Source organism: Lepidothrix coronata, unplaced genomic scaffold (genome assembly GCF_001604755.1).
Source record: "Lepidothrix coronata isolate B3197 unplaced genomic scaffold, Lepidothrix_coronata-1.0 Scaffold128, whole genome shotgun sequence".
Taxonomy (NCBI): domain Eukaryota; kingdom Metazoa; phylum Chordata; class Aves; order Passeriformes; family Pipridae; genus Lepidothrix; species Lepidothrix coronata.
Window position 1 is genome coordinate 1,635,113 of NW_016690308.1, and position 72,089 is coordinate 1,707,201.

The window sequence follows — 72,089 nt, forward strand, 5'->3', positions numbered from 1 at the left end:
AAACTATTGAAAAAAATGGTTAGAAATGAGATTTGGTAATGGTAGTCCCTGATGAAAAAGTATATGATAACATCCTTTCTCTGCAAATGGGGTTTCCTGACATACTTTCTCAGTTGATGTAGAATGGTCACCTTATGAAAATATGGTCACCTCTTTCACTGCCATAATCTTTCATAAGCAGTGCAGCAGTGCAAAGTGTTCTACTGAAACATTAAGCACTTCACTAAACCAAATGTGAGTAATGTAAGATTTTCAATGTTTAGGCTAAGGCTGCAATTGCCTGTTTGCTTTAAAATAACATAAATTCAAGCTGCTCCCGGGAGGTGTGAACCCTCTCTGGGCTGCCTGTTCTTGCTGCCTCCTTTGGGCTGTGCTGGTGGTTGTGCACTGAACCAGCTCAGCCCTGTGACCCTGCTGGGACCTGATGGAGGTGAGAGGAAGGAATCTACCCCTGGTTTCAGTGCTCAGTTCCCTGATGTGGAGAAGGCAAAACGAAGCCAGAAGTGAGAGAGGGAAGGACATGCTGGCAGCCTATATTTATGCTGGCCAAAAGAGACTGCAGTTGCAAAGCACTTATTAATCTCAAAGATTAATTTATCCCTTGTGAGATGAACGGCGTGAAAAACAAAGCCTGACATTCTGAAGCATGAAATGAAGTGTCCAGAAGAAAACACCCTGTTGCCAGGCCATCCAGAGATTCTTTTTGTACTTGACCCAACACAGGGCAGTTTCTACCCTTTCATTTGTAAGGGAATTGCGGTTGTAGGCTAAAACAATTTCTGGATAAATCCTCTGACAGCAGCAGAGTTTTTACAGGAATGGCAACTGCAGCAAAAAGTATGTTACAGTGCTTCCCCCAAGACCTACATGCAAGCACTACCTTGAATTGATTAAATGCATGGTCAATAACAAAGGAGAGGACCTAGGACAACTTGGAAAGTTGGGAAACAGTAGCAGACTTGGAGCTGCACAGCCCATGACTGCAGATTTCTGAGAACCTCTCCATGTCCACCAGAAGTTAACTGAAATATTAAAAATTACTAAAAGGATCCTATGCAACAAGAGCAGGGTTTCTGACACCTTACAGCTATCAACAAAGGCCCTTGGATTTCCAAGATACCATTGTAGTTTCCATCTAATCTTCCTGTTGCAGCTGGCATCCCACAATCTCATCTATGTTAACTGCTTCTTAGGAAAGGGATGCAGTTGTAGGAGGAGAACAAAACATCTGAAAAGTACATGCATCACTTAAGTGGAACCACTTGTCTGACTGGTACTAAGGATGGTGAGAGCAAAGGACTAGGAAAAAATGGGGCTGGTTTGCAGGAGAGGGGAAGCGGGGCTGATATGGTTAGGACTCTGAGATTAGCACCACAGCTTCTAACTGAGCACAACAGCCCCTAATATTACTGACTTTTTTTTCTGAAATTAAGGATAACATGGATTATTGAGATAGAGGGTGACAGAGTTATGGGGACCTGGAAAAGCTCTTCCTAGCCCATAATCTGGAGGCTGCAGCTGACTGTTGTGTTTGCCTGCTCTTCTAAAGTGAACCTTGTAGTTCCTTCAAAAGTAACTTAAAATGAAACAGGTAGAGCCTTTCTCTCCTTTCCCTTTTCCCTCTTGCCATTGGCAAACAAAGCCCTGACAGACCAAAGCCTTCACTAAAATAATCCCCAACCCCACAAATTATCTTAAAAAGTTGCATGAAGATAAAAAAATAAAGGTATAATCTGGGTGATTTTACCCATTATTACAGCTGTATGAGCAAGTGCTCACCCTCTCAAGAAACAAGGTGTCTCTGAGAAGTTATATAAAGCTGCCTCAGGAGCAGTGAAAGGGAACACAAATAGGTCAGCTTGCTTCCCTTGGAAGTAACTCTGCTTATGTTTTAACACAGACATAAATTAGAGGCCTGGAGAATGAACAGGAGACAGTCCTGATAAGTTTGAGTGATGGTGGAAGTATCTTTCGGAGGTAGAATTCAAACTTTATCTGCATCTTCAATATTGTCTTCTTTCTCTTGGGATCCTGTTTTGGAAAAAATATCCCATTTCACAATCCAAGCGAATTAACCAACAGCTGTGATTTAAATCATTAATTACAAGCATCTCTGCTTACATATGACTACGCATTGACCTCTGTATGGCCAGATGAACTGTGCCATTGCTTTCTTTTATCATTTTATCACCTTTTATTTTCAGTCTCTTCTGTCCCTATGGGTTGCTGTCTTGCTGTGCTTTGCTTGTGGGATATTTCTATCTCCAGGCAGCAGCCACGTGCTCCCCTCTTCACAGGCAGTTCTTTGACTTATGTCCTTTCCCACATGCTCATTCCACAGTGGCAGCAGTGACTTGGCACAGAAAATGATGGTTTGCAGGTTAGCAGAACACTGTCTTCACAGGGGCAGCCAGGTGTTGACCATGGCAGGAGAAGTAAATGTCGATTTTCTTTTTCTCAGGGTCTTCCACTCCCTTCCAGTTAAACAGGAGGTGAACCAGGCCCAGCCAGTGCTGCAATATCTGCTGACGTTCTCCAGCTGTGCACTGCTCATCTGCTTCTGTCCTTTATTTCCCCCGCACCTCCGCTTTGCAGGATGAAAGTAATGACAATGTGGGATTCTAAATATATCCGAGCCGCTTGCAGGTTCTGTGATTGTGCTGTGGGCTGTGTGAAATCTGCAGGCAACAGTACGCCTGCTTACAATGTTGCTTTAGGTGAGAATCTGCTTAGTGCCCTGAGACAAAGGTGAAGACATACAAAAGCCCAAAGGCTAACACACTGAGGGAGATGTTGGCAGTGGTTGCCTGAATCCCTCTGTCTGTTACAGGTAATGTCCCCACTGGAAAACGATGAGTGCATTCAATGGCAGATCCCCATTGCAGTGAAACAGATACTTGCTAGATTCATCAGGCGAAGCATTTCAGGGAGTGAGCACATCCATCCTCACAAGGGCACCCCAGGAGTACTTGCTTCCAGTGAGGGAGTTATTTTTTTAGGCTGCAGGCCTCAGACCTGCTGAAGAAGTCCCTTCTGCTCCCTCACCTCCTCCTACTTCCAGCAACTTCTTCCCACTCACTTACTCCTCCTTCTGCTACACTGGCACAAGCACTTGGGCATGTGGTGAAGTGCAAAGGGAGAGCTAATCTGGCTTAAAAAAAACCTGGCTGAAAAAGAAGAGGTGGGGGGTTATCTAGCTCAGCTCCCTGCTCTGTTTTATTTGCAGCAACCTAGGAGGTACAAGGAGGAATGATGTAGGAGCAGGGACTCCTGAAGCAGACAAAGCTGCTGAAAATAATGCTCATCAGGCTATGATAGGATTTCCTTTTTGTGATAATTTCTTTCTGCCACCTGCAAGGAGACAAGACAGCCCTACTGCAGTTTGCTTGGTGAGGATGGGGAGGAAATAACCTGCTTACAAGTGTTGGGCACCAACTGGGCATCCAAGAGGAATTCAGAAGAGACTGTCAAGTGACAGTCAAGATCTATATTCTAGTTTAGCATATAGTTCAGTTTAAAACAACAGTTTTTAACTACTGAAGCTCTTCATGGTTTGAACCTCGCTATCTCTAAACAGAGGAACTGCCATTTATTTCAAAGCATTGATAAGGGAAACCACTGGAATATTAGAGAATCATCTAATGAAAAGGAAACATATCCGTGGTTTATATCCAGGAGTATCTCATAGGTACTCCAAAACTTAATGGTTTCTGTAATTTATAAAATATCTTTCCATGCATTTTTATTGTGATATTTAATATTATCATTATGTATACATATATATTTATATGTATCTCCTTACCTGCTTTGTTTTTCAATCTTAGTTACCTCTTGGCCTCTGGAGATAACTGGAGGTTGTAGGGAATGCTTTCAATGAGTCAGTTTGAGAGTGACTCTGGGGAACTTGAGGTTGCACAAGTGCTTTAGAAAACACGACCAAGGACTTGAATATACTTGGTAGCTTCAGGCACTAAGTTAAAGTGAAATAATGCTTCAAAACTAAGTCCCGGCCATCAGGCAGTGATTCCAGGCGAACACAGATAGCTCAGAGGGCATGTCAGCGTGCTGGAGGCAATACCTCTCCTTCTGTGTATAATGAACCTATGAGATGACAAAGCCTGTGGGCTGAGGGAGAAGCTCATGGGGTAGCTGATGAGTCTGAGACAAGGTGCCTGACTTGGGATTGCCTAGGGGGTGTCTCTGTCCCTTACAGATCAAGAATACTGAGCTCTAGGAAGGTAGGTAATGATAGGTGGACTCTTAAATGGAAAAATACAAGCAGTCACCACGTGGGAACCAGATTCCTGCCTCCTGGAGGTGTTCATCAGTAAGGAGTCAGGTTGGTGCTTCGTTTCTCACTGGCCCTCTGAATGTTGCCCTCTTTGCAGCTCAGTGCACCAGCTGTCATAGGAGATGATTGGGAGTGGGACTGAGCATTTTATATTTTGATGGCTGGAACATCTTACTAGAGAAGTGGGAGCAGTGGGAAAGAGGAATCTGGGTCTTTAACATCTTAGAAGTGTGCTGCAGAAACTGAGTTATGATCAAAAGGCTACCACCAGCATCTCCATCCATGACCCTCAGTGAACTCCCTCCCTTGTAAGGCTCACTTGGATATACTAAGATAAGTTTTTACTTTACTTTTTCCAGGGAGCTTTGCCGGAAGTAAAATTCTGAGGCAGCCTTTAGTTCTTTTTCAGACCACAGGTTAAGTTTGTATTCCAAAATGATGACAAAAGTTGAGATATATATATATATATATATATACACATACCCACACACATATATATACCTCTTAAGTTCCTTTGGAAGTCATTTGGTACTTCAGTAAGTGGTCAGAATGACTATTTGAGTTCCCCAAACTGGCTGATTTGCTGGTGAGGTAAGTGGGGAAGATCTGGCCTTTAATAAATCAGGCAGGCTTTTTTAAAAAAACTGAATTGTGTTAGAGAAGTACAATATAGAACAAGCCCCTGGTATTTCACTTTTTTCTCATTCCAGCATGAATGCTGGGGGCAGGGGTGTGGTGAACACAGATGACCCATGACATTGTCATTAGAAAGTAAGTAAGAGTGCACAACCTGATGATGCAGTGACTGTGTTCCTGCAGTGTGCTGGGCAGACTGTGACTGCTGGATAATCTTTATTGCCTCATTCTATGGAACTCTGAGCTCCTGAATTACATTAGAATCTCATATTTCATCTATAAAGCTGTGAACCAAATACATTTTTCAAATAGTACGAAGCATTTTTCTTTCCTATTTTTTTTCAGGCCAATTCCATACTTTTCCTGAGGGAGCCAGAGTGCCTGGCAAAGTGGAAAAGTAATAGTGGGTCTGCAATAAACAGATTTGTATTGTAAAGGGTGCAGCTGGTTGATGATATCTGCTTATTTTGTCAGTGTGTGATTCCCACTTTCCTCTTGTCAGGCTTTGAGATTATTAGTACTGAATCTTCACCTCACTGCTTGCATCTACTGATAGTCTTTCTTACTTTGTACCTCTTGGTGTGATAGTCTGAGCTGCTGTAATGAGAGCTGACTTTATGCAAAAAAAAGCCCCACAAAAACCAAAACAAGCTGAGGAAAGGCATGGCACCCACACAAGTCCCAGAGATGTACTTCTTCCTTAGCTGCTCCAAAAAAGTTGCTACAAACCTTAAGGTTTCTCAGAGTGGGAGTATATAGGCAAGAGGAAATCTGATATGCAAGGACTCACAGGATAGTGGCCATGCATGTCTGCCTCAGTTGGGGGTCTGCTTGTAGTGTGGGTGAGTACATTTAATTTAACTTTGATCTATTTTGCTTGGGCAACAATCAGGGTGAAGAGATCAATGGAAGCACCACCCACTTGGTTATTCACCCACAGCCCACTTTGTGCTGCTGCCTCGTCACTGCTACCCAGAGCTGAGATATACAGATTAGGAACAGTTTGCATATGTTTACAGGTGCTGCAATTGTATTTTTATTTCCAGTTGCAGAACAGACCTGTTGCATTATGGTGTACGTGGAGGTATTGTGTGAAACCAGGTGTCCACAGACTTGAAAGTCTTTGTTTTCGCAAACGCTGATGCTGTGATATCAGAGACTTGAAACACAGGGGTTTGCCTTTATACAGCAGCAGAAGAAGTATCAAAACATGTTGTAATCCATTAGCAAAATTCTATACTTCATTAAGAAGACCTAGTTTGTCTGTTAGTTAATACATGTTTCAGTGTCCCAAAACAAGGGGAGGTGGATGCAAGGAGGTATGAGCGGAGACATAGGAGGAGCTGAGGTGGAAGAAGCAACAGAAAAGTGTTTGAGAAAATTATCTTTGTCCCTATAACAGAAGATGAAAATATGGCTTTGGGAAGATGAGTTTCTCTTGATATCTTATGTCGAGAAATATTAAGCTTTGATGGTGACTGGGTTTATACAACTTAAAACCACTGAGGCTGGCATAAACCTTTATGGTGCTTGAGGCAGAGGAGCAAAAAAAGGTGCAAATCAATATAGTAGGACAGTAGGACAAATACCATAGGTTTGAGCACTGTGCAGTAGGTGACAGCTGTTGGATGCGGGACGTGTGAACTTAGAGTTAAAACAACACCCCACACTCAGCATTTTTACTGCTAAATGGATGAATACCTGCAGTGAGTTTTGGGGATTTTGAATATGCAAATGCCCAGTAATGGTGTATTTGCTTGAGTTAGAAGGTCCAGCTCCAGTTTTTGTGAATCTTTTTGTGGGAAGGCCTTGGAGAACAAAAGACCCTGTTCCATTGCTGGCAAAAAGAATATGCCAGGATTTTCATGTTACTCAAGAGAATTAGCCCCTGACCTCTGTGGAGCACTGGGTTTCCACCTCCAAGTAGTGTGTGCCAGTACCAGCCTCAGAGCCCTTCTGGTGTGTGACTTGTCGCAACCTGAAAAATTCACAAGTTTTTCCTCAAAAGCCTTTTTTAAAAATAGTTCTGCTGCTTAGGAAAGTTAAACACAGATTCAGGAAATATATTTGGTCTAAATAGCAGGAGTTTTGGAGATGAGGAATGGCATGTTGCTTTTAATGGTGCTTCAGACCAGCCAGTTCCCTACTACAGTGGCAAGGCTTGGTCAGATCCTGTTTTGTGCCTCTGGGGTTGATCCTGTCACGTGCAGTTTGGATGTCTATGATTTTTAGACAGCCGTATTCAGCTACAATAAATGTTTTCTTAAAGCCTGATTAGATCAAAATTATGTCTGTGTTGTGTGTGACAGTTCTGTGGTGACTTGGAGAACCAAAGGCTGCATTACAAAGAGGCTTCTTGATATCTCTGGTTTGGCTGATTAACAGATGCATTTAGTAACTGGAAAAATATTTTGCTGCTTTGTTGATGTGTTGACTCATTTGATGTATTTTAAAAGAAAACAAACAACAAACTGCTTGTCCAAACTAGTCTACTGACATATCTGCAGAGGTAGGCTGGGCTGGAGGATGTCAAGATCGTCTCATCAGATTATTGTGATCCCTTGTTTGCTTCACGGTCTGTATGAAGAAATCAGTTCTGTGTTACCACCAGCTCTTCTCAGCCTCAGATGAGGTTTCATATGGCATCGTTGTGACAAACAGATCTATGCTTTATGAACAGCATGTCGTGGGAAAATTACCAAATCACGAAACTCGAGCACATTTGATATTGATAAAAACTACATTGCATAAAAGTTATCTGAATGGTACTTTAATGACTCAGTCAGTAAGAGGAGAAAATATTCCATTCAATGCAAAGGAGACAAGATGAGCAGCTTTCAAGCTAGAGTGAAAGAGATTTTATTTAAGGATGGAACCATGGGGTAGGTTCAGCACACACATATGTGTGACGCACTTCTCATAGCAGGGGTGGTTCTACATAGCATGGAGCTGGGTTCTTGTTTGCCTCCTGGAGTACCCCTGCAGGAACTTAAATTTCTCTCTTTTTTGGTGATTTTTATTTGGGTGGCCACACGTGCTCCAACAATGACAAAGTCATTGCCGTGTTGCTGCCTTCTGTGCTGATGGGTTTCTGTAATGATTTCAGGCAAATTAAGCAAATAGCCTTTAGATTGTGGCACCTGGGAAGTTGCCTCTGCTGTGTTAATTTGTTATTGTCTAATAATAGAGCTGTGCTGATGCTGCAACCTCTCTGTGAGGGTGATATTGGCCTTTGCCTGTAAGCTTCTCAGCGACATTCTTTACACAACTCGTGGAAATGTTTACGTCTTTCAGGCCTCTACCCTTGAGTTGAGCTGGGTTTAAGTTGCCCAGTGAGTTCAGGTTGGAGAGACAGAAGAAACTATCAGATAATACAAACTTTTTTCCTAAGAACGCCAAACTGAAAAGCCAAAGAAGGGATTTGAAAGTGAATACTACAATTAATATAAAAACTTGACAAATACAGCTGACTCTGTGCTATTCCCATGTTCAGTGTGGGCAGAGTTCTTTTTCCTTCCTTAAATTTACAATTCATAAGTGTATTGCTGGGATTGTTAAGCAAGAGAGGATGAATGGAGTAGTTCAGACCTTCCCTAGGTAATGGCTAGACCTTCTGTTGTTTTCCAGAATTCTTCAGAAGTGCAAGTATAAAATCTCCTGGTATAAAAACATAGTTTCTGGTGTATTATTTTTAAAATTAGAGGTGGAATTTTGGGAAAATTCCATGGTGCAGCATCACAAAGTAAAGAGAACTGAGTATATGGAACAAAATTCTGTGTTCTGTTTTAAAACCAGGTGACACAGTTACATCATTACATATACATATACACATCTATATGCAGACTTTGACTGTATAGTTATTAATCACCAGATTTCATAACATAGGTAAGAGTGAGCATAAGACTTTACTGCAAGTCTATTAGTTTTGCTTGAGTTTGAGGAACTGCTGCTCTCATTACTTATGAGTGTTCTATATTGTAATATTTATCTTCGAATCAGAGAACTATCAAAATATAAGTGTATTATATACATCAGCGTCAGAGTTGCTGCAGTTGATATTCTCAGTTAAAAATGGGTCCCATGTCATGCTGGACTGGCTACAAATTTGAGACTGTTCCTTGCAAAGTGCAAAAAGGCAATTTCTCAGCTGGGGTAAGCTGAAGTTGTGAGAATTCAGTGTTAAAGGCAAAGAATCAGAGTGGTTTAAAATAAGCTTTGCATAGCCTCTACCTCAAAGGCACTTTGTAAGGCATTCAGCTACCATGGTGATGAATGTGGTATAAATAGAAAATAGATTAGATAGAATCCAAAATGTTCCTGAGTAGATCTAAATTAACGGTGCCCATTCCAGAAAGAGAAGTAGGAAGTCACTGTGCAAAATTTAAGAAAATACACACCAATAGTAAATCTAGAGTGGCTTTTAGAAAGAGGAAGGTAGGAAGCAGTTGGTTATACCATGGCTGGTAATACAATATCAACAGGAGTATTGGATTCTGATTCTGTTCAACCCTAGCACAGAAAAAGCAGACACAGGAGATGTTTTAGAAACTTGAGAAGCACACGAAGATTTTTACCTGGGAGACTAAAACCTCTTTGAACAGACAGGTGCTAGAAATGGCAACATTCCCCCATAAAGGATCCCACAACAGTGGGATGCACAACTAGCAAAGACTCAGAAATAAGACACTTATTCTGCAAAATACATCTCTGGTCCCCATCAACCAAACATTCTTTAACTTGTTTTGTAACACAAGACCCTGATATAATTTAAAGACAGCCATACTCTTTTAGTCTGTTTGCATAAGCAGCTTGTAGTTTTTGCCACAATATATTAAGGTCTGCTTGATAGGAATTAAAGGCCCCAATTAGCAAACTTATTTAAAGGACATAAAACTTCAGGGAGATGGATGGTTCTGTTGTTTTCAGTGGGACTACTCATGTGCTTTAAATGGCAGCTAGACTGAAGAACCCTGCTGAGGAATGGTCTTAGAAATAGCTGTCCACAGGTCTGTGTAGACCTGTATAAATATGCAGTAGGTTAATGTGTGCTCTACAGATATATCTTTGTATGAATAGTTTGCACTGTGTTGCTGCTTATTTTTTCTTTGGCTTTGCAGCCAAGGGAAAGCTTAGTTTCTCCAGCAATTTACTTTCTAGTGATTGAGTAATACTCTGTGATTGCTGGTGTGTGAACATCATTACTTGGTGACCTTTCCTAAGTGATTGTACGATGACAACTGGGTAACAGCTGCCCTTAAACCAGCCTCAAGTTTGCGATCATCAAGGGATTAAAGCCCTGTCTTTCATGTTGCTAGTTTCTGAGCTTCTGAATTGAGTCTTTTTTATGTTGTCATCATTTCTGATAGTTAGAAAACAAGCTGAGACTTCAGTCATGTATTTGTGACCAAACTATGAGCACTGGTTTTGGCTGGGCAGATGAACGAAGTCAGAGGGTGTAGTTTATCTAACTCAAAAGTAATTCACTGAATATGATCTGATAACAGTTCTCCACACCAAAAATCAAAGTTTAAAGAAAGAGTGCTGACCAGCCACTTTATCTAGAGATGGAAATTTTAGATTTGAAAGTAATTATTTTGGATGAAGCATGATAACTGGACAGCACAGAAACTTCAGGGTGTGTGTGATAATGCTCCCTCACCCTCAAGTTACACAATTCAGGATACTGGTGACCTCTCTGTGAGGAGGCAGAGGTGCAAGAGAATGTTCTTGGGGCTTCTATGAAGGTACCCACTAAATAAAGAGTGATTTACACCCTTACAATTATTTCTTCTATTAGAATTCACCATGAACACATGGCTTGCAGGTAAGTTGTTTGGGCAATGTGAAGAAGCTAAGTTCCAGCAGCACAGTCCTTCAACAGATCTGAGGTGTTATCAGTACCACTGAGATACCTGTGCTTTTACAGATCAGCTCAGCAACGAGGAAAAGCTGACTGAAGCCTGATCTCAAGCAGGGGAGAGGTTATGTAAACAAAGAAAACCTTTTTTGCAGTCTCAGTTCTTTGAGGGTATGCAAGCACAATTGGTTAACCTGCTAATTAATTTGGTGATGGCCCTGGACTCTGAGCTGTCACTAAGCTTGTGCATGCATTTTGTTTAAGAGCCCCTGTCTCCTGGCAGATTACATATGTAACCAGAACTGGGTTTCCACTACCCCTTCTCTGAAACAGCAACGTGATATAGCTGGGTATGACACTATCACCTTTGAAGCTGCCTGATCTAGAACACAATATGCAGTTCTTAATAACACAAAGCCAGCATAAATGCATCACAAGCACTCTCTTCTTGCATACTGGCTTCTCATAGCCAAGTGCAAGCTCACTTTTTCAAAGTTATCTGAGTTTCTTGGGAGCTGTTCTGTTAGTGCGCAATAAATTCTCATGGGAGCAAAGGGTTATCAAAGCTACTCTTTCTACTCCCTTAGATTACCCTCTTTGTTGCAAACACAACATCACCACTTTAAGATAAAAACCCTAAAATAAAAAGTAAAACCCCAATCCTCTCCTGCCTACACAGTTCTGCCTTTGAGCCTGAAATGAAAGAGTGGCAGATATTTAGCCACATCACTTAACATATTCCTGGAAGGCATTTGGATGCTGTAGTGAAAAGGGGTGTAGATAAACCAACGTAAAACAACAAAGCTTCAGCTGTGTAACTCGTGGCAGGCTCCACAGACAGTCAAACTGAGACCACGTACATTCTTTGAGTCCATTTCCCTTCCCCAACAGCTTAAACTTGGCAACAGGTTGGTGGCCTATATGGTGCTGGGAGCAGAAGGATGTAATGATGCCTGGGAGCTTGGAGAATGAAATGACAATTACAAGGGCTGTATTCTGAGGGAGAAGCCAGGTTATCCTCCAAATGCTGCATGATGATGGTTTCAGAAGAATCTATCATTCACTGTATAGATCAGGTGTCTCCTCCTTACTTTTCTACCAGAGAAACAACTTTTCTATTGTTACTTATCATTACTACTTATCGTTATTGTCATTTAAATAATCATTAGATACTTGATTTCTAACATATCACTGGGATGAATGAATTTTTTCACATTTGTCTTTGCTGTAAGAGCATCAGCTGATGTCTGTCATCATAGTTTCTGTTCCAGGTGCTCCACGGACTTGTCTCTATGTTATTTAGACTACAGAGAGATATCCTCTCCTAGAACAGCTCAAGATGTTAGTCTTACCTCTCCCCTCACTTCTGCTAATAAAGCAACTTGTTTAAGTGCTTCCTAACCCACTTCAGGCACAATCAACAGAGTTAGTGTATGGCTCCTATTTAAATTGTTTGAACTATCTCAGCTGATTCTGCTTGAAGTGGGTTAGGGAAAACTCACACAAACAGGTGGGAGAGCTGCCAGGGTAGTAATCAATGCCCAAGGGACCCTATAAACAGCTTGAAAAGAAAAGGGCAGGGCATAAGTATTTTAAACCTCTGCAGCTGTTTGCAAATTGAACCTCTACATAGAACTGTAAGCTGCACGTGAGCTATGGCAATACCTCTCTTTCCAGATGAGATGTTCTTCTCAGCTGTAACCACTAGTGAGTTCTTAAAAAAAAAAAAAAGTTGAGAATGATAAGAAATTTTACAGTGATGTGCCCATACAGCATATGAACAGATATTATCTGAGCCCAGCGCAGCATATTGTGCAACAGCATGGGAGAGGGGAAATTCTGGCCAGGAAAGTCAAAGCATATTCTTTCTTTTATCTGTTGGATGCTAAAGCAGTGCCTTCCGTGTGCCATTTGATTTGACTGGCCAGACAAGGGGGGCAGACAGTTTCCATCCAGCTTCAATCCGCAGCTCTAGAGCTTACTTATTAGAGTCTGAGTGTTTGCTGTTTCAACCCACTGATAAGGGAGCCCATCCAACAAGCAAACTGGGCTGCCTTCCACCACGCAAAATCTTTCATCTTCCAAAATCTCCAAGGGGAACAGAGCGAACAAATATGTTGGGCGAGTGTGCTCAGTTTGTGGTAAATGGCTGAACGACCCCCCTGGGACATATGCACAGTCCACAGCCACCACACCAATGCTGGGTATGAGAACCAGAGGATACATCTTATTAATTTTCTTATACAGGCCCTCGATCAGCACAAGCCCCTGGTGTAGTGATGCAAAGCTGGGGGCAGGCAATAGGAAACTGCCCCCTCATGGAAACACACTTGTTCTCGTGGTTCATGCTCCATCCCAGGCATCTGGAGGGGCTATTTCTGGCTTCACCACGCACTCACAGTATGACCAGGGCTTAGTCACACATCATTATCCTGCATGCAAATTAGGTGTCAACAACTTTGCAGGTGATGGTTTGTTGCAGCCTATTTTTCGTTTGAAGTGCTCAAATGTACTAATATGTTGTATCCTGGGCCTGTTTACAGCCAGCCTGGAGGATCTGTGGGCTGTAGCGTGTGGCCACCTGCGCCCAAAGAAACACCACTTTGTATTTTTTACAACTGACTGGTTCCACGTTGGTGTTTTTTCCTGCGGCAAACCCCACCTTCACTGAGACGTGAACTGAGGCAGGTCTTGCTCTGAAGGGCAGCAGCATCTGCGGTGTTTGCTGGGGGGTGGTGAACCCTTTCTTCCCCCCCAACGTGTGCGGCAACCTTTGTGGTCAAACAGAGCTTGAAAGAATCGCAGTGAGTTGGAAGGGACCTACAAGGATCACTGAGTGCAACTCCTGGCCCTGCACAGAACATGCCAAGTCACACCATGTGCCCAAGAGTATCATCCAAATGCTTCTTGAGCTCTGTCAGGCTTGGTGCCACGACCACTGCCCTGGGGAGCCTGCTCCAGAGCCCAACCAACCTCAGGGCAAAGAACCTTTGTCTAATATCTAGCCTAAATTTTCCAATATCTAACCTAAGCAGCTTTTAAGCTGACGAAATCTGTCATGCCAGGCCATCTTGCGGGGGCCAGCCCTGGATCATGGGGGTGAAGGAGCACCCTTAGAAAACACGAGTATGAGAGTGTGGGACCTGGACATGGTGTAAATGGTGTGGATTAAGGGGTGTAATGTGATGGTTTGGGCTGGAATAATTTTCTTCACAGTGGCTAGTGGCTATATTTTCGATTTGTGTTGGACGCAGGGTTCATAATATAGAGATATCTGTTTCAGGGAATGGGAATCCATTTTGGGATGGGTTGCCCCAGGGAGGTGGTGGGGTCACCGTCCCTGGAGGTGTTGAAGGAAAGACTGGAGGTAGCACTGAATGCCATGGTGTGGTTGACACGGTGTTGTAGGGACATAGGTTGGGCTCGATGGTCTTGTCCAGCCTAATGGATCCGGTGATTCTGAGTACACCTCCAAGCCCGGAGCTACGGCTCTGCTGACGGACACACACACGGCCCGGAGCGGCCTCCCGTCCGCCTCCCGAGCCCGCGGGCGCTGCCCTGACCCGACATGGCGGCCCGAGCGCCGGCGCAGGCGCGGGGGGCGGCGCTGCCGGGCGGCCGCTCGGGGCCCGCCCGCATGGAGCCCGAGCCGGGGGAGCCGGGGGAGCCGGCGGCCGCCTGGATGCAGGCGTAGGGCCCGCACTGCCGGCTCCCCAGCATGGCGAGCTGCCTGCCGCCCTGCGTGATAGACGGCGGCACCGGGTGAGTGCGGGGAAGGCACCGGCTGCCGCCGTGCTGGGAGGGTGGGTGTCTCCGCGCCGCGCCCCTCCGCCGCCTCCCGCTGCCGCCGAGGGCTCGTCGCTCGGGGCCGGGCTCCAGCCGTGTGTCCCGGTGCCCTCTGGACTTGTCGCCTCTGTGGCCGAGGGTTTCCTTTCCCTTCCTTCCCCTTTCCTTCCCCTCCCCGCTGCCCTCCTCCTCCTGCTGCCCTTCCTCTCCTCCGGAGCTGGGAGCGGGGCAGCCCCGCCGTGCCCCCGCCGTGTGCCTCCGGGGATGGTGTGTTTCCGTGTGCCCTTTTCTCCTCTGGGGTCCAGTTGTGTGCGTCCTCTGGCTTTTAACTAGTGCGCGGTTAAAACGCTAACATTGGGGACGGCTCATTTCAAACAGAGAGAGGGGACACGCGTTCGCTTTGCCGGGGAGCCACGAACCAGCGCTGAGAGTGGTCCAGAGGCAGGTGAGCTGTGCTCGCTGGGCTGAGGTTGTGTCCATGCACAGCACCTCGACCGCAGGGACCTTGCCAGATTGCACCTGGCTTGTGCATCTTCGTGAGCCTCTCCAGGTATTGCCTCCGGTGAGATGGGAGCTGGCTGCCTCACACCTGGTGTTCCTGGTCATTAGGTCGTCTCTTCGCCTTTGTCAGATCAGTGTGAGAATTATTCTGCACTTGCCCAAACCACAAGTTTTTTGTAACTCACATCTATGAGGACAAAAACGAAACCTGAATTGCAGAGGCTGTGCTCGGAAGGCTTTTCAGGAATGGGTCTTTCTTACCTGTCTGTGGCTAGAGAAAATCCATTCATCATCCAATAGACCAGTCCTGCTGTGTCTTAGGAGTGGGAGGTGTCAGAGGGAGCTGTAATGAAGGTAATACTAAATCTCTGGTGTGCTTCTGCTAACATCTTTCCTTTGGCCCAACAGTTACAGACAGGTCTGAGAAGGGGAGGAGATGAGACAACTGTCCATAAGTAACTATTCATCCAGTAGTTTTACTTGTCAGGCTTGTCACTGATTGCATTAAATTAGTCCAATAATAGACCTTTCCTCTACAGGGAATTTGCAACACTATTTTAATTTCTTCAATACTTGGAGAGTTATCTTTAGAATTTCCTGAACTGAACAATCTTTAAAAAACCAAACCCAAAGCCAATCCAACCAAATAAAGAAACTCCAATCCCTAGATAACTGCGGGAAGCACTTTCTGGTGTTGTGGTGTCACATTGCCTTCCCCTGGAAAAGTGTGTCCCATTTTGAAATATGTCTGTTAAACTGTCACAAAAGTTTTAGAAGTCTCTTGACCTGTTTCTGTTTATACCTTAGCTTACCAGAAATCAGCTCTGTCCCCTCAGTGGGGAATACTGGAGTCCACAGCTGGAAATTTTAGGAGGGGTAATAGAGACCAGGTTCCATCTCATGTAATTCTGCCTGTGCATCAAATACTGCTTGATAGTTTCCCAGCTTCCTTCTATTTATTTGCTGAAGCTATTGTAAATATCTGTTTTTATACAACTATTTGTGTTACAAGATCATTACTTGACAGTTTTGGAGAGAAATGGGAGGTCTAGGTGGATCCTTTAAAAAGGATACAGTATAAACTATAAAATCCAGAAAATGCATTAAATGCAGTGTCTGTCTTTTGCAGGAGATGCCTTTATCTCTCAGTTTATGGAGTAATTCCAGTGTTACACTGGTAGTAGATATTGCTGACCAACAGCTGTACAAAATAAATAAGGGTAGGAAATGGCTTATTGTGTCCTTTCAGATAAATATTAATTGAAGTAGAATTTCTAAAGTCTATTCAGTGCTTACATGGGTAAAACTGATAGAGTTTGTGTGTACAGTTTTGTTTCAGGAAGGGTTTGGGTAGTTCCCAAATGGTGAACATTTGAATTTCAGTGCCTCTGATTGATCTTAATTCATAGGAGACAACATGATGTCTCTGCTGGTGGGACTTCTGCTTGACTTTGCTGTAGGGCACTCAAATGTGGAAGACTTTCCAGCAAAGAGATTATTGAATGTGAAATAAGTTATCTTGCACAATTCAGGAAGAAATAAGACACTGAACAAAAGCAGCCAGAACAAGTAGCTTGACTCATTGATGCTCTGGAATTTTCCTCTGTGTGGGCTGAAAACCTTCTTATTGTTAGAATGAATCTACTTTCGGTTGCAAGCTTCAAACAATTCATTCAAATTATTCATGAAAGGGCTTTGAGATTAAAAACTTGGAAGAGCATAGCAGAAATGAAAAGGTATATACAGACATGCACTGTGGAATATTGTGCATATAAAATGCACTTTTCTACTTACATTTCTGGTACTCAATGAAGTGCTTTGTCCAGGCACTAATTCCTTTTTTTTTTTTTCATGTAAGGGGTTTTAAGAAGTTTGTTAAAGGACACTTTTTTTCACTGTTGTTTTGTGCATAAGGAGCCTGGCTTAATTTACTGTTATGTGCAGCCACAGGCCTCAGGCCTGGCAAATCCTGGAATTTCTCAAAAAAAGGAAGAATAGGTGTATAGAAAATAGGTACAGACCTTCAGTGAGAAACATATTGTCATAGCAGGACAGGATAACATTCCTTTAATGTATTGGATAGATGACTTAAGTTTTGTTGTCATAAGCTGATCACTCTTTATTCACAAATTTTGCAGACAGTGATAATAATTTGCTGTAATCTTTTCCATTAGTATCTGCAAATTACTTGTACTGCAGTTTTGATGCACTACGTCTTCATTTTCTCTGCATGATGTTTTCCTCGTGATTAGTTTACACATTGCTACCACTCCTTTTGTGAGAAGGGCATGCTATTTTTAGTTTCTTAGGACTACCAGGCCTTTGGGAGTTGCTGTTTTCAGTAGCTTTAAACTTCATAAACTACTTTTATTAATTGGCATTTAGCTGTGGGACATCAGAACACTAGTAGGTGGATGTGCAAAACAAAGATGTCTTAAAATACCTGTCTTCTCTTCAAGTCTCTGTATTTGCAGATGCTGAGGAGTACTTCTGGTTTGGGTGTATTTTATTGAAGCGACTCCATTTTTCTTGTAGTAAAGAAAAATTACTTTTTCAAAGTCTTACTGATCAGCTTGGAGGTAACTACTTGATTTCTGGGAGAAATGAGCTGGACTGGTCTTGAAGCTTAAGGTGTTTTTTGATGTTGTTGCTGAGCTATTAAAGATGTCTGGAACCTCAGAACCTAATGAGTTGCTTCAACCAGGTATTACCTCTGCTCTTCACACGTGAGACTTGTGAACAGACATTATTGTAATTGCTGTTCTGGGTCTAAGGAGCCTGAGATAATTAATTGTTGTTTATAATCACAGGCTTCAGTCCTGTAAAATGCTAGACTCCCTCAAAAAACCCATTGGCTCTAATGTACTTTTTATTCTTATAGTGGCTGCTGATGCTCTTGGGTAAACTGTGCAGACAATTTTGTCTGTTTGATATTTTCTCCTTCATCCCTTCTTTGTTCCCATCCCTTCATCACATTCTCCTTCATTTCAAGCGTGCCTTTCCAGATCTTTATAAAGAACTTGTGTTGCAAGTTTCTCAGTCATATTTGTAATAAAGATAATAGAGTCTGTTATGGCACTGTGGCACTACAGATGTTCTGACAGTAATCACTTGGTTATGCAGCCTCTTAGCTGTCAGAGAAAGTGTTCTCTCTAGAGAGGTGATTATTTGTGTGTTTACAGGGCTCTCTTAAAGCTTTTTGCTGTTTTTAACCATATCAAATCTATCTTTTCAGAGATTTTTTTTGGTGTGTGTGTGGATATAATACATTGTTTTAAAGATCTGGGCCAAAAAGCAGTAGAAAGTGAGGAAACGCTAAAATATTCATCTCTGGGATTGGGTCTTTTGCACACTTGTCCAGAGAAAAATTGGATGTCTTTTGTTTTCAGATGGATAAAGCAACTGCATGAGTTTGTGATTTTGAATACCTAGATTATGTTGATCTCATGCCTTAGTAAGAATTTTCCAAAATATATCTCCACTCTCTAAAGTGGTTAAGGGTGCAGCATCTGCTTCCAAGTTCAGTTCATTTGTAGATCTTTGCAGTCATTTCTTGATGTAAGTTTTTCCATTTTTCCATAGTGGGACCTCAGAAGGGAACAGGGTTAGACCAATCCTCATGCAAAAGCAGGTAGAACTGACTTGTGTGGGAACTCGTCACCTTGGAAAAATAGTATGGAGGAGACCATGCTATTTTTAGAAACTGTTTCCACAATATATAATTTCCAGTGATTTTTAAAAAACTAGTAGTCCTCCAAATCCCTTTGCATGGAATAGCCTTTGTCTACTGGATCAGTTTTCTGCTCATTTTTAATGCAGTCTCCAGTATCCTATATTTTGGGCAGCTTCCAGTAGGTTTCTGTCTCACCAGCAATAAATCTGCTAGTTTTAATGAAATTAAGTTGGAATACTGATTATCTACACATTCCCTACAGCTGTCTCTGTAATTTACAGATCACAAGATGTTGCATTACCATTAGTCTGCTAGGCTGTAACCCAGGAGAAAGAAAACTGTATTTTAGATCCTTAAATATTCATTGGAGAAGGGACTGGAGACCAGGCAACCTTTCTAACTGTTTAAGTCCAGAGCCTTTCTGGTCAGTGAATATTTAAATATCTTGTATGAAAGGGAATAATTTCTGTAGGAGGTCCTGGAAGTGGGTCACCCAAACACTTTAATGTACTCCTGAGTATGGCTGTGAGAGGTGGAATGTGTTTGGGTCCTGCTGGGCAGAACAGGAGTCTGAGACTGAGTCTTCCATGTCCTGAGTAAACAGGCTGCTGGATAAGAGCAGCATGACTGTATAATCTGTTTTCCTTCTCCTCCTCAGTGGTCTTGGGAGAAATTTCAGTTTCCCTTCCATTTGGCTTTGTCAAAACACCTGAAATATGGCCTGTGTCTTGTTTGATCCCAAATAGGTTTTTTTTTTTAACAGATTTCCCCCCCCACTTCTTTGCTTCACCATTGAGCTGAGAATTTAGTTATTCTCATAGTTCTAGTATTAGTCCTTTGTGGACTAATGGCATGCAAACGAAATCTTTCTAGATGCTATCTTCTGTGAGATGAGTTCTTTGAAGAGAACTGTTTTGCACCGAGAAATAAACTTATCTTGTTGTTTTGTCACTAGGTGAATTAACCCTGGTTAAAAATCAGTCTGTAAAATATTGAACTATAGGGGTTTGGTAACTTTACGAGTTACTCTAATAGGGGGATCCAATCCCTACTTGAGAAGGAAGGTAAAGCTGCTACAGACTGGTAGCCCAAATTGACTTTTAGAGGGTGTTTTTTAATACTATGAGTGAGGGTGAGTTTAGCATGTGTGTTGAGGGGGAAAAGGTGGCAAACTGAACTCTCCTCTTGGCCAGAGTTTAATTTAAGAAATGACTTCTGGTTAGATTGCAGGGACCTTTTAATTTGTACATGCATACAGTTATGTAAAAATGGTATAAAAAGTATATATTCAAATTTACATGCTTGTTTGTGCATGTATATGTATATATTGTCTTTCGGTTTTTGTCACTGGTGCTTGAAGGGCTGTTCTTATGAGGTTTCTGCCTAATTGCCATTTCTAGGCCTTGGAACTAGGTCTTTTGAATTAGAAAATGGTTTCCTTGGTTTTTACTGTGTGCATTTAGTCAAAATTCATTTCTGAGATAGAAGCAAAGAGGACGTATCCTGTAATGGGTCTTAAATCCCATGTAACTCCTGTTGTTGCCTGTTATGTTTTAACAATATTCCCTAGGTAGGCCTCATTCTAAAATGTGAAGAATCTATGCAATAATAATCATAAAAAGAATTCTTAGTACTAATGACCTTCTTTACAAATCAGTCTAATTTAACGTCCTGATTATGTTTTTCTGAGAGCCACAGTGTGTAAACACTTTGGATTGGACTGAAAGCATATGTCTATAATGATGATTAAAAACCCAACAAACCCTTGCCCCCAGATCGCAGTCCTTGTCTTTTTAGCCTTGGGGAGAATGGCTTTTTGACTATTATTTGAAGTCTATTGAAACTATAACTTTGAAGAGATGTTGAAAATATAATAGTTTAATTCCAAGGTCGGTGCTAAATCAGTTTTAATTCTTTTATCTAAGCAAACTGACTCTTAATGAGTGTTTTTATACCAAATGCTCTATAAAAGGTAACCTACTGTTCAAGCTGCTAACGAAGAAGCAAACCTAGGGGTTTGGCATAATACTGTTTGCAAATATTGAGAGTAGGATGTAGACAAAGACCTTAAATTTACATTTGGACCTAGGTTGGGTTTGGTCTCATTTAAGAATGTCATGGCTTTAGGTTTTCATGGTAAAAATGGATGTGAATAATGTTAATTCCCTCAAATCATGCTGCTGTTGTACTTCTGTTTCAATCTAATGACAATATTCAAGAAAGACATCAGTCTCTGCAGGTATTCAATTGATTTAGTTGTTTTTTTTACTTTTTTTTAACTGTTTCTGATGTGTGTTTTTTTGGTTGTTGTTGCTTTGTTTGTTGTTGGGGTTTTTTCTCTATTCCCTTCTCCCACCCTCCCCTTCCCCTAGGAAGTTTTTTATAGTCTGAGATGTTAATTATTTCTAGTTGCTGAAGTCCTGGAGTAGTTGCAGCCACTCTCACCATGTAGAGATTTTTACGTTTTGTGTGAAAATTTCTTTCCTTTTCTTCTTCCCTCTTTTTTTTTTTGCTCTTGATCCTTTACTTGTTAAAATAGATATTATATGTATATTGAAAGAGATGATCAAAGCTTCATACCATCTGCTGCCCATTTCTAAAGCATTTCATCAGTGCAGGCTTTGCTGTAGTATTTGTCTTTTATCACACACAGATCTATACCTGTGACAAAGTGAGTGGTTTGTGCAAGGCATGAAAGGGAATTTTGTCGGGATTGTAACGAGAGTTTTCAATTGTGGTTTGTACTTGAGATGTGCTATTTATTTTTTTTTTTCTCTGTTTGGGAATATTGAACAAATATGTAAAGTCTGCCACCTTTGGTCATGGTAGCTGTCTGAAAGGTAAGATCTGCGCTGCCCTGTTTGTACCAAAGGTTGGAATGTGGCTTGGCAGTCCTTTGTCATAGCTGGTCTCCAACAAGATGGAGAAAGTAAGAGCTGAGTTTTCAGATTTGATAGTTCAGAAAAAACCACTACCAAAATTTGTAAGCTGAAGGTGTCTGAAAAATAAATAACACCTAAAACATTTACCACTTCTGAGTTTTCTTCTTAGCAGGATGATACTTGAAAGCATAAATGTAGACATGGCATGTGATTGTTTGGCCTTCACTTCAAGAAATGGAGTGAATTGAAAGTATTTTTTCCTTTATTTTTTTGCATCTAAGTGCATCTAATGACCTTGTGATAATTTTTTTTCCCCTAGGTATACGAAACTTGGCTATGCAGGAAATACAGAACCTCAGTTCATCATCCCATCATGTGAGTAATTTTTTGTCCCTCCAAATGCTAATATACAGTGCTCTCACTGAGCACTTCCAGAATTAAATGACGTGCTTCCAGCTCCCAACTCAGCCCTTGTAGTCCCTTGTCCATCTGGGAAGTGACATTCATTGAGTTGGCATCTCTGGCTGGAGTGTAGCTAAACAGAACTCCTTGTTTGCAGTTAGCCAGGAGTGTTGCTCGTTAAACCAGCTCCTGGTTGCTATGACAAAGATGAAGAGAACTCCAGTCCAATTTCCTTTTTATCTCCATTATTTTTCTGCCAGGACTCTTGAGTAGACAGAATGCAATTTACCTCCTGTCTACCTGACACCATGGTTACAGCCTGGATAATCTGGGGAAGGCTTCCAATCAAATTAAGTACTAAAGTGCAGGTGGTGTCTGCTTTATTTACATTGTCTGGGACTGTAGACAGTGTAATATTCAAAAAAGTTGTTCCTATTAGAAAATGTTCTTTTTTGTGTGTGTGTTTACCAATTAAAATGTTCTTGCATATTTAACATATTTTTGTTGAACAGATTTACTCTTTAAAATTTTTTTTAAATGTTAAAATTGTTTAAAATGTTATATATCTTTCTGGTGTTCTTGATTTTAATTGTCATCTTAATAGTTTCTCTAAAATGCTGTATATATCTATAAATCATAGCATTATGTATTTACATCTATAATAGCATCTGTTATGTCAGTTTATGTTAAACACTGCCTTTTAGTTTTTGTAAACTTTTTCAATTAACTATTTATTAATGGATCAAGACTGCATTGTAGGTACTCATGATAGGAAGTATAAAGATAAGGAAATAAAGGTAATTGGGGACTGAAGAGGTGGAGGGGACATGTGTTCTTTACCAGGTGTAGCTGCAGTACTGCTTATAGTCTCACTATTTCAAGTATTGTAAAAAATTCAAACCTAAACCACTGGTAAAGATTTAAATGTCTTATGTTAAAGAAGTGGGATAGCAGGAGTTTCCTGGGAATTTGTTATAAATCCTCCTTTGTACAACTGTAAACCTGCTGGGGTGTAAATGTTTTTACAGAAGAGTTGTTTGCCTGTGAGTAATTTTTGGTGCTCATAGTATTTGGTGTGTTTGTGGATGATGCCAGTCTACTCTGCATTTTCTGCTGCATGTTATTTAGATCCTGATTATGACCTATTAAAAGAAAATTGTATATAAATAAGGTTATGTTTTACCAGTACTTGATTCCATTTTTATTTTTAGCTTGCCCCAGATTTGATTTTTGCTGTCTCATCTTCTTGCCTACAGCAGCCATCATCTGATAATTTCAGTGATAGTTCCAGCCTGCTAATGGGAAGCATAAGTGTCTCCAAAGATTTCTCTGTAGCACTGCAAATTGAGTTCTCCCCTCCCTCTTTCCTCTTTCTCACCAACCAAGATAATGACTCCAGTACTTATTTTTGAAGTACACAATTTATTTTTTTCTTCTGCTGTGCTCTTCGTCTTTATTCTAAAGTTGAAACTCAGAAAATCATGTTACTTACTGGAGTGCTGCTCTTGTACAGGTTTAGTGACAGCTGTAGTCTCTAACAGAATACATTTGTAATATTATCTCTTAGTTATTATTTGCATTATTTGGAGATGGGGAACCAGAATCCTGTGAGATAAAGTGAGAATGAACTCAGCTATATTGGCTTGTCAGTAGATCACTTACATAATTTCTACTTTTTATATCCCAATTTTTATTTCAGGAAAATAATCCTTAAGTAAATAAACATTCATCATTTGGTATTTAGCTGTTGTAATTTTGTTTTTATGTGGCTTTTGGGTTTATTTTAAGGTATTGCAATCCGAGAGTCGGCCAAAGTAGGGGACCAGGCTCAGAGGAGGGTAATGAAAGGTGTTGATGATCTGGACTTTTTCATAGGAGATGAAGCCATAGATAAACCTACCTATGCTACAAAGGTGAGCAGAGTTCTTAGAAAGTCTATCCCAAGTTTCACATTTTTACTATAAAATGTTCTAGGACTTCTGGATAGCCATTCGAAACACACATTTGCTTTTTTGTAAAGTGTTTTTGTTACTTTTTAAAAACTGCATGATGGGGTTCGTTGGCGTTACCCTTTTTTAAATGTCTGTTTTACTGGTGCTGTTCTGTGGGGTTAGTGCTTGTGTAAATATCCATTGATACCGTGCAGCTGTTCAGTCTTCAAAATTATGAGCTATTAAAATAGCCATATACACTGAATATTTAAATTCTTGCTAAAAGTGTATCCTCTTACCATGGCTTATGAATTGGGAAATATCTTGGATACTTTTGCTTCAGGGAGTATCACAATTGTTTTGTGAAGGGCTGTCTTCAATGCAGCTTTTCTGTGAATCATATTTTCCATGCCCTAGTAAAGGACTTCTTGTACTTACAAAGTGTTACTGGCTTATGAATTACGTGGAAAAAAATCATATTTTATACATCCTTCTGTGTTACTTAAATGTCAACTGTGTTCTTAACATTGAACAAAATGTAAACATCATCCCTGCCAGAATTTTTGTTAAAAAATACATAGCCTATATGGTCTTTATTTCTTTTTATAGTTTGGAAGGCATACTGGAGCCAAGTATGATTCTCAACTTTAGAAATTATGAAATTTATACAAAAAGAGATTAAAACACGGTTCTGCAACAGACTAATAGCAGTATTAGGAATAGAGTCTGGACTCTGACTGCTAGTCCTGCAAGGTGGAATTGTACTTTGAAGTACCTGGGAGCAGGAGATAACTTCGAATCATGCCTCTAAATTAAAGTCAGAATGGAGGGTTTGATAAGATAACAGTGAGATGAGGTGTTTTCATTGCTTCAGAAGATGTAAGGGTTTGGGGACGTAGCCTGTTCCTGGGTTTGTTTATCCTTGTATGATCCAGTGTTGACACATTTTCTTGCTGCAGTGGCCTATACGACATGGTATTGTTGAAGATTGGGACCTCATGGAGAGGTTCATGGAGCAGGTCATTTTTAAATACCTTCGAGCTGAGCCTGAGGATCACTATTTTTTAATGGTGAGTTAGTGAGACCTGGTAAGAAAATATTTTTGTAAGAGGAAAACTAATTTTCCAAGCATGAGTAGCTCTGTTGGAGGATGTTTCTCTCTATGTCTTTTATTTCTTCAGCAATGAGAGTGGGGTGGGAGGGAAAAAGTAATCTTTAAAGCTGCATTGTAACTGTATTCTGTTAATTTATTGATGCAGGCTGCTGCAGGTCAGCTACTGCTTTTTAAAAGCTTCAAACAGCTTAAATTCCATTTGAAATTTTCTATTTTGAGTGCACTGAGAATTTTAAGTTTGATTACCATACCAGGCTAATCAATGAAGAACTCAATTGAGATACTTTTTCGAAACTCTTTGTTTTTGCAGACAGAGCCTCCACTGAACACACCAGAAAACAGAGAGTATCTTGCAGAAATCATGTTTGAGTCATTTAACATCCCAGGACTTTACATTGCTGTTCAGGTGAACAAAGTGAATGTGTACTTCTGAAGTACGGTGTAGCTGCAGAATGGATGGTCATCTGTATGCACATGTCTAATGTGTTTGAAACAGTACTTTCTGAGACTGTAAATTAGCACACTCTGCACTCTGTCTGCTTCTAATTATAAACTCTTTCTGGTGCAGGCAGTGTTGGCCTTGGCTGCCTCCTGGACGTCACGGCAGGTTGGGGAACGTACGTTGACTGGAATTGTCATCGACAGTGGTGATGGAGTGACCCATGTCATCCCTGTGGTATGTAGCAGGCTGCAGTTTGAAACTAGTGGTGGTTTATTTACTGTAGATTTAAACAGGAAGTGTCAAGTGAAACCGTATTTTTAAATTTTTAGTGGTTTGGGTTTTTCTTCTTGAAAAAGTATGTATTTTATTATGTGAGCTTAATTATGTAATTGTTTAGTTTGCAGACTATAGGAAGGTCACCATAAGGAACCATCAGGCCACCTTTTAAAGTCTATTTCTGTGTAAAACCTGGTCTAGCGTAAATGTGATGCCTCAGTTCTGTTTAATATCAATGATTATCATGGTTTTGGGTCTTCTGCATGCCACCATCCAGAAATGTCCTAACTTTCTGGATGTCCTGCATTTTGATTGTTTACTATAGCTGGTAATGCATGCTTTTTGTATGATTTTATTTTGTTGTCTCCACATTTTGTTGCTTTATTGTGTTTTGTTGTTTCTGCTTGTATGGAAACAACCACAAACTTTTATAAATGCCTGTTCATGTACATGGTCCATCTCATCAGTTTAGTTATGTGAGGATGTTAAAAATACAGAACTGTCTGTGCATAGTGACATCTGTTCTGTTTATGTCATTTTGTGTATTTTTGAAGCATGTAATGTGCTTGAATGATCAGGTTTCATTTCAGAAATGAAAATTTGATTCCCTTAGCTTCATCTTGCATTTTGGTATTAACCTCGTCTGCTCAGTGTTTTTGTCATATGGGCAGTGAACAAACAGCATTTACTGTATGAAACTCTGAAAACTGTAACAAAAGCAAGGGAAGAAATAATGTGGCTCAGCAGCAGCAGTGTTTTCAGTAAATGCGTCCCAAAAAAATTCAGCAAATAGATTTTTTTATTTTTATTGTCCTTATTGTTAGATACTACTTCATTTGATTTTTTTCCTGTCTGAGCAATTTAATACATTTTGTACTTTTTTTCTATTGATTTTTCACTCTCAAGCAGGATACAAGTGGTCTATTTATATTACATTTGCTTTTCAGATGACTCCTTAAAGGAATCTGATCTCACTCTGATGTGTGCAAGACTTTGGTTATTACTTGTGTATCTATTAGATAATATCTGTTTATATATGATAATCAAGGTCTTCTAAATAAAAATAATACCCACCTTGCAGTGGAGTTCACGTTTTTATAGTAATTTTACAGTTTCAAGATTTTAGTTTTAATTAAAAGGGTATTATAAAAATGAATGTTAATTATTGATACACAATAGTTTTTTCCCTTATATATTTTTTTTCTTCTCCTGCTACATAGGCAGAAGGCTATGTAATTGGAAGTTGCATCAAACATATTCCTATTGCAGGTAGAGATATTACTTACTTTATTCAACAGCTCCTAAGGGAAAGGGAGGTAGGAATTCCTCCTGAACAATCTCTGGAGACAGCGAAAGCCATAAAGGTACACCCATTTTTATCTCTTAGTAAATACATACATAAATCTCTGTGAGCTAATTTTTTGGCTCTTAAAAGTTGCCAGTGGCTCTCTTAAAAATGCAAATGTAGACAGTGTATTGTAATTACACAAACTTCTGGTGGTTTATCAAATCAAATGTGGGGGAAAGAGAAAGAGGAAGTAAATATTTGCAGTGAATATGTTCCACGGATTAAATCAGCATTTTAAAGTTCAGATTTGCTTAAAACCTGTTTTATTTAATTTTTTAAAAAAAGGTAATGTAGGGCGATTGTGTGGGTCTGATCTTGCAGTGAAAGCTTGCCCTTGAACTTCTTTATTGTCACAGACCTACTGTCGGTGATGTTTTTCTTTTGAGGGAGACTAATCTAGCTGAGTCAGCCTTATGGAAAGATGGGCCACATGCCTTGGCTTGTGGGGTTGAGTCTGCAGTAGCCACTGGGGTGAGAAAGTCTCTTGAACAGCCCCATCTGTAAAAATGCTCACATAGTTTTGTTTTCTGATTCTGACACGTTAATTCACCGATGTAATGTTTGTTTTGGCTATTTTTAATGCGTGGCATTTTCTTTAACAGGAAAAATACTGTTACATTTGCCCTGACATAGTGAAAGAATTTGCCAAGTACGACGGAGATTCTCGAAAGTGGATCAAACAATACACTGGCATCAATGCAATCAACAAAACCAAGTTTGTTATAGATGTTGGTTATGAAAGGTTCCTCGGACCTGAAATTTTCTTCCATCCAGAGGTAAGAATAAGAACTAGCAGTGTGAAGTTACAGAAATTCCGGTGAGTGAGAGAAAAGAGGGAGAGGGCAGTGCCATCATTCCCGGTCCGTCATTCCCAGTGCCGTCATTCCCGGTGCCTGTGCGCCATCCCGTGGCAGGGAGGTACCAGTGAGTCTGACTGCGAGCCAGGTGCAGTCTCAGGTAACATCAGCACAGATAAACGTGAGCACAGCAGAGACTTATTTTTCTAATGTCCCATGTAACATTGAAAACATCTTGTTCTGTTTCTTTAAAGGCAATCTGAAGTTGAGAAGAAATTGTTTGAAGTTACAGTTTTGATAGAATATTTTCCTCTTTCTTTCAGCATTGTTTTAAAGCAGTCTGCCTTTATACTGAGTATTTGATTATGTTGCCAATCTCTTTGGGCACTACTCTGCATGACGGCATTGCAGGGATAATACTCCAATTATTTGATGCAGACTTTTGATGCTGAGTCAATTTATAAAGCATGATAAATTTGTTCTTGAGAGAAGTCCATTGAAATATCTGCTGTTGTGGTCATAGGTCATGTACATTTCTGGGAAACATTACAGTACCTTGTCTGTCTGATTTTTGGTAGTTTAGTTTAAGTGAGCTTCAGGATATTGTGAAGGGGGAAGAGTCAAGTTTCAGTACATTACAGCATAGCAGAGAAGGTCCTGCCTGTTCCTACACACTTCATTGAGTTTATTGCAGGCACTCATAGTCTGTAATGCTATTAAATCCTGTTATTAAAATCCATATTAACACTGGTTTCCCTTTGTCTACCCTCTTCATCTCAGAAGATTATTAAAAAACCTCTTTCAGACACCTCTTGTCTAAATTCCAGCCTTAATCTGTTGTGGTCAGTTTGTGGCCATCTGATCTTCTGCCAGTATGCAAGTATTAAATCTCTGGGCTAAATAGTTTTTCCTCCCTGCTGTTTATCCATGTGATCTTATAGAGAGGCATTGAATCCCATGTCAGACATCATTTTAAGAGCTCCTCTTTCCATAGTCTCTACAAAGACTATTGGGAACGGGATAAAGGACTAATTTCCATTTTCTTCATTTCCTGATAGTTTCTTGATTCTGTATTAAAAAAACTCCCAACGTGAACTGATTTTCTAGACAGGAAGAACACACTAGATGATATGTATTGCATCCAAGGAGAATTTCTTCTTGGGCCGATTAAGTCCTCACTTCAAAGGGTATCAGATTAGCTAGGTAAGAGCTGCCTTTGGTAAAGCTGTCTTGTATTCTTTTCCTATTTTCAGTTTACAGAATTTGTTCTGAAGTCTTTAATGCTCTTGAAGTTAGGCCTTGGGGTTTGTAGTTATCCAGATTATTTCGCTACTTTTTAAATTAGGTATATTACTTGCTGTTCTCCAGCCATACGGTATTGGCTAGCAGACTCCAATACCACATGCCACTTCCCTTGTCCCTGTTCAGCAAGCATGTTATACTCTGCTTTAGATGCCATAACTCATTTCTACTTATTCCTTTTGCCCTGCTGTTCCATCAGTATCTTTATGGAGAGCTCGGGAGCTTTCAGGCTGTAGTTCATTTAGATGAGAACTCTCTGTGTGCAGCCACACTGCTGCTTCCTTCTGTTTTAATTTACCTGGCTTCATGTTTTAGCTTCTTCCATGATTAATTCTTACTGTGGAAATTAGCTTGCATTCTTGGGGATTTTTCCCATCATCCTTATGACTCCTGAGCTCCATGACAACTTCTTTGGCTAATTTCACTCAGTTCAATATATGTTTGATGTGTTTGACTGTTGTTACTCATCCAGTTAGATACTGGATGAGTTTAGGATGCAAGTCTCCACGTGGCTTCTACACCTATAGGAAAGTTTTTAAGGTATATAATAATATATTTAGAATATAATAATATATTTAGAATAACCTTATTATGTATTGAGAACTCATTTAATTTCTCAGGGTTTAATCTCTGAAAGGACAAAACCTCATCTATGAACTGTTCTTTCTTTTAAAGATCACATTAATTTTAAGTGGAAAGTTGCCACTAGACTAAAAATGTTTTCTAGCATTAGCTACTCTGACTCTCTAGTATTTATAAATGCAGAAATTTACATTAGTGCTGTATTGATGTTGGCATTGATGGGGCCTTCCACTCAAAACCTTAGACTGTTTTATGCCTTTTTTAATATTACAGACTTTTCGTTCTTGGAAAAAAACTCTGACTTTCTGGTGAGAATTTAAACGAAGTATTTTAGTAGGATTGAAAATTTTTTACAGGGAAGCATTCCAATTTGCACACTTATGTTTTTTCTCTCACTTAAAAGGAAAAGCAGGAACACACTGCACAGTAACAGTATTTTAATATTGCAGGAGAACTCAAACTCGTTAAAAGGTCTATAGTCCATAAATTGTAGACAATGAATTTATGGCCAGGGAAAAGAATCTGAGTTTCTCAGCAGAATAGGGAATTTTCATTTCCCTTGTACAGAAGTACATCTGTTGCAATGTAGAATAAGTGGGGAGCAAGACTGATTCCTACCTGTCCCCTATTACAAAATCTGTCCACAGTCTCATTTTTGCCTTTTTGTTTTGCCATTTTTTGGATGAAAAAATCTAATGCCTGTTCTATTTCATTTTAGTTTGCTAATCCTGATTTCATGGAATCCATTTCGGATGTAGTTGATGAAGTTATACAGAACTGTCCCATTGATGTCCGGCGTCCATTATATAAGGTATGGTCTTTCTGCTGTAAGATGAATGTAATCTGTTATTATTATGGAAATAAAATTCAAGTTAAACAAAGTGCCACTTCCAAAGGCCAGTCGATATTTGCTGCTTTTTATTTTTGAAAGAAGAGCATCTGTAATGGCTTGATACATAGGTAAGTATTGTTCGTGAGGAACTGAGGCAGAGGGATGTTATTTGTATCTGACGTTTGTAATGTGAATTCTTATGCATAAAGGACTTTGACTTTTGCCCATTATAAGGGTTAGGTCATGATCTCACCCCTCTCACTCATCTTCTTCCCTTACTTTATTAAGTAGTGGTTTCAAATAAATTATTTTTTTTGTAATCCTGTCTTGTACCTGCCCACTCTCTGTAGTTTTAGCCAGTATTGAACCCAGTGATAAAATACATGAGACAACAATTAGACCAGCTAAAACCTGCCCAGGTTGTAGTCTAGAGAGTACTTTCAGTCCCTGAATCTTTAAGTAAAAAGTAAGGTACTGATGTGCATAGTCCATGGCAAGCTCTGTCTGTATTGGCAGTGCATCCTCTGCTTCCCGTTTTTCTGCTTGTGCAGCAGCAATGCCCTTTTGGAAATAATGGCATAAAGCAGCAGCATGGAGAGTTTTTCTTGCTCATGTAAAAGGGGATAGTTTTCCTCAGCAGTTAGAATGACCATTAAGTTCCAATGAAGTCATATCTGAGGATAATTTGTAACTATTAAAATTTTGCAGTCTGTTTTACTTGTCTGGTTCACATGCTCTGTAATCTAGAGTGAGATGTAGCACTACAGAGCAAATCTGTGGGGCAGGTTAAAATGTGAAGTTAAACTATTTAAGAGGCTTTTATGTGAGGTGAGTTCTGCAGTAGAGGTCTTCAGTGGCTTCAAGCTCAGATATGTTGCAAAAGAGTTTAGGAAACCCTTCATGTGTGGTTGTGCTGTGTCTGCTTTTTACCTGAAAGACCAAAGCTGCCCTAGAGCAGCAGCTTCTTTGCTTGGTAGGGTGAGGTTTAATACTGAGTTCCAGAAAGTGTTGTTTATAAGTTGAGGTTAAGTTACTCTTGGCTCACCATAATCAGCAGACAAATAACTTTCCCTTGCCTTGCCACTGATTGAGACTTTGTTTTTTTCATTTTTTGTTTTTCATTTTACTTGCTTAATTAAAGTAACGTTGCACAATTAACTGTTGAATGTAATGATAGATGTGAGTGATTATTAATGCTAATAGTTGCCAACTTCTTTAAGCAAGGTCACAGCAAAGGGACGAGCATCTCTGTTCTCACTGTTTAAAATAGAGTATGGATGCAGAAATAATCCACTCATACATTCTCTTAGCTTCTGGGGTTTATCAGTGTCACTTGCCCACAGGTGCTGCGTGGTGGCCAGCCAAGGCCCTGTGCTTTGGAGCTGGCTTTCCATCAGATGCATTTGGATTCTTCCTCAGTGTTCCTGCAGAAAATACCTAAGAGTACACTTCTTGCAGATTTTATGCAGCATGTAGCCTCGGAATCATTGTTTCACAAGCCATCTTTTGACGTCCTGTGGTATTTCTCTTTCTGAGTTTTTATAGCCACAATCCCTGTTTCCCAGTCTGATCAACATCTCTCTTACAAGGCCAGTTATTTTACCTCATGTTGCTGTTTGGACCAGCAGAACTTTCATAAGACTGACTTCTTCAGCCAGATCTGTGACAACGTACCATTAAGGGGAAGGAAGCACCTCAGATTTGTAAATGGTCTAAAAGGAGTGACAAAGGTCAGAGGGTCTGCAAGCAATCAGAAAGTTTTATTAGTAAATTACACACTTGGCACGGATTTGAGTATGTTAGTCCCTGACCTACTGTATGAGCACACAGCAGTGGGTTTTGGATAAAGGGGTAGGGTAAAAGGGAAGAGAAGAATTAAAGAGGGAGAGTTGAATTAAAGAAAGAGAAAAAGAGAGAGGAAAAAAAGAGAGAAAAAGAAGTCACCAGTCCTGATTCCAGAGTCGATCCAGCTGAGGTGAGGGGATGCTGATTTTGGTTTCAGCGTTGATCCAGCTGAAGGGATGTCAGTCCTGGTTTCAGCATTGATCCAGAAAAGGATCTCACTTTGGACCACTGTTTATAGGGCCATCAGAGAGTTGGCTGTAGTCATAGTAGTTTTCCCTCCTGATCTCAGTTTGAGTCGGTAACTTTGAAGGTACAGTAAGAAAAATATTATTCCACTTGGGTTGTTATTCAGGCAAGAAAAATAAGTTTCCAAAGCTGTTGGTTAAAAAACAGGTGCTCCTTAGATACCTGTTAGTTCCTGGGAGCAGGCAGTGTTTCTATTAAGCTCAGGAGGGCTTAGTCCAAGTGCAGTTTGTCAAGGCTGTGGCCTAATGAGCATTTCTCAGGTCATAGTGTGGCCTGGGGTGGCAGGGATGCACCACCACAATCCATCCCTCAACTAAAGTCAACTTTTCTGGGCCTCTACAAGATCCCATAGCCTGCAGCTGCTCGATACCAAGCACAAACATCCCTTCACACATGATGAAACCTTTTTTAATTGTATAATGGTTGCCAGCAATGCACTCTCTGATTCCTGTGATTAAACCATCCTAATGTGACTGCTTGGAAAAAAGTGATTTATATTTTCTAAGACAGAGCTGAGAGTTTTGGATTGCTTGGAATGAGTTGCTTTCTGCCAAAATAGAAGATAGGTAGGCTGTTGGGTTTGAAACCAGGGGACTTGCACTGAAATTTGAAGAAAAAAGGTAGTTCTGGTTTGTTTGTAGGTTTTTTGTTTTGTTTGGTTTTTTTTTTTTTTTTGGTTAGCAAACTCAAATCTTCAGAAAACAGAATGAAATTCAAAGTGAGTGCTCAAATGAAATTATGCAGGAGGTAATTTTTGGATCTTACCACATGGCTGAAATAATCTGGCATTTTGGCTGTGTTGATTGTTCCTATGTGTTGAATTCCACTGAAAAATGACCCATCCTGCATGCAGCTAGAAGTGCTGCTTTCGGGGGGCTCAGTGAGACATTGCATCACCCTTGGCATTCTTTGGGAAGAATGGTGTACAGTTCATCTAGTTATTGTTTTTTTGAGAATTCTGTAGCTTCCTTTTTTCTTAAAGTATTGTTCCACAACCTTTACTTATACTTTTCTCATAATTAATATAGTGTAGAATACAGCTGATATCACAGAAATGCAGAGAAATTACAGGGAGAGTGCAGTAGCACGATGGGGACTGTGGTCTGCACAACAACGGGGTCCTTTCCCCAGCTTTCAAGTTCTGTGAGCACCCTTTTGAACACAGTGTAACTCCTGCACACAGTGGTGAATATCTGTTCTGTGCTACAGCCACAGAAGGTGCTAGTGTTGGAAATTTTCAAGATTAGTTGCTATTTAAAATTCTCTTTTCAGCCTGGAAATGTTCTGAAACTTGTCCCAACGTTTGTCAGTTAGGGCACGAGTTTTGACACTTTGTGTCAAAAACCAGTCTCCTACTGAATATAGTTATAATAACTTTAAAGGTGGGCAGAGGGCTTTCAAAAGTTCTAAAAACTTCTTGGTATTCTAATAAAAGCAGATTTTTTTTTTTGTTGTTAGTAACAGGTTCAGAAACTGTTGCTTTTATTCCACACTCTACTTCATCTTCCCATTTCCCCATCCAGAGTGTCTCCCCAGGTTGTTCCAGAGTTTAGATGAGAACAGTATTAACTGAGGTCTGTGTCTTCTCCCAGTACAAAGCATATTGAGTGTAGGGTCACTGGCTGTTCCAGCAATTGACGTCTTTCAGCTTTTCTCTGCTGTGTTTTTGGCACAAATATATGAATGAAAGAATTTAAGATAAATGACATCTGAAAACAGGTAAATTCTATCAGAAGTGTCTCTGACAAATCCTAGCCAAGCCTGCTAAAATATTCATGATTCAATTAATGGCGGATCAAGTGGTAACATCCTTGATCTCCAACTTTTAAGCCAACTTCTCAAGCTGAAAACACTGCCTAAGGTGGGGACTGTAGTGTATTGGCAAGTGTGGTGTTTTATTGTAGATGAAACATCCAGATTTTCTGTGGAAACACAGGTGCACAGGGACAGGATTTTAACAATATTGGCTCTTTTCCTCAGGAAAAAGTGACTTTTTGACTGGGTATGCAGCTGTTGTGGGCAATAGTGAACTTGAGCTTGTTCCTGCAATTAAGATTTGGACTGAACTTGTGTCAGCATTCACTTAGCAAGTTAAACTGTCGGCTGCCCAGCTCATAACAGCCCGTCCTCGAAGCCTGGAGAGATCTTGGGTGCTGGAGGCTAACGGGGTGGTAAAACATCCCCCTCACATCACTTCTGACCTGAGCTGCTGGTAAATAGAAATACTTGGTGTGAAAGCAGCTCCAGCTGCGCAGCGTGGTGGGTAGGTGGCACTGTTCAACCGGGTTTGCCGACCTGTGCTCCAGCACAATGACTTAGTGAGGCGGCTCTGAGGGTGAGGAAAAGCTTGAGAGACTTCCAGGCCAGGGGATTCACATCATATTGGCACCGATGGTAGGACGTGGGAAAGGTATTCCCGCTGCTTCAAGTGGAAGCCCCAACTGATTAACATGTCAGTGAAGCCCAGGAGTACTGAGGAGAAGCCCTGTTTATTCCTGTCACTGCTGTAATTAAATTTATAACATTACCCTTGCTAGTTGGTTTAGCAGTAGCTCAACACATCTGCAAGATTTTCTGGTTCCTTTTGTGTCCTTATGTCCATGCTGCGGAACAGCACGACCATAAGTCATGCTGAAATCTTTTGCTGTTACTTGAACTGTTAAATAAGCATTGAAAATCATGATTTTAGGGAAAAAGAAATGGTTTCTTCATCATTAAAAGTAAACATATGAAAAAATAGTGTTTCTCATAATGCATTTACTTCTTGTTTGATATGTACAATATTTCTCCTTATACTCTCTGTATTATGCTGGCAAGCCTGTTTTAACCAAATTAACAAGGTGTGTAGCTTAATTAATTCTCTTGCTAATAACGTGCTTGACTCAATTGTGAACCTTCCAGTTTTTACCCATAATAACTTTTATTAACAGTCATATATTCCTCTCATTACATGTCTCTGGGGGACTGGTTGTGTCATGTTAACTTTATTTTAGGCTGTCAATTGTAAGGAAGGGAAACTGGGCTGTGTTGTTCTTATTTACCAGAAAAAAGCAGTGGATGCTTTTCAGTTTGGTGCTGCAAAGTCTGAAGTGTCCAGCTGAGAGTGTGCTTATACCACGGTACAGTGTGAAGATGCACAAACCAGTTCAACACCTTGTGTTTGGTAGTTCTGAGTTCTCCAGAAGCTAATTTAAGTTTTGGGAAATTTTATGTAAACGTGATTTAGCTAGAGATTTTTGTTACAGTAACTGGGTTGCTTTTGTTGAGTAACTTCATATTTTTGCAAGGCTGTGCTGTATATGCATAATACCAGAAATGGTGTCCAGAGAGAAACTCAGTATCATAGAGTTCATAAGAGAAGCAAAGGATAGGGATGAGAAGAGAGAAATTTCTTGCCAGCCCTCTGAGTTGATCTTATTGATCTTAGAGGTCTTTTCCACCCTTAATGATTCTATGATTGCTATCCACTCCCCTGGTCTCCTTCCAGAAATAGCCCACTTTTATTATTTACTTCTCGTGGTTAATTTTGTGAGGTGTGTGGAAGGTCTTCATCTCTCTCTTCTGAGGGAACACATTCTTTTGAAACAACTTTAATTTTCAACCAGTTAGCTGTAAAAGTAAAAATCATCTGGAGGTTCTTTCCATCAGCAGATATGATAATTGGTGTTAGCTGAGAGATATGTGGACTGCTTAGAGCTGTTAAACCAGCCAAAGTGTGTTTGAGCAGAGTAAGATCAGAAGAAGCCTTCTCTAAAGGAATCAGCTGGAAACAGATATTTAAAGACTAATTTCCTTGATGTCTTTTTCTGGGAGGCCAGAGAATTCCCAGGCAGGCTGAAAGCCCAACCATCACTAGTAAGCTTGCTCAACAGGCATATTCAACGTGCTCAATTGTTAGGTTTTTTGTTAATAACTGGAATTACTCAGTTATTCTAGAGAAGATATTTGTGAGGGCGGGGGGTAGATTCTTGTCTTTTGGGGTTTAGTTTTGTATTTTTTTAATGTGACCATCGTTTCCTGTCTTCCTCCTGTCCTTTGTAAGTGGTGGGTGTGGTGCTTGAGGGGTGGGGAGTGTATGTGGATTCTGCTTTCACTGTAAGTGAGGAGTACCAGGCCTCTGACCTCTGAGAAGTTTGACCTGCCAAGTTGAGAAAACTTACTAAAACCTGTATGTGAAAAGTCTTTTACTAAAGAGTTAGCACAGATTTGGTCCAGTGTTGACAAGAAGTGCACGGAGCTGGGGAACTGTGACTGTATAATTAACCATCCTGTAATGACAGTTGGTGTCACCTAATTACCTATACCCAAAACCCTGCTTGGCCTGGCTTGTCCAGATGTGTGATAGTGAGGTGACTCCTCTTTTCAACATGTGGACCCTGATGCTCCTGTTCGTCTTGGCCAGTGTATTGTTGAACTGATTTCGATGTGTAGAAGTACTTGAATAATCATAATCTGGAGAAGGTGTAACCTTTTAGCCTCTAACTCTGCAATGATAACTAACTGGTTGGAAGGATCATCCCAGTGTTACTGCTGACTGTAGTTACATGAGTTGGTCTCAGATGTCTTTGAAAAAATATTCTCGTGTGTGTTCTGAAATCTGTTTTTAGTGGTAGCGTTGTCCACTTTATGGAGTATGCTCGAAGTTTAATTTGCTTTGAATAGAATTATTGCTTTCACAGTCTTCGCCAGCTTCATTATCTCCAGGTAATATTTTCTGATGGCATCTTTTTAATTGCTATTTCATCACTCAGGTTGGTTGTTGTCTTTTTTTCCCCATTAGCAATTTTCTTTTCCCATGTGGAGTGCATGACCACTTTGAGGCAGGGAAGAGATGTTCTTGTGTATGGGGGGAGCAGGGGGAGTCTCCCTCCTAATTTAATTTTAGGGCCAACTGTGATTTCTGGCTCCTGCTTATGCCCATGGCTCCTTTTTTCTTCTCTGTCTTCCTCTTTCTTTTTGGAAATGTTTCAGTAACATTACGGGGACGTGTGGTTTTATTTTAAGCACACCTGCCTTGTTATGCATTCTTTTATACTGTGAGAATCTGAAACTGTGAAGAAATGGGTTTTTCCTACTGTAATGTGTTTTTATGATGTGCAGGGATTTTTTTCATGAATAAACAAACAGCTTTCTTCTTACTTTACAAGATGCAAACAAGATTTTCCTTGTTATCTGTTGCTTAAACTCCAAGCACTTACTTCTGCACTGTGAGTGCTTATTATCTATGTCTTTGACTCTTCAGATCCTTGTGCAGGCTGAAAACAGTGGGTCAGAGATTCTTTCATTACATGCACAGTCTTGGTCTGCAGTGTCAAAAACTATTACTGAGAGAGAATCCTTTGACCTGTGTATGATGAACTCCTAATCTGAATTCCTTGTGGACGTGTCTAAGGCATATGAGTGGTTTTAGTAAGTGCCAATTGGCACTTGGGGTTGCAGTTGCAGCACTGTACAGGGGCACATGTGCAGTTTTGTCACAAAGAGTTCATTTTTTCTGATTATGAATTGCATTTTTGCTGCCACCAGTGATATCTTCTGGGTTTTGAATCCTCCACCTTTGAAATGACTTCTGCGTTAGTCTATGATGCTGCAATGTTACCAGAATTGGGGATGGGATATTCTAAAACCCCTGTTTAGAATCCAAGTACAAGTCCAGGCTAAGAGGCTTTTGGTTCTGCTCTGAAAACTAAGTAATACCAGGCAGGCAAGGAGAAAGGCATGGTACTTTTCTCTGTGCTGCAGTCCTCTATGGAGGTGTGGTGCCTTTTTGAAGAATCATTGACCTTGCTGGTTGCTATGTTTGGAAGTTTAATTCTTAAAATAAAAAAATAAAGGTCAACAAATTGAGTTCTAAGGTGGTATGACGAGACTTGAGACTTATTTGGTGTCAGGGCTAAAACTGCTTATTATGAGCATGCCTGGGAAACTTCTTGATGTAGTGTGTTATTTCTGCTGCTCTGCACATCTGGGGTACTAGCTCACTGTTGTAATGGAATCATCTTTTGTAATAACACATTCTCCATAAATGTATTTAAAGGAGAAAAAAGAAAGTAGGGGACCACGAAGCTCCTTGGAATTGGATGAAGCTTAAGGCGTTCGTGTACCTTGTCAGCTTCCTAATTTTGTTAATACCCAAATAGTCACCTCTGCAGTGTTGGCTGTTGGGAAACCTGCTTGAAGCTGGATTTACAGCACGTGTCTTTAATTTCTGCACAGAATGTGGTTCTCTCAGGAGGATCCACGATGTTCAGGGACTTTGGACGACGACTGCAAAGGGATTTGAAGAGAGTGGTGGATGCGAGATTGCGGCTTAGCGAGGAACTCAGTGGTGGTCGGATAAAGGTACGTAGAGCGTTTCAAGTGCAATAATTGCATGAGTAGTGAAGGAAATCAAGGGTCAAAATTTGCACCTCACTAGTGAAAATACACTTGTAAAATCAATAGTATATGTTTATGTGTTGTTAAATGTATTGGTAGCTTTGCAGTGTATGACATGTCTTTACAAGAGTCTTAAAGTTACTGTGAGCAGTTCTGCTTTCCCTTCTAGGAGATGTGGGACCTTAGCAGTAGGCTAGAGGGTTTTAACTTTTGTGTCCTTCATCATAGTTATCAGGAAGAGTTTTATGACATGGTCATCTAGAGAACATGTCAGACTGAGGAATAAGTGTGAGTTAGTTATTTGAATGGAGGGTTGAAGGTGTCTGGGTCTGACCATGTTAAGTCTGTAAGGATCTTCCCAGAAATTGTAAACCAACTAAATATGAACTGTTTTTCTTAGCCCAAACCAGTGGAAGTACAAGTGATAACACATCACATGCAGCGTTATGCAGTTTGGTTTGGTGGTTCCATGCTGGCTTCAACAGTAAGTCTTTTTATCAAAATTCTTCTTAATTTTTAAATTTTTATGGCATGTTGAATTCTGGGTATATTTGATCTGAGTACTAAGTTTTAAAACTTTTCATTGTGACAGCCTAAACTGTGTCACATTCTGGAATCCTTAACCCAAGTTTTATCTCAATAAAATTTGTACAGGGCAAGTGGGAGTTTTACTTGCGTAAAGATATTGTGATTTGACATAGTTCTGAAGTAGTTTTTATATGATAGTTGTAATATAGTCCTTTTATTCTTAAAGTTAGCACTAGAGATAGTTAGCACTTCAGGAATATAGGATCCAAATCAGTGGTCTTAAGTGCAAGGGAGAAGCAAATACAGGAAAATGGGAGCAATTCCTGTCTCCAAAATGGGATTTCTCATTGTTGTGTTTAAAAGCAGTTTCTGACCAGACAAACTTTTCTTAATTAATTGTATTCATATCCTAATGTTTCTCATTTTATTATATTTCAAAAATGTAATTACCATGTCATAAAGCTGCAATTTACAGAAATGTTAAAACATTATTTTTATTTGTTGTTTTTTTCTACTTGCTATGTTCTTACGCTTTTGAGGGGATTTGTTTTATATTTTCATAGCCGGAGTTTTTCCAAGTATGCCACACCAAGAAAGACTATGAAGAGTATGGCCCTAGTATTTGTCGTCATAATCCTGTTTTTGGAGTCATGTCATAGTGCTCATCCAGTGGAAATAAGATCTCTGATATTTGGTGGTGGAGAAACTCATGCAGTGCAGAGGAAGGCAGCAGACACTGTAAATACTGAAGCAAGATATGATTAACTCTTGGAAGCATTTGGATCACCATCGTGCACTAAAGCACAACTTACAGCCCCAAGTCATTTCAGTACGAGCCATTTCTCTGCTGACTACTCAGAGCCTTTCCTTCTTTCTTCCTAAATGTGAGGTAATTGAAAATAGGTAAGTCTTGGTTTAGGAGGTTGTGCAAATACTACTGAAACTGAATCTAGAAGAATAAGGCAGTGTTTTACTGCTTGTGGAAAGATTTAAACCTTTCCCACTTGTGCCCTGAGTTTGCAATCAAATCTTTAGCAATGGAGCACTAAATACCACATTGCCTTTAGGGGAGTTGGAATGGTACCTACCCCAATGGAATAGATTGCAGGATTGGGACAGTACTTTGTAAATGTAGGTTTTCATATAATTTTGTATTTTATGATATTGTTAGGGTGAATTGATGACTAGTTCTAAGCACGAACAGCTATCAATGTCATGGAGTGATGTTACGCATTTCCAGGTGTGAGGCATGTATTGGAGTTGTGCTGGTATTTTTTTTTGGGGGGGGGGAAAGCCATGTATGATAGAAATTGACCTGTTCATGTTTGGATGACACAAAGTGGTTTACAGTATTGTATGAAGTTTATAATAGCCACTGTTACTTTGTTTTGAATTTTCTGAAACTGTTTTATAGGAGATGATGTTTTGTTTTGATGTTGGTGAGTGGTGGATGACACACGGGCCTTGCACCAGTGAAATAAAAGCTGTTAACATGTTTATGAATGTTTGTGGTAGTCCTGATTTATGTACTCCCCTGCTTCATCTCACGAGGTCAGCTTTGCATTTATATGTCAGACCATGTGGAATCACAGTAACGCTGAATTTGAAGGGGCCTCTGAAGATTTCTAGTCCAGACTGTTGCTCAGTGCAGGGCTCACTTCAAAGTCACCTCTGGTTGCTCAGGGCCAGTATAAAGTCTGTGGATGGAGATTCCTGAACATCTGGGCAACTTGTTGCAGGGCTTAACTACCCTGTTATAGATGCATGTTCTTCTGTTATGGACACAATGTTAAATCTAATAGAATAGGAAATCCTACCTATTCTGTCTGTGCCGATATTTTATCTGATCTCTGTCAGCAGAGCTTTTGGACAGTTTGTGTAGCCAAATAAGAATTTTATAAAACAAATCTACTTGGTTTTAGCTGGCATGGAGGAATTGAGACCAAGCAATTATCTGCTCAGAATAAATTAGAAATTAAACAAAATGGGACTCCATGACTCAAGCCTGCTTCTGAATGCTTTTGAACTTAAAGCTCAGCTCTCAGGGGTAAAACATTGAAGCACACTTTGCTCAATCTCTCACTAAGAAATAAATGGGTAATCTAATACAAAGTGTACTGTTTCAGTTTGTCCCATCCAGTGTTACCTCAGCTTGTCTGTGTTTGAATCTGCATTTCAAGTTTGTCGCTGCACTGCTGGCTATTTAGGATTTTGGCCTGTACAGGAAAATCCAGACCCATAAGCACAACGTGGCTGGAGTCAGGCTTCAGAGGAAGATTCACATGATTGGTGCACTGATGAAGTGTGGGCTGAGGCACTGGAATGCTCCTATGGTGCTACAAAATAGGGAATGCTGGAGAAGTGGCATTTATATGTGGCCTGAAAGGTTATGTCCAGGCATTGAGGTATCTTTAAGTTAGCAGGAAGTGGTACTTTTTGCTAAAAACTTCTGACATAAGGCATGGGCACCCATTTTTTTTGGGGGGGGAACTTATTTCAAAAAACGAGCAAGACTTGCACTGAAAACAAATGAGGAAATGTGTTCATGTTTACTCTTCATGAAAGAACATTGATAGTAAGAATACTAATACGGGATGTTTGAATGATCTGAAGCTGAATTTCCCTGTAGTTCAATTTTTTGGAAGGCTGACCTGCCTACCACACTGTAGACCATGTGAGTTTAAAATAGTCTACAATGCAGTGATCTGTTAGATTGGCTCATCATTGTTGGTGAAACTGTAAATTTATGAATAGAACAATGAGCTTGGACCTAAACTGGTCATGAGCTTTGCTGCTGCTTTCTTAATGAATCTTGCAAGATTGGTTCCTCTGGTTTGGTTTTTTTTGTTGTTTTTTTAATTGGCTTGTAGAATGCCTTGAAAGTCTGTTGAAAAGCACTCCAAAGATGTAGATCAACGGCATGGCTTCAGTGGTGGAACTGCATGGAGGCAGAGCCACAGGTAAGCTAAACTCCAGCAAGAAGTTCATTCTGATCTGCATAGCTATAACTGGGGCTTCTGACGTTGTTGAGGGTTTATACTGTGTGCCCAGTAGAAAAAGGGATTACCTGTCCCCATCAACCAGTGACAAGATGATGTGTTTTACCCTTGATTTACTATGACTTGATTTGAGTCAATGCTGTAGAAGTAGGAGGTATTGTTTCCTGCTACCAATCTTCTGAGCCTTTTCATTTTTTTCAGTAGTATTTAAAAACACTTAAGGCTTTCATGAACCTGATGAGCATTGAGCATATGTTCAGTGTGGTACTTTCAATTAACTACAATTAGTGATGTCTTGACGTGAACTGGAGTACTGATCTTTCTGTAAATAATTCATTCTTTATGAGCCCTGGGTTCTCCCTCATCTGGAAAAATTACTGTTGTGTCAAACAAGTGTTGGAGATGGAACAAGCGAAAACCTTATTAAAAACCAGGGATACTGAGCAAGAGATATGCAGCCTCCAGCTTAATTGGAAAGTGTGTTGCATAATATTAAGAAGTGCTGTGGTACCTTCAGATAGTTACAGAGAATGAAAGCTCAGGCAAAACTGTGGTAAAGGAATAGCCAGTTACCTTACTTTCATACACTGGTCTTTAGCAAGAGCATTTTTGCAAAAGGTAATGAAAAACACAAAGAAAGTAGTGATGGGGAGTGTCTGTATAATTTTTCAACTTCTTAGGTTTCTTTTCTGCAAGTTAAACATACGTGATGGAAGAAAGAGGCCAAAAGGTACGTATTCAAATCTTGCTTTTGTGGCCACTTTTGTTCTTGCTATTTCACATCTGACGATTCCCCTGTGAACATTCAGGGCCCGATCCAAAGTCAGTGGAAAAGACTTCACTTTGGCATTATTGATCCTGTAGTATTCCATATTCTTTTCCATTTATTACTGCCACTTGCTGTGTCAGTCTTGGCCATGTCTGCATCATTTCAGGCAGGTCACTTCATTTCTGTGTGCTTTTTCCTGACCTTTTCCTAGGGACTGCCTCTTAAGCAATACCTTAGTGCCCAGTGTGTCTGCTCTGACATAAGTGTCAAAGCCTTAGGTGCAGATGTCTGACATGTTCACTTTGACTTCAAGGAGAGTAGCAGAAGTATATTCTGAGGGCAAGTCATCTTGTTCTGGCAGATGCATCTGAAGCAAGTTGGTGGACTCATCCTTTGGCAGTGCTTTCTCCATTCAGTTGCCTATAAAATTCTGTAACGTTGCATCTAATTCTTAAAGGCTCAAAGTTAGGGGGGGAAAAAAAAATCCCACCCTGTTTTTAGTTTCTGGGCTCTATGGGTGGAACACGCTGAAGCAGTGTGGCTGAGGGAGGAGGGCTGTTGCAGGTCACTGCACTACACCCATGAAAAATGTGGAAGGATACTGCCCTGCTGCTTTAGCTTCCAAATGACTTGAGGATTTTTACCTTAATGCTGTTTAAATGAGCAACCTCTGTCATCCTGCTTGTGTGTTGACAGCTTTATTCTCACCGTGCCAACTTATGTGTTAGTTACACTTTCTGCCTGTTTTTATGAACGAGTAACTGCTGTAAAGTGCAGCTTTCTCACGTGTGAGATAAGGGTGAGCTGGCACAGCTGTTTTTATGTGCCTGGGGACACGCTGAGTGTCCAACCTCTGCCGTGCTGTGATCTCAGGGCTCAGCACAGGGCTCTGGGGAGGCAGCAGCTTTCTCAGCTCTACGAGCACTTGTCGCATCGATCAAGAAGGAGATTTTGTCCACTCCAGGCAGTGCAGTTGAAGTGACTTTCCTGTCTCTCAGCACTCTCCTGCAGGGCAGAAGAAAGGCTCCAGAGGAACCTGAGAACCTGTCTGCTGCCTTCAGCTGTTGTTGAAGTAGAGGTCAAGCTAAATCAGGACATTGGGATTATTTTTCAGCTTTCTCTCTGGTGCAGCTGAGAAGAAGAGGGAACACTTTGTAACTCTCTTAGGGGTTTAAATGAGACTTTCATTTTTTACCATTGCATTACAATAAAAGCCTGTGTCATGCTGGGGAGAGGCATGGGCTTTATAAATACCTGTAAAGAAACAAACTCCCTGTCACCTCTCCTGCCTCTCTGCTGCTATTTCCCTTTAAGTCTTCTTGAGTTCAGCTCAAGAACATAACAATTTGTATTATTAGTAATTGTTTTTTACTTATGCCTAGTTTGCAGTTTGGTGCTGCTTTGCTTCTGATCCCAGGAACCTGTTACATCTTCCCAATTCCATAGACTATTCTAAAATTAAAGACTTTACAGTTCTCAACAAACATGTTATAAATGAGACATAGTGAAGGAATTTCCCCCTCATTTTCAGTTTATCTTCTACTTTAATTAGGATAAGGAAGTGACAGTAAGGGAAAGTGTTTAACCCTTCGTCTGCATAGGAAACAAAGTGAGTGGATGTGGAAAAGTCAGGATTTGAAAAGATTTGAAAAGTCAGGAAATAGTATTTATGAGAGTGATTGCCACCATATACCTTCAATTTCTGATGCCTTTGCAATCATGTGCATCTCTTCTTAACAAAGTGGTGTTCCTATTATGTCTCTTGCACATCAGTAAATAAAGGAGCACTGTGATTTATCTGGGAGGCTGCCTTCCTCTCGAGCAATTTTTGAGCAGTTTGCTGTGCTATTGTTTTTTCAGCACCCTGTGGGGTAATGATGAGAGTTGCAGCCACTTTTACAAAGGAAAAATTGTTCACTGCCTTTGACAGGTGGTATGAAAGAGAAATGTATTTTTAATGTAAAACCTGTGCTGCTCGTAATTCTGTTGCTACTGATCATCTGTAGTAGGTGCAGGAGGCAGATGTTTTGGGTTATTCCGATAAAAATTAGTTAAAACACAGTAGAAGATACGTTGCTGAGGTGGGGGGCACCTCCCTGACCCACAGAGTAGCACAGAATTGACAGCTGGGTGATAAAGGCCCCTGATCTGGACTTAAGGTGACTGAGGTTGATTTATGAGCAGGGACAGAGCCAGGCACTAGAAAATACTAGGCGTGACTGAGTTCTCCTCCTTTTTCTAGAGCACCAACGTGCTTCAGGGACACTTTGGATCTAGAAACAGCATTCATTTGAGGGGTGGTCGTGGTGGTGTTGTCTTACCCTCCTTCAGAGTTCTTTAACTTGACAGGACTCAGCTTTTCTAATGTGGCAGGTGATGCCTCCCTCTAAGGTACTAATCCTATGGTAGGAACAACTGCTGAGGAACCTTCTCAGCAGGTTGATGTGGTCTCTCCTACTTCTGAGCTCTCTTGCAGTAGGAGAGGATGTGAGAGACTGGATCTAGCATCCAGGAGTGGAGTGGGCAAGTGTAGTTTCCACATCTGAACTGTTTATGCATTATGTAATAGTAATCATTGTCTAAAAATACAAGTAACTCTTGAATCAGAGAAGAGATTCTTTAACACTGCATTACCTGCCTGGCAATAATAGCTAGGCTCCAAATCATTTTGCTTTTTAAGCTTTTTCTTTCTGGTCCCATCTGCTGAGTGTGCTCTTAGTCTGTAGTTAAGCAAACTCTTTCAATTTCCTTGGCTCTCATTTTCCAGCGTAGAAACAACATGTTGACAATGTTAGTGTGGAAAATATAAATGACTGTTTTAGTCCTTTGTGTTTATGGTCTGTTGTGATTTCACTACATTTTGGACTGTCAGCATCTACTGCAACGTAAGGCCTCATAACTCCTTTCCAGAGAATTGATAGAAATTTATTTCTGCCCTTTGCTTGGTTGCCACCTAAGCGGCAATCTATGACAGATTTACTGTGAGGGTGGCAAGGCCCTGGCACAGGTTTCCCAGAGATGTGGATGCTCCATCCTTGGAACTGTTCAAGGCCAGGTTGGATGTGGCTCTGAGCAACCTGGTGTAATGGAAGGTGTCCCTGCCCATGGCAGGGGGTTGGAACGAGATGATCTTTAAGGTCCCTTCCAAACAGGGCCATTCTGTGATTTCATTCAGTAATTTTGACTTGTCCATCCAGGTACTCTTGAAGACCAACTCTGCAACAGCTATGCAGAGTGAGAGTAGAAATCCTGATGTTTCCAGGTTGTGTATTCTGAGGTTTATTACTCGTGCCTCTCGTTTAACAGCCTGCATCACTGGCTCTGGTCTCACTTTTGCTGTGGCTCTTTTGCACAACATTTTTAGCATGTTTGCTCATCTAGACGTGTGGTATGTCTATAATGCATTAGATTATATTGGCAATTAAAGGATTACAGCTAGGATATAATTATGGCCCTGTGGAATAAACTTTTCAAATTATTCTGCTGCAGTCTGTAATTACACTGTGTGTGCCCTGATGCCAAGGATTAATAGGGGGATTACAAACTGTTTTCCTGTAACATTGCAGTTCATGGATATGCTGTTTACAATTCACTGGCTTTAAGGAGCTAGTGACTTCTCATGGGAGATGTTATTAAAGGATACTGTCCAGTGGAATGTTTTTGTGTTATATTATGTTTGTTTCCTTCACTCACCTTGAGTTTATCATGCAGTGACTGGTCAGGGTAGCTCAGATTTTGAGTAGAGAGCCTTGAAATTGAAGTATTAAGGAAGTGAAAGCAGACAAGCTTCAGTAGACAGCCCTGCACTGTTAAACTCGCTCCTCTTTTGCACTCTTCTTCACACCTCACCAAGATGCTCTGGTTTCTCCATTGCCATGGAATGGTATAGGAGCTTTCATGATATATTGTTACATATTACACAAGTAGTAGGATTTAACATTTTATTTCTTTATATCAAGAAATGATTTACTCCCAAGAACCTCTGCAATCAGTGTTTCTCTGAAGAACTGCAGTTGTTCAGTTGCAATGAAGATAAACCAATAATGATGCTATTTGAAATGAATGCTAATGTAACTAAGGATTGCCTTTGAAGTAGCAAAGCAGTGTTGAACTGTTGGTTGGGAAGCTTGGGCTTCTTTCTGCCAAATTACAACGCGTAGACTAAATGCCATTTAACTTTCTGTGACCTTGGATGGCTCTCTTGAATGGTGGTATCAAACCCTGTATTAATTTTGGAATGCAGCATCTTGTTTCCCATGTCAGTTGTGAGTGGTTATAGCAATGCTTACAAACTAAAGTGCCCAAAGCCCTTCTCTGGCACCGAGACCCGCTTGCATGAAACAGCCTGTTCTTACTGAACTCCTCTGGCTGTGCCAGTAAAGTGACCACGTTTGGGCAGCTTTGTGGGCTGGTCTCTGCACTGTGCTAATTCCTGAGCTCTGCTCTGCCATTAGTTGGCTCAGTGACAGTTGGCCATGGCCAAAATGGTGCTGTGGATCATGATTACAATTTAACAGTGTAGTTGATGGCACTCCAGCACCTTGGAATGTTCCTTGGCACTGTTTAATTTACCAGCACAAATTGAACCTGTGTATTTTCAGTAGCAGAATGATGCTAAGTATTTCAAACAGGATATTTTATTTTCTTAAGACTCCAGATCTTTGTCATGCTGTTTTGTACATGAATCTGATTTATGTTCTAGGAGAAATGCTTTTACTATAGTTGCCAAAGAAACGTGAACCTTGGGCTGTCAGATAACAATGACGAATAAAGACCTACCAGTTTATTTTGAAAAAATACAATAATTTTTAAGACAGTGTTACAGTTCTTAATGTCAGAATAAGATTTAAATGTATGGGTTGTACATATGTAACAGTACAGGTCAGCTTTATACTCTTACCTTCTTGTAGCTTTTGCAGTTTTTCATGGTTTAACAGGTTTTTTTTCCTTAGTCTTTTCATTTCACTGCTTTGCCTGAATTGCCAACAGTGTAACCTCAGTAAAGCTCTCATTACAGAGACATATCTAGCATCTAATTTGTCTTTGAGAATCTTTCCTCCTGATGGGAGCATGTGAGAAGGAAGAACCATCTCGCTTGACTTTTACATGGCTTTACAGAACCATCAGTCGAACAATTTGTTCTGGAGTATTGCTACAAATAAGGCCTGGCAGCTGGAGCCAGCCTGCTATGTGCATTGCATGAACATTAAAACTCTTCTGTCTTCAAGCAGAAACTGCTTTGAAATTGTAGTAAAAGTTCTTCTTTGTCCTTCTGTGTCTGTGTGGTATTTTCCCTGTTCTGCCCTGGCCCAGTTTTCTTCTGTCTTGCACCTAAGAAGCTTGCATGGATGTTTTGATTAAATGATTAAATTAGCAAATGAGATTGACTGTGACAAAAATGGCACTTCTCAGTGGAAAGGGGAAGACTTTTTGGGGAACTCTACTATAAATAGTTTCTTTGCATAGTCATTTTTCAGAACAAGGAATGCAGTTCTCGGTATTTGACAAGATGCAGTCTTTTGAACCGATGTGTTCTCAAATGGCTCCAAATTAATGAAGTAGTAAAACAGAATTAAATAATGCTGCTAGATGCAGTTGCCATTGTGGTTTGTGTAGCAGCAGAACAGCACTGAGAAGTAAATTGTTAATAGCAGCAGATGACAAGTTTAGTGGTGTCATTCTTTTCAAAGCCAGGCACTTTCTTTTTTGTAGATTAGACTGTACGCTCATAATAAAAGCAAAAGAAAGCAAATCTCTCACAGAATGGCAATTTAAATCTATCCAGTGAGTTAGAGACCCTGGGTCAGGATTACTCCAGAGTCTTAATAACTGAAGGTAACGCTGAAATTAATTCCCCTTTCCTCTCCTGGGGCTAAATGTAGCTGGGCAACAGCTCAGTACTATCATCAGTTAGACTGCACAGATATAAATATCTGAAACATTACACTAAGTAAACTGCAGCAAAGCCAACTCACTTCTTTCCCCAGGGAAGGTCTGCTTGTTCCAATCATGATTTGTGCCACAGGCTTTTATAGCAGGACTGCAAAAATCTTATAAAAATTGTATTAAAGATCAGCCACCCTTAAACATATTAGGCTTCCAGCTGTGAGCTGATTTGTCCCAGAAGCCCAATGAGTTTTGTGCGAGGTTTCTAATTTTCTTAAAATCTTCCTTAATGGTGTCTGTTATTATAGTAAAGCTATTTCTTGCTCCTGGGTGTGTACAGAGCAACAAGCAACGTGATTAAATGCATTTTGGGGTCCTGGTTGTAGCACTTAGCGATTCCTGAGCCATTTTGTCTTCAGAAGCAAAAAGGCAACTCAGCTCCAGAGAGCACACTTTAATTGTTCAAATAGGTACATTAAACTTTTACGCTTGAATAATAAATTATGTGGAAGAGAACCTGCAGCTACTTTTTAATCTTCTCCAGCCACCACCAGAAGCCACCAAGCAGATCAGCAGCACAGTGGCACCATTCGGGTACCTTCTGATCACATCCAGAGGGTTGGTGCTCACAGGTTGCCTTCTTCAGGGTTGTGTTTTGCCTTCTGCTGCCTTCAGAGGGGTAGTTCTGTAGGTCCTAGTGCTAGCTATCCCTTGAACCAGACACCCTAAATAAAGCATTAATGCCTTTCTTTTTTCCTTTTTTTTTTCTTTAAATGAATATAAGAAAAGAAAAGGGCTGGCTAGAGTGGAAAAAAGTAGTATTGTAAATAGCTTGGTTACAGTATTTTATTATCAGGCAAAGTGTAATAAGTCACTCATGAACTGGAGAATGAACATAACAGGCAAGGGCACTTGTACAGTGTGGACATAAAAGTAAAAGCTGCCTTTCTTTAAATGAGGAAAGTTTAAAATAAATAAAAATAATCTGTTTTCTGCATTCACCCCATTCTGGCCTCGGCTGAAATTCCCAATAGCATATCCAAGCAGTATCAATTAAGAGGATGGTTTCTGGATTGGCACAACTGGGAGTTGAATTCGGATCAGTTATATCAGGAAAAGGCACAGTCCTTAAGCAGAACCTCGTTAACTTTGACTATCCCAAAGTGGTATCAATTTAGTGAACCAGACTTAAGGGGGATTCATGGTGAGCTGCTTGGCATTTTCTCAGCCAGATTAGGTTAGTCCAGAAAACTAGTTTTGATAAGCACTTTTTCATGACAGGAGTCTTTTTTTTTTTTTTTTTTTTTTGTGAGGAAAATAAAATATTTCAGTCCCCAAACTGAGATTGTTCTTTCCAAATGATGCTAACATAAATATTATAAAGCATATGATGGTTAAGCTGCACTTTTGCTGTGATTTGCTCTGGTTGGGGTTTTCCTTTCCTTTTGGGCTACAAGCATTTCCAAGATTTCTCACTAGTGTTTTTCCATCCTGTTTTTTTTTTTTTTAAGAAGTTTTCATTTGAGAAATCTTCTTGAAGTTTTCATTGGAGAAATCTTCTTGAAAGTTTGGTCAAAGTGCTGTTTTGGTTTTGAGAGCAAAACTCCACAAAGCCCAATATTTTGACCAGTATTTTGTACTGCCGGAGATGGACTCAGCACACCGCCAGACCTTCACAGCAATAATTAGCAACAGATACTAATATTCTTCAATGCAGATGATCTCTGATATCAGAATGGGAATGGTGAGTGCTGACTAGGAAGGCAAACATATGGCAGCCTGGCACAACTGCTCAACACGAGCATCTCTTGCTCCAGATCTTTGTTTTTTGGTCTTGTTGAGCATGCTGTCAGGTTTTCCAGCTCCATGAAGGGCAGCAGGGTGGAGCTGGATGTGAGCAAATCCACCTGGAAGGGGGGTATTATAAAAAATTTGTTACTTTACAGTTGTTCCTTCTCCTGAAGGTTGTTGGCTGTCAAATGAGGAAAACAGTCCTCATGTTCAATATTCTCAATTCCTTAGCAGATATTCAGGTAACTCACTGTTGTGTGCTGAGAAGACGGGGTTATAATCCTGAAATGACGTCCTGTTTTTTAGGACAGAATTCATCTGTTCCACTATATGATTCTGGGATACCTGAACCTGAGCTCATCAGTTTTGGCTCCCTTTGCAATCCAAAAAGAGAATGTGCCCCTGAGTACAGTTCACACCAGTCTGGAATAGGTCAGAGGAACCACTCTGTGGCACTGCCTGTTTCTTTCCATGCAGTAAGATCAAGATACGCAGCTGAACCTGAATGAGAAGAGTTGTCTTCCTCAAAGCTCAAATCTGTGTCACAAGCTTGGGCTCAAATTTTCTGGTGGTATATGTGGTTTCTGACAAGGACAGACATTTGCTAACCCTTCTTCAGAAACATCAGGCTTTTGTTGAGTCTTGAGAGGATCAAGTTAGGACTGAAACCTCTGAAAGGCTGAGAAAAGCTGTTTACTCCTAGAAGCAGGGAAAGAGCCTGCAATTTCCTAATGAAATTTCTGGTAATGTTTTCATGTTACCCTGAATTTGAGTCGATTCAGACATCCGTTTACCAATTACCAGCTGATAGCACCACGAAATTGAGTGTAACCGTCACAATCAGATAAACTGTGAGTGTTTATTCTTTCCATACGTCCTTTCTTCATTATTCAGTTGTGCTTTGTGATGCTGTATTTTAGCTGCCTGATGTAATTTGTGTGTCTGAATATTACATCTTTTCAAAGGCGCTGGGTTCATGTGCAGTGTCAGAGCTGAGGAGGTTCATTTCTCATTGCTGCTGTTTGTGACAGTACTGCTTATGTTTAAAGATTTTCTTTTGACATCTTTGAAATCATTTTTCTCCTGGACTGTAGCTATTCTTGGGTCCTTCCATGTTTGTGTTTCATAATTCTGCTTTTAATGTTATTTTGCTTCTTATCTTCACTGAGCTATCAGCATCCCTTTCTTCTAACAAACTGCTGCAATGATTTGCTATATGGTGATTTATCAAGTGCTAGGGACATCAAACAAGGCATTTATTATAGCTTTGTAGTTCAATAATAGGGAGTTCAGATTCCAGAATTCAGTCTTCTTATCTTAAAGGCAACTGTTAGTCCATCAGTGACTGTAATTCCTGTTCCTAGGTCTGTTTTTGTTGCCACTGAAAGCAAAGAGTAAACTCCTAAATAGCTTTATGAATTCATTCTGTATCATTTGTGATTGCTTTGACCTATTCCAAACAAAGCACTAGAGCTTCTAAGAAAGCCACACTATGGCTTTGCTGCTGGCAGCCTTTTAAACGGCTGGCTTGTTTGTTTTGACATCTCTGGTTACCTGTGGTATTGATGACAAGTATTGACAGGGTTTTGAATGACAATAGCCAGCTCGATGGTCCTAGTGTTCTTCCACAAAGGTGATGTGGTGCTGAAGGTCTTGATAAAAGCTGTGTTGTGGTTCCTGTGGTGTTGCCCAAGCCCCTGTGCCATCTGTTCACTGTTGGTGTAGCACGAGCAGAGGTAAAGAAGAACTTGAAAGTCCCAAGAATTCCCTTCAGAAAAATTTAAAACTTATAACTGACTAGTGCCAAATTCATTGGTCAGAGTTCAAAAATGAAGCACCACTATGGTCAGCTTAGCAGTTGCTGTTCAGGACATTTGGACAACTGCAGCTTGGTCGTGTTTTCATTGGTGCTATAAAATCAAATGCAGTGCCTCCATTGCCTGCTCTCAGCTCCTGTGTGATGGTTGTTATTATACAGTGGCCATCTATCATTCAGGCTATTCAGCTGCACAATATCCAGCTATTTGCACTGAAAATTGCTGCCAAGTGTCCTGTTGTTTCAGCCGGGTTTGGTTCTCGTAAGGTCGTTACCTGTCTGATCCCCTCATGTTCTGCAGTGAACGACAGCAATTGCCATTGCCATCAGACTGCTCTAAGTCAACTGCCTCTGAACTTTGAGGTGCATCCCAAGTTCCTCATCACAGAGACATGACTGAACTGGTGAAGGTAAGTTAGCCCATTAAGAATGGCTCTGAAGAAACAAAAGCCATGTGCTGTTACCTCAGTTATTTGTACCATTATACCTTGTCTTCAAGCCACCTCATGAATTGTATGGTTTGAAAGGGCAGGCTCATAAGAGAGGACAACATGTTCCATGTCACAGGAATGACACCTTCCACTTACATGTGGGTTTTTTTTTTTTTGCGAGTTGAAAACTGTACAAGGTGACTAAATATTTTGATGGCCTTTTCACAGATGGAGGAACAAAGGCAGAGGACAGTAAATGACTTGCTGTAGAACACACAAAGGGTTGTTGTGGGTGGTGAAGTATCAAAGATTCCTCTCCAGTCCCAGACTGGAGCATTTTCCCTGCTTACACACAGGGCTGTTAATATTCTTTTGCTCTGGGCTGCCATTGTACGAGCACGTTACTCTGAGGACAGGCTTCTAATTAAATTGTTTACAGATGGGTGGTTTGCTGGACTACCCACACAGTGTCTTGATAAAACTGGCTTTCCTAAACGTGTAGGGTGTTATAGTAAAAGAGGTCTTTCAGCTGCATTGATTAGGAGTGCTAAGCACATCACAGGGCTTTTAGGGCCTTGCAGGGAAGTTTTTCCTGTGATGGCACCAGGGAAGCTGCAGCAGCTCAATCTGCGCTCACTCATCCTGAGTCCCTGTCTGAAACAGCACAAGCAGCTCAAAGTCCTTGTGGGCTGTATTGATGTTTTCAGGACAACACCACCTTCTACGTATGGAAATCCATCACGTGGATTTCCTGTGTGCTGTAATGGTGTCCTCTGAAAGTGCACAATAGCTATGGGATGTCAGTGGTTGTAGCAGACCAATATTTCATGGATCGATGTTCCTGAATAATGTTCATTTATTTGTTTATTTGTTGGCAGCTTTAGAGCAGTTTGTGAGACACCAGCCTGCACCCGGGGGTAAATGTCTCTTACCTCCTTGGCTGGGAAGGATTTTAACAATAGATGTTCTGGCAGCGAGGTCTGGGATGTTTGGGAAATAGTCACCTATGGAAAGCATTCACTGGGGAAAGGTAGCAGCCAGGATCAAACAACTGTTGTTTTTTCCAACCTAGAAATAGAAGAGCAACAATAGTGGCTGCAAACAGGATCTCCTGTCACTCACTGGTTCTGGCAAGGTGTTTCAGTTTTATCCTCTTGCTTGGGAGCACAGTGCAATTCTGTTAGTCAAGCTGTTGTAATGCATCAGGCATAACTATAAGAGCTTTCTTAGGGAGTCAAAAATAGTGTTAATTCACTCAAATGGCTGTGTTAGTTTGGATTGTGTTGACTTTTGAACACAGAGGGTTGTGGGGCACAGAGAGATGGGGAGGAGGGTTGTGCTGACATTTGTGGGCACCCGAAGCTGTTTTCTCTGCATGCCTTTGCTCCACAGGTACTCGTGCCTGCTGGGTCCAATTCTGTATCCATCTTCTTTTGGAGACTGCAAGGTTTATCACAGCATTACATTGTGTCCTGCAGTACTTCTACAGTCCTAAGCAAGGACCTGAGTTGCTGTGCAGTTTTGTAATGTGGGAGAAGATACACTGATTTATCCCATGTGATCCATAGGGAAAGTATTTTTATTGCTCTGTAATTTTCCCTAGGGAAGTTGCTAGAAGTTCAAATGCTTTTTAAGAGCTGATTTATTTGTTGTGCTTAACTTGGATGAGATGGTCAACAGATTTGGTTTTCTTAGTTCTGATGAAAAAAGTTCATATGAAAAATTTCCCAGCTGCCAACTACCATCATGAACAGTCTTCATTAGCCTGTTGGCCTCTGCTTTCTGGGTGATTTTAAATCCTTAGTGTAGTGTTGAGATCCTTACATTACACTTGATAATTTAAAAAAGTTCCAAGCTTTTGGGCAGTTCATTTCATGAAGTTTTAGCCAATGTAAACCATTTACTCCTTTGCTAACATTTGTATAAGCAAACTGGATTACACACTCTGGCTAACCTACAAGGTGCAAAGTCATGGATACTGGGCAGAAATTTTCTTCATTACTCTGATTTTTGGGTAAGTAAAATGCTTCTGGTATATTGCCAACCATTTTTTTTCCAGGTCATTTTTATTTAATGTATCGTAGTGCTTAATCCTGCTACAGCTCTCCCTGAGCTGAATTAGGAATCCCTCTATGCTGTAACAATTTATTTTGAAAGGATATGTTAGTAATAGTTCTCAGAATAGTGAAATGTCCAGGTATTAATAGGGATGCTTTTTCAAGGATTTTGGAGATGGTAAAAAAGCTGTCATGCACCTCAGTGCACTTTGCTTGAAATTTAACTGGGGCACTTGATGGAAGTGGGAAGGTAGCCCAAGGGCCTGGACTTGGGTTTGCTTCCTTCATTTCAGAAATGAGTGGGAATCAGCAGAGCAGAGCTTTCAGGCAGTGTCGATAATTGGGAATCTGATGGACAGATGTTGCCATTTTTGTATCCCCTTTACTCTGTCAAAATGTGTCTCTCATCAGCCTTAGCAGGATCCCCAACTTTCAGTAATGATTCCACCTGTCACTGTCCAGTGCTCACTGTCCCTCTGGAGATCAAATACAGAATAAAATGTTCCATAGTGGTTTAAACTGGGTCTAGGAAGGCTGCTTGGTCCTTATTTTCTAATTTTTGTGTCTGCAGAAGAGCACAGTTTAGGAGAGGCAGTGGGGTAGAGGATTCAATATCCAAGGGGATCAATATCCAGGTTGTTTGGGAAAGAGTGGTTACAGTTCTTCTCTGCTGCCTGTATAGAATCCTGAACCTGGTGTGAGTAGCAGCTTCTGGTCAGTGCAATCAGGAAGAGCTAGAATACAACCCAGTGTTTGATGTATAGCTACAGTTTACATCCCATTTAGGTCACATATACAATAACCCTCTATGCATAGAAATGCTACAGATCACACAGCCCACTGCACCTTTTCCCAACCACAGGAATGACTGCATAGCTGTTGTCTTTTATGATTAACAGTTATGTTTTGGGTAAAACAATTATAGTAAGAAAACCCTTTGGTAAATGGTTAGAGGTAGCAGGGTGGTGTGGTGTGCTTTTTTTTTTTTTTTTGCGGAAAACTGCATTTAGAAAAATTCAAAATTCCGAGGCCAAGACAGGGAACATTGCAGTGAGCGGCACCAAACAAGCAGGGAAAAATAGCTCAACACAACTGTAGAACAGCATGTTTTAGTTCTACCTGTGTGTACCAGCCAACAGCTCTTATTTACACCTGCCCCAGAGTCTGTCAGTCCCGTGCCACAGACAGAACACACTGTCCACTGTGTTGAACAGCCTCTCTGTTGTTGTATATTCATCCTGTGCTACTTGTCAGCACACAAACCACACTCATCTAACACCTCATTAGCATCCAGATGCCCAGGCAGAGGGATCTTCTGTCCCAAGAAAGGTCTCCATATAGTCAGAATTGTGCTGCCCCTTCTAGGAATCTCTCTGTCTTTCAATAGAACCAGTAAACTCTGGGAAAGCTGCTGAGTGGCAGGAGTTTTCCATTTGCTTTGCTGGGCTGTGCAGGGAATGAGTGGGAGGAAGGAAAAAGGCACAGTGAGTCTGAATTTGTGTATCCTAGCTTATAATTTCCTACTTTTTATAAGTTTGACTTTCTCATAGTTTGGTAGTCAGAAAGGACACATGACCATACAATCATAGAAAAGTTTGAGTTGGAAGGGACCTTTAAAGGCCATTTAGTCAAAGCCCTGTGCTGTGAGCAGGGACATCTTCAACTAGACCAGATTGCTCAGAACCCTGTCCAACCTGACCTTGAATGTTTCCAGGGATGGGGCATCCACCACCTATGTGGGCAGCCTGTGCCAGTGCCTCACCACTGTCATTGTAAAATATTTCTTCCTTAAATCTAAACTGCATCTACCCTCTTGTAGTTCAAAACCATCACCCCTTGTCCTATCACAACAGGCCCTGCTAAAAAGTTTGCCCCCATCTTTTTTATAAACCCCCTTTAGGTACTGGAAGGTGCTAGAGGGTTTCCCTGGAGCTTTCTGTTCTCCAGGCTGAACAACCCCAACCCTCTATTCAAAGCAGAGGTGCTTCAGTTCTCTGATCATCTTTGTGACTCTCCTCTGGACTCACTCCAACAGGTCCATGCCCTTACAATGTTGGGGGCCCCCAGAGCTGGAGGCAGCACTGCAGGTGGAGTCTCACCAGTGTGGAGTAGAGATGCAGAATCCCCTCCCTCAACCTGCTGCCCACACTGCTTTTGATGCAGCCCAGGACACGACTGGCAGTGATGGTGGATGGTAATATAAGTTTGCAACTTCTTATAGTGGAATAATGAAGAAACTTTAGGTTTTGATCTGGCTGAAGACAGGCAGGAAAGTGAATGTGAAGTACAGCCTGGCAGAGTTGACATTGCACAGCACCCTACCCCATCCTTCAGCTGTCCCTTCTGCCCTTCTGCTGTGCTTGACCTCACAGCCTCCTGTTTGGATTCAGTGCAGTAACAGGAGACTGGGTTTGGTAACCAGATCCAGCCCAAATTTCCAAAGGACCCTGTGAGTAAAGCAGAGATATTTGTGAGAGCCTTCTTGTGTGTTTGAATGCCTTGCAACAGCCATATTGTTTTAAAAACATTTTTGGTATTTTTTACCTACTTCTTTTCTCCTCCATCCAGAAGTACCCTGGCCTCCTAGGTGATGATAGTAACGTGTTTCATTGCATAATAGAAATAAACTGTGTAACAGTGTTTGGCCATCACTACAACACAGTAATTTACCCACTTGGCCAACTGCTTGTTGGTAGCATCCCTGTGACTCTCTGAATTAAAATAAACCAGCAGCCAACACTAGTTTGTTAGTTATGGTAAGGGAATTAACGTACTAATTGGAAATGGAGTGCATAAATTTGACTGGCATGAGTAGGAAGTGCCTGAGGAAGCTGGCAATCCATCTCTACAATGTTGCTCCTCGGAAATTCTAATTAGAGATACCAATTGGGTTCTTTGAATTTTTTTCCATGTGCACTCCAAGCAACATGAAACCAATTAACTTCCTTATTGCATCCATACATTACTATATGTACAGAACATAATTATAGATGACATTTCTATCTGAATTCTTGCCTTTTGGCATTTAACAGAAAATCAGATAGTTGCGGTTTATTGGACTATTAGAGATCATATAGAGATGGAGGTTTTTATCTTTTTTCTACCAGAAAGGAAATCCTAGACCTCTCTTCTTCTAGAAACTTTTTGTCCAGTGCTTGTGATTTCTCAGCATTTTGTAAAACCTGATAAGGATGCACATTAATTAAGTTTAGATGAAGGAAACTTCTTTGCAGTTAATCTCTGAGTCTGACTGCTATTCTGTACATAAAGCTCTCCTTGGCTGGGAGTAGATATTTAACCAGGATTTTTTTTGGAGGCAAGGAGACATGCAGGCCTGAGTGCACACTGAGTGCACTGTGCACATTCACACAGAGGATGAGCTGTTAACTAAAAATAAGTGTCTTCATCCAGTTTGGGATGATTAATAAATTTAACTTTTCTTTTTCTGAATTTCTTCTCTTTAGGTAGGACTTATTTCTCAGGGAAAGTTGTATAAAGCTAAAAATGAAAGTTTTGTGGTGATTCTAATTATGTTTCCCTAATAAAGAGAAATACTGAATTGAGGCTGGTGCGGGGTTGGGAGGAGGCAAGAATAGATCTGTCTTAAGACATTGTTTTACTCTAAGCCTTACTTCCATTTATTTCCTTTGTCAGTCCTTCCTTCAAGGCTCATAAATCAAGAAGAACAACGGTGATGGCTTTTGTGAAGCAGTATCTGTTTGGGGAAACTCAGCAAAGGGTGAAAACTGGCAGAGACTGAAGTACCTGGCACTGTCTAGGTGTAGATTTCCAGTGTGATAGACTCTCAACCACTCCCCATCATGGCCTCACATGCTGCTGCCTGTGCTCCATGATGCAGAAGGAGGAAGAGGCTGTCTGTTCCCATTGTTTGACCCTTCCCAGTTGTTACCAGCTCTGTCCAGCTCTGATAGATATCCAGACCTAGCTCTCTGTTCAGACATCACCCCCAGGCAGATGCAGCTGACTGAGAAACCAGTTTCTCTATTGCTCAGTAAAGCAGTGCAGGGCAGGTGTACTTTATTTTCCTCGTTAACTGTTCTGAGTTCCTTGGCAGTGGATTAAAGCACAACATGAACCCTCACTCAGCATTTGCAGCAGCATGGTCCAGCCTTTGCAAGTGCTAGATTTGGGGAGTGTGACCCCATCCCCATGATCTGTCTTTCTCCAGGGATGTAACCTTCTTTGCCCTCAGGAAAATGAACTGTTTTCATCTTCTCTTTCACCTCCCCTGTCCCTCCAGCAGCTCTGTGGTGCTGCCTACCTGAGGTCAGGGAGAGGGAAGTGGGAGGGGTGGGATGGCTGCTGCTGCCTCACACAGGGTGCAGGGATGTTACTGCTGGGTGTGTGGGTGTTGAAGAAGCAGAGACAGTGACTCAGGCCTGTGTTGGGTCCATGCTGGCTCAGGAAGGGGCTTGGGGCAGTCAAGCTGATAATGTAAGACCTGTGCCCCATCTCTGCAGGGCCCAAGAGAGCAGGTTGGGTGGTAGGTTGGCTCATGGACCAGGAATCAACCGTGAATTTGTCAGCATTCAGAGGAATTTTGAGCATGTGGAATCAACCGTTTTGGGAATGCAGAATGATGTTAATGGGCATGGCTGCAAGGGAGCAGAGGCACTGCCCTCATTAGATTCCCAGGAGTCCCTTTTCCTGGAGGAGTACTTGTTCCTTTCTCCTGGCCAGTGACTAGCTGTGTATCACAATTAACCAGTTTCCCATCTGCTAGTTAATGGGGGGATGCTGAATCTCAACAGTTGCTTTCCAAAGATGGGAACCATCTTTGGCTGGTGCTGCCAGGTGTGTTTGAAGAAGTCCTGCCTCACCTCCCGGAAATGGGCACGTTTCAGAGGAAATCGAGCAATTTCTGCTCATCAGTCTCCTCCTGGTGAACCTGCAGAACAAACATCAGCTGTGTTAGGTGGACATAAAAATATTGAGAACTGTGATTTTTTTTTTCCTTTTTTGTAAGATGCTGAGGGAGTTACAAGAAGTGGCAAAAATTCTTTTAAGCCAGACTGGATATAACATTAAGGAAATAACCTCTAAAGTGACACCTGAGCAAGCTGAACTTAATGTCTTACCTCTTCATATTTATTGATGTTCCTGAAGCTATGGAGTGATAAGTGGATTTTCATGCTGCATATACTCTGTACTGCAATACAGAGTCCGACTTGCATATGTGCAGTGTTGCTCTGTGGTGCAAGAAATACTTCTGTGATACTGAACACTATTTGATGAGCTAGAGGGAGCTCTTAGACAAAGATAGGTGCTATTTCAGCCTTGCTTTCTCTCTTCATTAAACAGTAATTTTAATATCACTGACCTGTCATGACTATTGTTTTCCAAACTTATTTTATGTCGACGTTTAAAGATTTGGAATAGGTTTTCTGTCTCAGAAATTGGGTTTTGTTGATTTTGTTTGCCCGTGTGATCTTCAGAAAAAGTTTGGGCACACGGATAGGGGAATTTTTCAGCTTCCCTCACGATGAATTCCTGCTACAGTGGAAAGGCAAATATCTGTTAAAAAAAAAAACAAAAAAAAAAAATCTTATTTTTAATTCTCAAGTCAGCAGAGCTGTATGTAAGGGGTATTTTACAGTGAGAAGCACATTTGCTCATGGGATACTCCTGTGCTCACATGCTTCCTCCTTAACAGCTGACCCAAAGCTCTCTGGTGTCTGTGGGATGACACTCTTTGACTCCAGTAGTTTGACCCCAATTATTTCCTGCTGCAGCTGTGGTTTCACACAGGAGAAATTCTATGTCTGTTTTCTGAAAATGTTTGTGAAGACTCTGTAGGTTTTCTCTTACCATAGCTTCTCCCTTCTCTCGCATTTCGGTTTGGTAAAAAGATTTTGGTGCTTTCTGAATCTTGAATTAGCACTTTTCCATGTTGAGATTATCTTTCAAACCCCGCAGCATCTCACAAGCCCAGCAGTGCTGCTGTTCCCAGTTTACAGGAGTTGCACTGTGAGCCAACAGTGTGCATGGAAACACGCAGGATTTCTGTGGCAAAGCCACTGAGTCCTCAAGCCTTCCTGTTTTCCTGTCTTTACTGTGTGCCTTGGATTATAGGGTTTGTAGGCTTTTAGATGTTTGCACGTGTGTCAATACTGCTCCTTGTGACCCTTTTCCTTTCTGGTCAAGAATTTTGCTGGTTTATTTCTGAATATCAGTACCTCCATGAAATCCAATGTGCCAAAGACAAAACAAACTCCCTGACTGCCCCGCACCTCAGCGTCCAGTTTGTTGAGCTGGAGCAACAGTGAAATGTCTCAGATGTGTGTGGTGGATTCATATCTGTACATCGTTCACAGCAAGCTTGTACCTTGATCCAAGAATGTAATGTCTTAAAATTGGGCTATTGGCATTTGTAATTCAAGGCTGCAGGTTACATTTTTTGTGTGTGGACATAATGGGTATCAAGTCTGAAAGATTCCTGCACAAAAGCAACACTAAAATCAAGTGGAGCATGGAGTCCTTTTCAGTGCAGATGAAATCAATGGCTCGTTCAGCTCCAGCTGCCACACATGATGTCTCAGCCAGGTCTGTCTGTGCAGGAGGCTGGTGATGCTGGGAAGACTTTCATAGGCAGAGATTTAGGTTAAGTACCTGATTTTGCAGAGAGTCAGGTAGAACTGCCTGTGTAGCTTCACCATTGCCATGAGCCTTCCTTCTCAGGGAACAATCTGACAAAACATCATTTCTATGTTTCCATTTCAAAAATAAATGCAGTTGGGGTGAGAAATATAGAAAGAAAAAAAAAAGAAGAAATAGTAATAATAATAATAATAATAATAAAATAATAAAATATTTTGAAGCCCCTGAAAACTACCTCATTTTTCCATTTCAAAATGCTTCAAATAAACTCCATTCACCACCACTCTCTGGGCCCGGCCTTCCATCCAGGTTTTTACCCAGTGAACAGTACATCCATCCACACCATGGGAAGCCAGTTTCTCCAGGAGAATGCTGTGGGAGACAGTATCAAAAGCTGTAGTAAGGTCGAGGTGGACACAGCCACAGCCTTACCCTCCACCTTGTCATAGAAGGGGATCAGGTTTGTCAAGCAGGACCTGCTTTTTACAATCCCACACTGGCTGGGCCTGATCCCTTGGTTGTCCTGTTTGTGTTGCATGATGGCACTCAAGATGATTTGCTCCATGATCTTCCCTGGCACTGAGTTCAGGCTGACAGGGCTGGAATTCCCTGGATCCTCCTTCTGGATCTTCTTGTAGATGAGTGTCACATTTGCTGATTTCCAGTCAGCCTGAACCTCCCCAGTTATCCAGGACTGCTGGTAAATGATGGAAATTGTCTCAGTGAACACTTCCACCAGCTCCCTCTGTATCCTTGGGTGGATCCCATCCAGCCCCATGGAGTTGTGTGTGTCTCAGTGGTCTACCAGGTTGCTGAGCTTTTCCCCTTGGGCTATGGGGGCTTTATTCTGCTCCCTGTCTCTCTCTTCAGGGGAGATCCAGCTTGAAGTGGGGGATGCTGAACCTCAGCTGTGCAAATCAGAATCACAGTCTGAAATATTTTTTCTGAACAACCTGGAGAGGCAAGGTGTGGTTTGCCCTTTCCTGTCCCGCAGGAAAGGTCCTGTAGCAGGATCTGCTTTTGAGATGCTCTTTAGGAGCATCAATCAGTCACTTTGGTCTGTAGGGGAGCAGAGATGAAAATGAAATTTTCTTCCTTATCAACAGCCAAAGATGCTTCAGTTGGCAGCTGTTGCTGAAGTCACTTCCAATCTCATCTTGCAGAAATATGCTGCCAGTTAGCATGCACTGCCTTGCTTTTCTTCCCATTATAGATGCAGCTGCCAGGAGCTGGGACTGGTCCCAGTGGGTCAACTGGCCACTGACTCTGCAAGGTAATGTGTGTATAGGACAAGAGAGGGAGGGCGAAGAGATGGAGGAATGTTTTTTTCATATGGATCTCATCCCAGACTGGGGATCCTGGACCTGGCAGGGATTTTCTCTTTTGTGTGTTGCTGTCCAGTCTGTTTTGCCTGTAAGTGCCTGCCCAGGGACTGCCCCTCCGTGGGTGTTTGTGCAGGGCTCTGCATTTCTGCAGCACAAGAAATGATGGCAGCAGTCTGGAGGCTGCTCAGGTTGTGTGGGTAGCAGTATCCACGTGAAAGTCTTCCACAGGAGAGAGAGGCTGTGACAACATTCCTCAGAGCTTCGTCTGGGGATGAAGATTTACAGGGGCCAGGCTAAGAAAGGTACTGTCCACCTGGATCAGCACCAGATGCTGAAGCATATTCCCACATTCCCTGATAAGGACAGAGCTATGTAGCTGTGTGGTCCTCCTGCTTATATCATGATGCATCTGGCCCTGTGGAAAGGTCAGGAAGATTCCTAATATTGCTATAATTGTTTTCAGGCTGGTGGAGCATTGAAACTGCTCCCCAGACCCACATTGAATCTTTTTTAAATTCCCAGGTCTGGGATATCTGACATTAAACAATCCCTGGCTGAATAGTTCCTGCCAGGGTAATGTATTCAGGTCAGGACAGGAATTTTCTGAATTGTTTATCTGTGCTATAATTAGAGTATTATACATATATGTGATGTAAATAACTAATTTTGGGGAAAACTTTTAAATGCTATTGTTGAGAGATAAAAGCCAAGTGGTGAGAGCTGGAAGTCTTGAAGCTGCCCCAGAGGTTTCACTTCACTGGTTCAGTGGAAAACAATGACAATTATATTGGGATCATTTGGTATCTGGTTTAGATTCCAAAGATTTTGTGGCAACAGTGTAAGCATCTGCAAGCAAAGCATCTGTAAGCTCTCATAGCTGATGAAGGCAAAATAGTCACTGGAGATGTCTGCTTTACGCTGGATGGAATAATTCTCTAAACTCCTGTTGAGTGACTGTTAACTATGTTAGGATCTTAGACACCTGGATTCTGGGTATAGAGCTCTAGCTCTAGCTAGAGCTATAGTCATTTAAATATAGGTTCATTCTCTGGACCTGAATTCTACTGAAAATTAATAAAAAATATAATCTGAAGAAATTGAGAACAACGCAGTTGCTCAGCCTAAATATGAAAAGACTGAGGAGTAGTGCTAGTCTTCAAATACACAGAAGATTGCTGCCAAGAATAACTTTTTGTTCAAATTCCTGGATGATAAGATGAGAAACGGTGGATTTTGGTTGCAACAAGGAGGATTTAAAATCGACATCACAAAAAGCTTGGTAATGAAACACTGCATAGATTTACTGAGAAGGATGTTTGAGGTGTTTGTCAACAAGTATCTGTTAGAGGAGGCTGGTTTAGATTCCTTCCAGTTCAGTGACTGAAAGGTAAGGTCCCTTTACTATTGTAATAGAATTGAAAGACAATATATAAAACACTACACAAATGACAGCTTCATTTACAGAAAAAATTCCTGCTCTGGAATTGAGGATGTCACCAGAGTGGGATAGTCCCCAGGTGGAGGTTACTGATTGTGCTTACATTTTCCTAAGGAGTCACTGGGGTGACAGCAAGAAGAAATAAATCTTTCTGGAGCAATTCAAAGGCAGTTTGGTTTTCAAAGGCTTAAGCTACTTTAAAAACAAGTGGTATGAGCATTTATGCAAGCATTTTCCCTGTTAAAGGAATCCCATCCACCATTTTGAACCTCTTAAAATCAAAATTAACCTTCTGCATGTCATGCAGAAGCAGCTTCTGGAGCTGCAAGAGTCCTGTAGCAAAAATCTGTGTCATCTAGAGCACATGGCATCATTTGTGCTCTGTATTAAGGCTGGTAAATTGCAATATGCACATAAGAAATGCTTGGATACTGGATTTTCCTGGCCAAAAAAAAAAAAAGGGAGAAATGAAATCTTCAAAGGCATTTGACATGAAGTAGTTTAAGCCTTGTGAACTGCTGAAACAGCATGTTTGGGTAGGGCTATCTACTGTAGCTATTATAAATATCAAGCTCTGTATTACTGTGGCTGTGTTATCTCTGACAAGATTAAGTGCATTCCTGTCAGAGAGAATTTTCCGATAAAGATTTCATTGCCTCTTCCCCACATACAAAAATGATAAGTGACCCTGATATTTCACTGCTCCACTTTATCAATAAAAATTGTTCTGGTTGGATTATTTCTGTTTGTCTCCTAATGAAGTGACATTTTGTGATGTGTCAGTCAATCCTGGACCTGAGAAAGACGTATGAACTCAAATCCACATCCTGGAAGTAGTAGTTATATACCACACACTGAAATATGCTGTGCTGGGCTTTTAATCTGCTTTACTCATAAAAGCATAAGTCACCCATTAAAAATAATTACTGAGTTGAGGGAATAGATTATTTGATGAACCAGATTGCTCACTGTGAATCATTGCATCACTTGCTAAAACAGACATATGATGGCATGGAGTTGGAGACATCAGAACTGATTTAGGGAGTGACACCAACAGTGTTAAATCGAAGTTACTGCTTATAGAGCAGAATATATGGTTTGCTGGGTAGACATGCTGAGGACCACATGGGGTCCCATGAATATTAAATATTCCATGCTGCATGTGAAAAATGCAACAGAATGGCCCAAAATATGCACAGGAACCTGAATTAATGACGGTGACTATTACCATTGTGACCTTTTCCTCACTTACTCATCCCAGTGCATCCATTTCCAGGCCATCTCAGCAGTGCTCTGGTGAATCCTCCACACTCAGCTGGGCCCAGCACAACAGAGGCAGTTGGGATTGCCACATTGGCACAGGTGAGTTTACTCAGAATAAAAGTTATCCTTTGGCATTTGTGTAGATTGGAGAAGCTCGTGGTGGCTGAGACTACTTTCCAGGACTTTTTGGGAAGTGTGGATTGCATTTTAAGAATATTTTTGTCCATGGTGATGGCTTTGGGGATGCTAGAAGGAATCAGTGGCCAAAGAAATAGGAAATCAGAATATCTGACCATTATTGGCTTGGAGTGTTAGGGAACTGCTGCAGGTGGTATCTGGTGGAGATTGTAAGTAGTTCCACTTACACTGTGAACAGACCAAGGGATGTGTAAGTCCCTAAGCATGAGAGGAAGAAGGGGAAGAGCATTTAGGAAAGGCTGAGACTGGTGAGATTGTATCTGATTTAGAGTGTGAAATTTGCTGTCTAAACGGAGGCGAAGAACAAAGTGAAGAGCCAAAAAAAAGGATCAAGGAGCTGTGGCTGCAGAACTGATGCCATGGCATGGATGAATGACTGATTCCCTCCATCCAAACCAAGAGCCATTGGTTCTCCTTACACCCCTGGCTGTTCTGGTGGCCTTGGGCTACCTGAGCAGCAAGACCAGCCATTGGTTCTAAAGGATCTGCATCTGTTTTCATAGGTGATGTAGTTTTCATTGCCCATTATGATGTCAAGTGTGTTAAATTTATGAGGCAGTGTGTTTATTTTAATGTGCAGCATCTGCATCTCACCAGCCACATGTATTTCAATCTTTAATGTAGCCATCTCGTTGGATTATATCAGTCTTGCATATTTACTCACAGTCTCTCTGAATGGAGAATTGAACAGTATCTCATGGCATTTTACTAATTAAATAGATTGTGTGTTTTGCTGGCAGTGTGTTGTGAACATTAACTTCTGAAAGCTTTTTCATTTTTCATTGTCTCATTCCTTGGCATTATGATTACTGCAATTTTATATGTGATAAGACTGTACAGCAAGTTAGACTGCACGTCAGAAATTCCTGCCTGCAGCAATCTGCTCCACGAGATAGAAGTGTAATGGGATTCACGATGTTCACTCACACTCTCTCTTCATCAGCATTTCCTCCCTCCTCTTGACTGGGGAGTTTATTTGTGTCTCTCCCTGTTCCATTTGGACTGGGGGGGGAGGGCAGTGCTCTTTTTTGATTTTCTGCTTTAACCTTGACTATGAAACGCTTTCTTATCAGGAAGCTGTTAGGTGGTGTTTCACAAAGGCCAGGAGGCTGGAGGAGCACATGGCTGTGAATAGGATATGTGCTCTCACAAGTGCTATCAAAGCTCCTGCTTCTTAGGGTGTGGAAGAAGCTGCTCCATCCCTAAACCTCCAGCTCAGTGGCACTACTCTGGCAGGGTGTGAGGCATAGAACTCCATAGCTGAGCACTTACTCGCTCCTGGCACTGAGTGAGGTTTGTGTAGCTGTTTATAAATCCCCATGTTGCCTTTAGGTTTGGTGCTGCTCCTGCAGCACAGTAGTGTTTGTACCTGTTGGGCCCATTTTCTACTGTGGGAAAGCCGTGGCCAGAAGTCTGAATGGTGTTTGTATCCCCTAATTTAGGATGTCTACGTTATAAAAATTTGCCTCAACTGTATTCCACTACTGAATGGAAAAATGGTTTGTCTTTGAAAAAAAGATGTGTTCTAGTCCTGATTTCAGAAAATGCTGGTGGGATGGAGTTGTCCTAAGTTTAGGGATAGTTAAACTCTAAGGTCGTGGTGGCTGTGTGTGAGCCAGGTGCCTGACCTCCCACTTTAATCCAGGAAGAATCTGTTGATGGAGCCAGCAGATTGTAGAGAGTTTTTTAGCTCTGCATAAATGTAGGATGAGACATACTCATCTAGAATACTTTCTAGATTTCACTAACTGTGCAGTTGGCTCTCTGTGAGATATAATGGGAGCTCACAGGTAGATGTCTCCACATAGACCCTGGCAGGATGTAGCACCCAGAAGAGACAGTGCTGGATGACAAAGCTACTGTCCCAGCTGCCGACTGCAACTGTGATGTCTGTCCCAAGGGATGGCAGGGACCTTGACAATTGTCTTTTCCAGACACCTCATATTTTCTCATCTGAAAGAGAGCCCTCCTAGAAATGCTGTTGAGGTGAACCGGAGCCTGGACACACTTCTTTCTTCCTTGCTGATGCTTCCAAAGGTCATGGCTGCCTCCTGCCTGAGCAATGAAGTGCTATTTTTGCAGGATTACTGTACCTTGATGCTTCTTTTCACTGTATCTCCAGGAGCCATCAGTCTCCTCCAATCTGATGAAGTACCTTGATCTTCCTCCCTCTCCTGGTGGCTTCATCTGCTGATGACATGCCTGTTCATGTGTGTATGGGTTTTGGAGCCCCTCTAAGCACGCTGATCTTCAACAATTTTCAATGCTTGTTAAACTCTTCTATTTCTTTTAGGTAGGGAGCTGCTCTTGTAAGTTATATTTTTTGAATTGATTTTTTTGCTCAGGCAAAATAAGATCAATCAAATCATATGGCTAATAAAATTGATAAAGAACCAATAAAAGCCCAGTGACACACCATCTGGCACGCTGAAGATGAATGAGAAAACCAAGCCACTGCTCAAATCTTAACCTTCCCCATCACATTAGAAGCTCATTCACACTTCATAATAGCCCAACATTTCATTTCAGCCACTGAGATTAATGCCAAAGAATACATAATCAGACAATAATTCTCTGTATCTTTCTATCCAGATGCATCGAGTTGAGTCATCAAAATAAACAGATCAACCATTTATCCACCCCCCTGTCTATATTAACTAGCACTGTAACAGCAGCAACTGAAACAGAACCTCTGCAGGAACAGAGGACCCTGCTGTTAAACAAAAGGCAGCTGGAAAGAACAGCTTTTCTAAAGCACTGAAATTATTTAGGAGGAGACCCCCTGTTCAAGTCCACAAAATTTCAACTTGTAACTCCTGGGGCCTCATGCTGTGGAGCCATCCAGAGGCTTTTGAAGTTTTCACCTCACCCTGGCAAGAAAGATGTTACCACAGACTCTAAAGCTGAGTCTGAAATGGAGAGCTGAGGTGATAGCAGTGCAGTCAATGGAGTTGTATCTTACTAAGGGCTGATTTTGGCTTTCAAATGTCAGAAAGGAACTGAAAAGCCAAATAAGGGTTATTGGAGGTCAGAGCTCTGGACAGACACATCTATAATGTTGAGTGACCTTTTAGAATCTGAGCATACCCTTAATATGGATTGTGATCCTGATGCACCCTGAAAATATAGGATATTATTACAAATATTGACAAATTTTCAGTGTAACCATACCAGACAGGGCTGGAGAGTTCACTGCATAGTTAAAGTACGGATTGCTGAAGGCTCCTCAGCTACACCTGTCCCAGTACTGACCATTCCTCTAGTAACACAGGATATCATGTACACATCTGCTGAAGTACTGTGAGCTGTTCACAGTCCCAGTGCCAGGTTTCAGTCGTCTATCACTGCAAGTCCTAATCAGAGTGCTGCTCTGCTCGTGATGTGTTGGTGCAATAGATCTGCCCAGAGACACTGGTGAAGATTGCAAACCCACACACCTGGAAAATACACATGGCCCGTGTGTTTATGGATGTGTGTAGAGGGATGTAAGGGCACACACACAGAGCTGTGTACTGTTGCTTTCTTTGGCTTTAGATTAAAATTGTATTGATGTTTACAGCGTGGCTCAGGCCTCCCAAAAGAGGGATGTATCTCTTGAAGTGCCTGTGGACCAAAGCAGTCCTGGTGTATCTGCCCTGAGGGATGACATGAGTTGGGACCAGTGACTTCAGGGAGAGGATTACAGCAACTGTGCTCAATTATATTAAATGACTATTAAACCATTTATTAAGCCTCACAATAAATGGCATACTGAACCACTTGAGCCATGCAAAAATGTCTTAAAAAGCTGACTCACCAGGGGAACTCAGTGTGTAGTACATAGGGTGTAGCTCAATGCAATGCATTTATTAATCCAAAGGAAAAGATTGTTTCATTATTGGCAAGGTTTGTGGTTTGGAGCAGTAGCTGGCAGAGGTGAATAATGGTGAGGGAAGGGCAGTTTTACAATATTCTGTAAGGTGGAATGATTTAAATAACAGGTGCTTTTAATGTACCCAAATGCCAGCGTATGTCTCTGGGAAGTGGAGTTGCGTGTGGTGCTGACAGGATGTGGGGCTGCCTCCTGGAAGGCATCAGCTTGGGGAGGGGATGGGAGGTCACGGTCAATAAACAGTGTACAGTGGTTGCCCAATAAAATTGTGTGGCTCAGAGAGCTAATGGGAGCCTCAGATGTAAAACCAAGGGAAAATGGAACAAAAAGAAAGAAGGAGATATTACTGCTGTTTGCTGCTGCAGTGTCTCCACGGGTCAGAAATTATCTTGGGGTCTGAATAAAGGTGCAATGCAGTCATTACCACTAGAATAACCACTTATATTTTTTGAAAATTATCTGACTTTAGGCAAAAAGCTTAATTTCAAGAGGAAGGTTATTCAGAAATAAATATGTGTCTTATTCACAGACTTTAAGCACCTATTTAGGAAAATAATTACTGAAGGCAGAGGGCTGTGGAAAAGAGCAGGCAAAGACAAAGTGAGATAATGTGCCAGAACTTCAAGCTGGACATATTCAGGATAACAATACAAAATAACTTTTTACAGCCCTGGTAATATTCCATCTAATGATTTTGTGGATTCTGCATCACTGCTGGATTTCTCTTGGTAAGCTTTACTCAGTTCAAGCAGAAATTATGCAGGAATTACCAGGTGAAATGTTATGCCCTGTGTTATGGTGCTGTCATACTCACTGATCCTGATGTTCCCTCCTGGCATTACAAATCTATGAACCTAAGAAACACATGACTGAAGGGCAACCCTGGTGCAGCTGCTGCATTCTTAAGTGGAAAAAGCTACCTGGGTCATATCTTGGGGAGAGAGACTGTGCTGTGCTGGGGAGATGGGCAGAGGTGAGAACTGACCTTTGGCTTGTTCACAGCGACAGGAATTGCAAATACATGTTCTTTGCAAAAATACACCTTGCTTCTGCAAGGAGCCTTGCTTCTGCAAAGGTCTGCTGTAGACAGTGCCTGACTTGCTCTGCACTAGGCTTGGAGAGGGGTAACGGTGGGGACACGTTTTTGCACGGAAGCACACTTAGGAGTTGTAGGGGAAGAAGGCTGTTTGGGTGGCCTCAGAGTAAGCCAGTCTGTTTCTCCCCTATTCCAGCAACAATTCAGACCAATATTACCCATATTTAGCACGGTGCCATCCCCTGCTGTCAATGCTCCTCATAATGCATCCCAGAACACCATTTCCCTTGGCTACAAGGGCACATTGCCATTGCACTGGCTCATGTGCAGTTTGGTGCCCACCAGGACCCCCAGTGCCTCTTCTGCCAAGCTGCTTTCCAGTCAGTCAGCCCCCAGCACATACTGGTGTGTGGGAATGTTCCTCTCCAGCTGCAGAACTTCACCCTCACCTTTGTTAAGCTTCATGAGGTTCCTGTTGGCCCATTTCTCCTGTCTATCAAGGTCCCTCTGGATGGCAGTACAGCCTTCTTGTACATCAGCCACTCCTCCCAGTTCTGTATTGTCTGCAAACTTGCTTACCAACAGCTTCAGGAGCCTCAGGAGACAAGCTGCTGCTGAACATTCTGCAACGTGAGCTTCTATGAACACTTTCACCAGTGCAAGGAAGGCATCTTGCCCAGGCAGCCTGGTATCCCCAGGGCTGTGAGCTGAATGCCACATCTGGGAAACCTCTACAGAGCAGGTTTGTGTGACAGCAGCCTCCTTCATACAGTGGAAGTAGCAATCAAGTGGGTCAGAGACACAGGTATCTAGGAGAGGACTGACATCTTCTGTGCTTTATTTTTTTTTGTCAAAAATGGCCCTATCTCCTTAACTCCCTTGCCCCCATCCCTAGTGTACAGCTTCACTAGGACACCATCATTTTATCTATCCTGCCTTTAG

At 41.2% G+C, this 72,089-nt stretch overlaps 1 protein-coding gene across 1 annotated transcript; it reads left to right on the top strand.

The window, feature by feature from the left end:
* The first annotated feature begins 14,414 nt into the window (after positions 1–14,414).
* On the top strand, positions 14,415–41,152 carry ACTR3B (ARP3 actin related protein 3 homolog B). The gene is made up of 12 exons (XM_017826541.1): positions 14,415–14,546; positions 21,946–22,001; positions 23,817–23,941; positions 24,919–25,029; positions 25,384–25,479; positions 25,642–25,749; positions 27,012–27,155; positions 27,742–27,915; positions 30,539–30,631; positions 38,960–39,085; positions 39,522–39,605; positions 40,213–41,152. Exons 1-12 carry the CDS (start codon positions 14,503–14,505, stop codon positions 40,306–40,308), a joined length of 1,257 nt encoding a protein of 418 aa, XP_017682030.1. The 5' UTR covers positions 14,415–14,502; the 3' UTR covers positions 40,309–41,152.
* Positions 41,153–72,089: the final 30,937 nt, after the last annotated feature.

Coding starts and splice junctions, on each gene's coding strand:
- ACTR3B (XM_017826541.1), top strand. CDS start 14,503: ATGGCGAGCTGCCTGCCGCCCTGCGTGATAGACGGCGGCACCGG. Junction 22,002..23,816: donor TCAGTTCATCATCCCATCAT/GTGAGTAATTTT, acceptor GTTTATTTTAAG/GTATTGCAATCCGAGAGTCG. Junction 25,750..27,011: donor TGACCCATGTCATCCCTGTG/GTATGTAGCAGG, acceptor CCTGCTACATAG/GCAGAAGGCTATGTAATTGG.